The sequence below is a fragment of the Arvicanthis niloticus genome, chromosome 8 (assembly GCF_011762505.2).
Source record: "Arvicanthis niloticus isolate mArvNil1 chromosome 8, mArvNil1.pat.X, whole genome shotgun sequence".
Lineage (NCBI taxonomy): Eukaryota > Metazoa > Chordata > Mammalia > Rodentia > Muridae > Arvicanthis > Arvicanthis niloticus.
In genome coordinates, this window is record NC_047665.1 from 7570602 (window position 1) to 7641525 (window position 70924).

The 70924-nt window shown below is 48.6% G+C and overlaps 3 protein-coding genes across 4 annotated transcripts in view; 1 reads left to right on the forward strand and 2 right to left on the reverse strand.

Moving 5' to 3' along the window:
* The window catches only part of Il9 (interleukin 9), a 3330-nt gene extending 2459 nt beyond the window's left edge, over nucleotides 1–871 (forward strand). Inside the window, exon 5 of the mRNA XM_034511126.2 lies at nucleotides 752–871. Coding sequence (XP_034367017.1) covers nucleotides 752–871 — 120 coding nt within the window. The remainder of the gene's footprint in view (nucleotides 1–751) is intronic.
* A 6619-nt stretch (nucleotides 872–7490) lies between these two features.
* Slc25a48 (solute carrier family 25 member 48) lies at nucleotides 7491–47786 on the reverse strand. Of its 2 annotated transcripts, XM_076938932.1 has the most exons (9): nucleotides 47670–47786; nucleotides 46339–46541; nucleotides 41889–41932; nucleotides 35250–35321; nucleotides 33101–33359; nucleotides 17660–17902; nucleotides 15802–15935; nucleotides 9710–9848; nucleotides 7491–8279 (listed from the first exon to the last, which is right to left on the reverse strand). In XM_076938932.1, exons 4-8 carry the CDS (start codon nucleotides 35268–35270, stop codon nucleotides 9726–9728), a joined length of 780 nt encoding a protein of 259 aa, XP_076795047.1. In that variant the 5' UTR covers nucleotides 35271–35321; nucleotides 41889–41932; nucleotides 46339–46541; nucleotides 47670–47786; the 3' UTR covers nucleotides 7491–8279; nucleotides 9710–9725. The 2 variants fall into 2 exon arrangements, with proteins under 2 accessions (XP_076795047.1, XP_034365565.1); XM_034509674.2 differs by lacking the exons at nucleotides 46339–46541; nucleotides 47670–47786 and adding an exon at nucleotides 45897–46127.
* A 5729-nt stretch (nucleotides 47787–53515) lies between these two features.
* LOC117713484 (uncharacterized) lies at nucleotides 53516–58592 on the reverse strand. Its single transcript, XM_034509673.2, has 3 exons — nucleotides 58241–58592; nucleotides 55717–56163; nucleotides 53516–55014 (listed from the first exon to the last, which is right to left on the reverse strand). Exons 1-3 carry the CDS (start codon nucleotides 58301–58303, stop codon nucleotides 54784–54786), a joined length of 741 nt encoding a protein of 246 aa, XP_034365564.2. The 5' UTR covers nucleotides 58304–58592; the 3' UTR covers nucleotides 53516–54783.
* Nucleotides 58593–70924: the final 12332 nt, after the last annotated feature.

Genomic DNA, 70924 nt, shown 5'->3' on the forward strand with positions numbered 1-70924 from the left:
ACACCAAGGTCTAGATAAGTACTTCTACCCGCGCTACCGACCATCAGCATGTACCCTGGTTCCCGGGGCTGTGGCCGGTCACTGTCCTGCCTCCCTGTACCCTGGTATTCATAGGAGAGCACCGGTAGTCCAAAGTGCTGAGGTTGGCCAGCCTACTCACATGTCTCTGTCCCCAGGGGCACCTGCCTTGGCCATGTTACATGTGCTGTTATGCTGAGCACCTGCCTTAGAGGCCAGTTTTAGCTCTGTACAGGAGCTCCATAAGGAGAAAAGTGATACCTATGAAAGTCATTTTTCTGATGCTATCGTAGTTAAGAGACAGCGTTGGGACTTAACCCCTGGTCTATGTGAATCCAAAGTCTTCCTCAGAACTACGGTGTTCTAATGTGACCTTGAAAGGACAGCGGCTAGGGGAGCAAACACAGATATTTGTCCTCAGAGAATCCCCAAGAAAAAAAATTTCCCTAATGACATGTAATGTCATTCGGTGGGCAGTATGTGTGCATGTGTGCGCATGTGCATGCATGTGCATAGACTCCTGGAATCCCAAATTAACACTTACGTGGTCTTACCAAATGCTAGTTAGCCCAGGATCATCCTTCTTATTTTCCTTCCATCAACTGGTCCCCAGGTTTGAGGGAAGATGATGCTGAGCTGCTAGGTGTGCACGGCTGCAGAGGGTGTGCACGGCTGCAGAGGGTGTGCACGGCTGCAGATGCTCACCTTGTCCTGTCCACTTCTCTTCCTGCAGTTCTTTTCCTGCGAAAAGCCGTGCAACCAGACCACAGCAGGCAACACACTGTCGTTTCTGAAGAGTCTCCTGGGGACATTGCAGAAGATGCAGATGGAAGTGCAGAAAAGCCGAGCGTGAAGACAGATACTATTTATTCTATTTATTGAATTTACAAAACCTTTCCTTCTTACTTGTTACAATGAAGAAATAAACTAAGCTATTCTAGATCAAAGCACCTTTGTGTTCCTTTGTTTCACAGTTGCTTTTGGAATAAAGATCCACCGGGAGCGAGAAATAAAAGGTATCTGGAATAAAAATCTATGGAGAAGGAGAAATACAAGGTGTCTCCAGACCCTTCCTCCTTGCCTATTCATTCCTGTTGCTCAGAGCAAATAAAGCTCCCAATGTTGTCATAGGTAGAATGGGCCAAAGACTTCGTAATAAACAGAGTCATAAGCCTGAGCGCAGAACTGGAGGCTTGGGTCTTGACTGGTCTGTAGGTGAGCAGCTCTGAGGGCACAGCCTGAAAGATGACAGCTGCAGAGGCTAAGAACAGCATGAGGGAGGCACAAGGCACCACCACATTCCCAAGGGTTTGTCCCTGTGAAACAAACTGTGGTCCCAAAGCAGGAAGGACCACTGTTTGGTGAGTCCAGGGGCTGAGAGACTCTTCAGGAATGTGAGCATGTGAGCTGGGGAGATGGCTCAGTGGTTAAGAGCACTTGCTGCTCTTCCAGAAGACTCAAGTTGAGTTCCCAACGCCTTTCTCAGGAGGCTCCCAACCATCTGTAACTCCAGCTCCAGGGGATCTAATGCCTCTGCCCACCAAGGGCACCTGCAGTCATGTGCACCTGCCCACATGCAGACAAACACACCTATGTATAATTTTTTTAAAAAAAATGTGGGCATGTTTACATAAGAGTGCAAAGGCCTGGCAACAGCTCTGGAGACGGGTCCCAGAGCAGGGCACTTCAGGTGAGAGCTTGAAGCAGGGAAGTGTGGGATCAACGTGGCCTATTTACCTAGAACCTGCTCAGGGAGTGCCCACCATGTGCCAGCCAACAAAATCCAATGTTGCAAGCCCCAAGAAGTCCTTGAATCGTTCTGCATGACTGGCAGAACGTGGATGTAGCTGTTCCCCTCAGCCTAACACTCAACATGTCCCACCTCAGTACCCACTCCTGGTCTCTGTCCTACAATACAGCCTTCTAGGCATGCCTGCCTGCCTCTCCAGATCACACCCCAGCTCTCCAGGGACCAGCTCTGTCCACTCTTGTACTAGCACTGAGCTGCCCTGCAGGAGGTGCCGAGGGAATGTGGTCTAAACAGATGACTGGTCTCCAGGATGTGAGGCCACAATTGGAACTGAGTCAAGAATATGCCTGGTGGCCGGGCGGTGGTGGCGCACGCCTTTAATCCCAGCACTTGGGAGGCAGAGGCAAGTGGATTTCTGAGTTCGAGGCCAGCCTGGTCTACCGAGTGAGTTCCAGGACAGCCAGGGCTACACAGAGAAGCCCTGTCTCGAAAAACAAAAAAACAAAAAACAAACAAACAAACAAAAAAAAGAAAGAAAAGAAAAAGAATATGCCTGATGGATAGATTGGACCCAGAACATTCTATGGGTGTCTCTGCAACACCCCTAGGCAGGGCAGGTCAAGGGTCAGTTTATACTACCTGCCTCTCCTGGATGGAAGACTTCAGGCCTTCTGTTTGGCCCCTTCAGCCTTGGCTGGGGTAGACACAAGGTCAAGGATAGGGTGAGAGTCTTTGGCAGAGAAAATGGTCCTCTCCCCTTCTACCTGCTGATACAGAGATGTGAGGAGGAAGAGAACCCCTGGAATCTGTCTTTATGCATGGAGTTTCCAGAACTAGGCTCCTGCCTCTATACGGGGCACTGACTAAGGAAAGATCTGAGTCTGCGTTATGCCTAACTTGTGTCTGGTCTGGTCTGGTCTGTGGGTCCCCCCCACCCCTTCTAAACTTACCACTCAGTGTGACAAACAGGAGATGCTGAGGGCGTGACACACGTGTACAATAATCATTAGATTAGACACTTAACATTCTGCACTATTTCTGTTTGTCCCAGAAGGCAGAACTGCCTTTAATGGCTCAGGACTAGCAGGAAGTAGACGCTGGTATTTCTTTTTTATAAGCGTGAAAGTCGAAGTTGGAGATGTTCCAAAGATCCTTCAGCTGGTGGAGACTTAGAGCAGAGAGCCACTTCCAGCTGGTTCAGCTTGCCAACCCCTCTCTCTGCTACCTCACTATGTTGCTCTCCTATCTGTGTAAGATTTCTACAATACATCCTCTGACAGAGGGTCAAACGGGTTCACTGCAGCCCCGGGCACACTCGCTTATCCAGCAACCAAAGGTCAGAGAGGGTTCAGATTTCAAGCTCTTTAGTCTTTTCAAAAGTTTATGCACAGTTCATGTGCCACTCCTTGCATAACACCCATAACAGGACCTGGGGCAAAAATTCTGTAATTAAACGCATCAATATTCTGCAGCAAAACCCAAGAACATTCACACAGATAGGTCAAGGTTTACAGTCAAATGAGTCACAACAACCTTGAGTTGGCTGGGCTGTTTGGGTTTCGGGATAGTGATAAAGGGATTGAGGAGCCGAGTGTACAAAACAGCTTTGCTCCAGCCTGGGGCTCACTTACGTTCCCTCTGGCCCTGGGTCATCTCCAGGAGGAACAGAAGCTTCTGCAGCTCCGTGACTGGCTGGCCACACAGCAACCTGGGTGGTTTCCCCTGCATCTGGGTCTTCTGAGTCAGACTACTCACTGTGGTTTGCTGACTGTATTCATTCAGGATCGAAGGGAGGGGCAGATGCTGGTGGTTGGGATGGTCTCGGAAGACAACACAAGCTACTGTTAGGGGGAGGGACCAAGCAATAGAAACTGAGGCTTTCTGCCACATCAAAACCACCTGCCAGCCTGGTGCTTTCCCTTGGCTTGTCTGTAAAGTTGAGTAAGAAAGAATTCACTCCTGCAGATAAAGTCTGAGTATAGCACACCTGGAGTGAGGTGGGCTCACCTGGGGTGAGGAGGGCTCACCTGGGGTGAGGGGGCACACCTGGGGTAAGGAGGACATACCTGGGGTAAGGAGGACATACCTGGAGTGAGGCGGGAACACCTGGGGTGAGGAGGGCTCACCTGGGGTGAGGAGGGCTCACCTGGGGTAAGGAGGGCTCACCTAAAGGAAGGGGGCACACCTGGGGTAAGGGGGCACACCTGGGGTAAGGAGGACATACCTGGAGTGAGGTGGGCTCACCTGGGGTGAGGAGGGCTCACCTGGAGTGGGAGGGGCACACCTGGAGTGAGGTGGGCTCACCTGGGGTAAGGAGGACATACTGGAGTGAGGTGGGAACACCTGGAGTGAGGTGGGCTCACCTGGGGTAAGGAGGGTACACCTGGAGTGAGGTGGGCACACCTGGGGTTCCTGAGGGATTCCTTGGAGAAGCTCTCTCCCTGTATTCCAGCCTCAGAATCCAAAGTCACCTCCAGGGGGGAAAAGGGACCATCTCAAGTTGAACATTTCACTTGGAATTTCTTAATTTTCCCAGAGGTGGCAAAATCACACTCCAGACCCACTCCTGACTATTGGATAGAGTGGGGCTTAGTGGGGGAAGAAGTGGAGCCAGCTGGGGGGAGGGGAAAAACAGCTAAATTTAGGTAGAAAATAAAAACAAGTTGCACCTGTGTTCCACGCACCCGACTCAGCAACCAAAATAAGCATGCAGGTGCTCGCAATAGTGACATGCTGTGGGACCATGAAGTACTGAGGCAGGAGAGTAGAACACCGTTCTTAGCATTTGTGTTACCTAACCCAGTGGGCCCCCTCCGTGCTCAGGGGAACCAAGCCCAGTGGGCCCTCTCTCTGCTTAACCAGAAGCCACACTTCTCTGGATGTACATTTCCCTGGACTTCACAACTGGATCACATACTTCTAGAATCTTCTTTGACAACAGCTTAGCAGAGAGGATTCTGGGAGTTAGAACCCAGAACAATAACACATCCTGAGCACGAGAAGATCCTTTCAGTATTATGCACCTACCCCACTCCAAAGCATGCTTATGAAGACACAAAGGGGCAACTATGGCCCTCAGGATTTCACATGGACCAGGCACGGGGTACACAGATGCAACATCCACCCTTTGTCAAACTCTGGGCAAAAGATAAACAGCTCCGAATCGGAGAGGAAGACTGTTTTTTCATAGATGAGGAAAACTGAAGCCCAAGCAGGGAGAACATATCTCGACTACGCAGATAGGCACCGAGGCTGGAACCCAAGGAACCCAAGGAAAGGACAGCACCGTGGGGCACAGAGACCAGCGAGACAGGGAGAGAAGTGCCCAGGACCCCTCAGCATTTAGTTGACCTCTGCTGCCATCAAGTGGCGATTCTATGGCATATCAGCCAAATAGGCTTTTGAGGGACAGTGTTCTTTCAAAGTGACCCGCGAGACCAAAAACTAACTTCATATGACTCTAAGATACCACCTTCCTCTCCACTCTCATTTTCTCATGTGCACACTGGGTCTTCCAAGCAATGTCACAGCAGCAATGTACAGCAAGCAATGTCACAGACAAACAGAAGGGCCTCCAGCTGCCCCCTATTCATTCACTACAGAGGAGTAAACTCTCTGCCTAGCCAGGAGCACACAGTGGGAGGTCCTGCTGGCCTCTGAACACACCACTCTTCCAACCCTACTGTGTGGCCAATGCAGGTACCAGGGCACACCTGCTTGATACATCCCGGGATGGGATAGAGGAGGCACTCTGGGTCCATCTCAGTATTCTGTAACACACCAGGAGCATCTCCTTGCCAGCATGCTCAGTACCTGCCTGTGATGCTGAGGCAGGGATGAAGTCAGCCTCTTCCTGTTAAAGGGTCTAGTAAACTTGCATGAAAGCCTGCTGGGGCACCTCTGTTCTTACCCCTTGAGACAGTGCCTGCACACAGCAGCTGCTCAACACATGTGATGACTGAGTGACCAGGTACCCCATAGCCATGGGCTCAGAGCTGCCTGGTGGTGGGGGTGGGGTGGGGAGGGGTACTTGGCACTCCAAGAGCTGTGGAGGATGGATGTGGAGAGAGCACAGTGAGGAAGCACCTACACTGGGGAGAGTGGCCATGCTGGCCTCTGGAGGAAGGGAGGCAGTTGTGATTTGGTGCTCGGTCCAGATCACACAGAGGTGGTGGATCCCCTTACCACCTCTTCCTTGGGGCAAACCAAGGATGATCTTAAAGGTTTGTTTTTTACATGGCTGTGAGGACCATTCATTCCCTCACTGGGGTTTAAGATCACCCTGGACTACGTTTCTGCTTGGCTGGTGCCTGCCCAGGTGACAGTGTTGGGGGGATTCTGAAGCCACATTCAGCAGTGTGCTGAGAGGGGTCCTGGGGTACAGTAGTAGGTGTGGCTGTGGCTACAGAATTGAAAGTGACATCATGGACACATGCCACACAACAGCAATGCTTTCTCCTGTGTGGTTCCCATAGGAGGTAAGACAGAAGCATAAAGTCACACTGGAAAGCAGACTGCATTTTATTATGATGTCCACAGAACACCCTACCCTGCAAGCTCTGGCTGCCATCTGCCACTCACGACACCAACACACGACCCTGCTCAGGCTCGGGAGAGAGCCTTTGGCTTTTCCTCTCCTATATGCTCCTTTCCAGACACTGAGCCCCCCACCCCCACCTCCAGGACCAGGAAGAAAATGATACACGCTACCCCCTTAGTTCAGCTGGTTTCTCTCTGGGCTGGCAGCATCTCCACAGACCTAAACTGAATAGAGAGGAAAGTAACCAAGGTCTCTCAGAAGCCAGGTCCATCACACAGAAACAACCCAAAGGGCTTTCAGTTCTTTTATTTGGGAGTGCAAGTCTATGCTGGGTTTTCATTATCCGTGGGTGCAGAATACTTTGCCTGGTTTTTTTTTTTTTTCAGGTTCTAATCTAGAACTGAAAGAGATGAGGCTGCCTGATCCCTCTGCATGGTCTGCTGCTTCCTTCCAGCTCTTGGACTGGGGAGAGAAACAGAGCCTGTAGACAGAAAGGAAGTGATTCCAAGCTCAGGATGATGGCTGTGGCCCCCCTGGCACCAGACAGAGATGGCTGGGTCTTCCTTCTCTCCAGTAATTCACTCTTGCTGATTCTACAGGTATTGTTGGCATCACCCTGCAGTGGGATGGGGCCTGCTCAGATTACAGTAGCCCTGAGAAGAGGATACATAAAGAGTCCTCTTTTGAGTTGCAGCCAGCAGGATCTAGGCTCAGACAACCCACATGGAGGTGGTTCTCATGCCACAGAGATGTGGTAGTGATCACCACAAGCTGCAGTCAGTCAGGGAAGGCTGTGTGGGATTGTTTGTAAATGTTCAAACAAGGTGTCACGGGAAGAGTGCATCTCCTTTCTTTGGTTATGAAGCCCCTTGTAAACACAAAGTAAGCTCTTGGGTCTGGAGGATGCCCACCAGGGCAGAGTATATAGCTCTGTTCTAGGAAGGGTACCGGTACCAGGATCCTGAAAGAACACAGACTCATGAGGAAACCTAAGGACTGCTTGTGAGTGACTGGGACCCTCTTCCTCAAGCCATCCCCATGACAACTAACTACCCCACACAGTTCTCATGAGCTTCATGGCTCTGCTATGAGTATCATGGAAGGACACAAAACTGGGGACAGATGGGAAGGAAGGTGCCATCTCCCTGAGATTCTGGGGAGCTGCATCCTCTATCCCAGGCATATATTTGGAAACAATTTTTTATTGACCCTTGTGCCTGGGACTCTGGAGACAGTCTGTATCCCACCATTGCTTAGGGTATGCAGTGTTCCAAGGTCATCTGAGATGCACTGTCTCCTCCATTCTGGGGACTGGATGAGGAGGCTGGCATTGTTGTTCACGTCTTCAAAGAGTTCACATTTCTGCCGCATAGATAGTCTGTTCCAACCCTTTGTAAGTCAAAGCCCAGGCTTTCTAGAGGACCTGGTGTCCATGGTTCCTGGCTAAAGCCGGATGTTAAACACCTTGTTAAACACCAGACAATCTGCTAGGATCACTTCCTCCCACTCGAGGTAGCCTCCTCCTACTCCCCAACCCCACTGTTACCCTTAGAGGGTTTTTGTTTTGTTTTGTTTTGTTTCCTAAGGAGTCAGGTTTCCCAGCCCTTTTCAAGAGAGAAGACATTCAGAAAGAAAAGCTTCCAGCTGGCTTGGCTACCACTCTCAAATGCCATGAGTTGGTTCTCTAGAAACTTCCTCCAGCCTCCTTCAAGAGCCAGTCCTCAGGGTGGCCAAGAGTAGCCTAGTGTGACAACTAGGACAAGTGCCCAGTCAACTCTGGGATCTGAGGTCTTGGTTCTGAAGCCATTCTGTAACTGAAGATTTAACCACGTGACATGGACATGGTTCCGGGTCATTAGGCAGGAAGGCAGCTGTACTGTGCAAAGTCAGCTCTGGGTTTCAGGTTACAGTTGGACCTTGTGGTGAACGCAGGAATTCTTGATTAGCTGTTTCTGTCATTTCTATATTCTCCTACAATACAAAAATGCATTGATTTTGTTATAGGATTTAAAACACTTATTTTCCCTGTTGGAGATCTATGGGGGGGGGGGGCAGGAAATGTCTGGGCACAGCATTAGGAATGAAACTGTGGTCCTGCTCTGCCCTGCCTCGGCCTGGATAGCATCCAACTACAAGAACGCTTCACCAAGAGCTTTAATTTTGCAAAATGTGTTGCTACCCCTTTTTATTTTATATAAAGGGGCAAAGAGCCAGAGAAGCTGTGTCAGAATCCTAGTGAAAGGCTGAAAAGGTTTATTTAAGGCCAGCTTCTATGTTCTCTGTGGTCAGCCTGGCTGACGGCCCTTTCTGCTTGCATCTAGGGCCTGGCATGCCACGCTGTCTGTGCTTCCCAGAAGCCCCTGCAGCATGGGGTTGGAGGACAGTAGTCAGGCTTCTAGGCTTCCCTGATGGTGTCCTTCCACCTTGGTAGAACTGGTGGCCACAGAAGCATGACAGGCTTCTTAGCTGATATGAAAGTCCAGTGACTGACCCCTCCATCATCTGAGCTTAGCAAGTGACAAGTTTGAGTCCAGAAAAAAAGCAGCAACACAGGGGAGGGGCAGTACTGAGTCACTACCAGGAAAAGGTTGGAGAGAGGAGACAGCCTCTGAGAAGAACAGAAGGCAAGGAGGGCAACAGAGGCAGCTAGGGGGCCTGTAGTGGACAGACCACATCTCAGCGAAGAAATCAAGCTGCCTTCCTGGAGGAGGAGACCTACAAGTAGCCCTAGAGGACAAAGAGCCAGTGACACCAAGACCAAGAGGGAGTTGGCTCAAGGAACCATGGGAATACAGACTGGGGAGAGGGAGAAGGGGGTGTTCAGGATGGCAGGAGGCTGGCAGGATGAGGAGATATCAAGTTCTGACTCCCCGGAACTGCTGAGAACATCTGAGCAAGAAGTCAGCTATGCAGAGCTATACTGACCCTACCTTGGGAGAAAGGAAAAGAGAAGACTCCCGTTGTAAGTGGCCATCCTTCAGAGCTTTGCAAAAGAGTAAATCAGGCTTAGTCGGAAGTGGGGAGATGGCCCTGTGTAGGCATGGGGTGGCCACTGGGGTTAGTGTCCACAGATCACGGATCACTGTATTTAAGAAAGACGCTAAAAGCGCTTCTCTCCAAGGGCTGCAGAAGCTGCAAAGGGGAAGCAGAGCAGGTGAACTGGCTCTGAGTTGTGCCCAGCTTAGTCACTGGAGTGCCTAAGCTGCCTTCTTAGCTGATATGAAACCACACCACTGCCTGCCACGGCTACTTCAGAATTGCGACATGATGGTGAGAAGGCAGGCCGCTCTGCTCCTAGACTTACCACAGGGGACAGAGGGACACTTCAGAAACTCATGACAGTTTAATGAGGAAGAATGGAGACCCGGCTTCAACCCTGGATAGGAAGAAAGCGCACTGACCTGGTAACTCATTTGCTTATTTGCTTCTTACAGTGTGGTCGCCCCGGAGCACCTTCAGTGAGAGCTCATACCCCAGAAACATGGCTGCACTCATGGGGAAGCCACGCACAGCATTCACAGTGATGCCCCTGAAAAACACCTTTGTGGGGTGGGGGGATGTTATTCCAGGGTTAACCCTCTGAGTGCCAACCCATGCTCTCAGTAACACTGCTTCTGAGGGGAGGGAGGTGACTGCAGGTGCAGGGTAGCCCAGTTCTGGCCTGACCAGAGCCCAAAAGATCTGAATGTGCAAAGACTCTGGCAGGATTCCAACCCATGACACCTGTGTTGGTGGTTGTCTTCACAGGCTCTGATGTGCATCCACTGAAGGCTTCAGCAAACTGAGGTCCAAGCAAGTCAACACTGGTATGTCTATACGCACCTATGTTTGGTCTGTCTCTGACTGGCTCTGTCTCTGTCCGTCCCCCGTCCCCCCCACACACACACACATGCTCCCTTTTTTCCTCCCTCCTCCCTCCCCCAGGGTTTTGAAATCTGATATAAAGCACACAAGCACATACAATGATAGTAATATGTGCTTTCTGAAACACCCCCAGAGTGGTAGAGGACAGGACAGATCAAGAGAAATGCTTAAAGATCACAGTCATGGTTAAAGTGACACCATGGGTAGGTGACAGTATCTTCACAGGCATGGATAAGGTCACAGCATGGGTAGGTGACATCTCTAATTATAGATGGTAGAGAATCTCTTACACTGTGTGGACGCATCACCTGTCAATAAAATGCCATTGGCCTATTAGCATAGGCAGGAAATAGGAAGGTGGAAGTTCCGGTACAGAGAGAGGATTCTGGGAGATACTCAGGTCAGGGGATTCGTTCCACACTCTGAGGAGGAGACAGATGCATGAAACTGAGAAGGAAGTACCAAGTCACGTGGCACACTTAATAGAATAAACTAGATTGTTGAAATATGAGCTAGTCAGGGAACAGAGTCAAAGTTATTGGGCAAAGCATTTATTCATATATAAAAAGTCTTAGAGTCATTACTTAGGGGAACAACATGGAGAAGTGAAAAAACACAAGGTTACGAGTGTATTTAACTACAATAGTGGCAACGTTGGGCTGCTAAAGGGTGTTTCAGGGAACAACCCCAACAATGCTTCCGAAAGCCTCTCCTAGTGCCCACTGAACCAGTAGGACTGCTCATTTCCTGTGGGAGCTGAGGTGGCATGGTCTGAATGGAGAAGCTGCTGCCTCTGGCTCTGTTGTGACCAGTCCATTTGTGCTTTGTCTTCTATCCCTAGGTAATGGCTCCCATGAGCTCCTGGTGCCCCACATTTGTCTACTTTGTGCCAGGTAGACACAGAGGCAACTTATTGCATCTTAGATAAGCCCAGTGTGGAGCAATGGCAATATTATCAGGCAGGAATGGGAATAGAGAGGGGTCTAGGGAGCTTCCCCTTAAGGCCTACTTTGGAAACTGCACACTCAAAAGGCGAACCCTACCCAAAGCAAGATCAGAGAGCTGACAGGATACAAACTGAATCTTCTCTCACACAGAATTATTTCAAAGTTCAAGACACCAAGTGGCTCACTTTCAGAAAGAGGCAAAATTCAGGGGCCACTGGCAGCAGCTTAGCCTAGGAGAGGGGTTGATGGAAGACATCCTGGAGCCACTCAGGTAGACCCACGTGGGACGTGGGTAATGTTGGCACTCCTAACCATCTTGGAATTCCTCAGGCTCATTCAGAGTGACTGAGGAATAGCAAGGAACTGAGTCCAACTCCAAGGGGAAAATTCCATGCTGGTTCCCAGACTTCCTGTAACCTTGGCTTGACTCAGCTCCAAGGCGGTACCAGGTGGGTCAGGCTCTGGAGCACAGCTTGCCTCATCAAACAACATTCAAGACTTTGTGGCCAAGATGTTCCCCATGAAGCCTCGATGGCTACCTGCTGCTGGGACACACCTACACTCTTTGGCCTGTGATGACCTTCCTGCCCCAGCCTTGTATGCTGACTGCCTGTCCCATTTACCTCTCTAGGCTACCTCTGGTCTCCTCTGCTTTAAATGCTCTCCAGACCTGCTTGCAGCCTCTGTCTATCCAATCATGGCCACACCAGAGTGGACAACAGCACCTTCCTAAACACAGGATGCCCTCATTGTTCCTCATGGTCCAGGACTCAGCAGAGCCTGACAGGGCAAGGAGCACATTCTGTGGGTGTGGTTTCTGCTGGTCTCAGCACTCACTGGGTCTCGGTCCTGAGAAGACCTATAACTGTTTGTTAGCTGAGTCCCTGAATGAATGAGCAAAGAATAGCCAGTTCTGAGGGAGTCCTGGCAGTAACAGCTGTGAGTGTTTAAGTAGGGTTAGGACCTTGGACTCCTAAAGGGCAGGACCACCAGGCCACTGACCCTGGCCCCTCATGAAGCCTGACTACCACAAGCTTGTCTACTTTCCTCCCCAGCCCTACTCCAGCCTTATCACACCACCAGGAACCCAGGGCTCAGCCTCCTCAGTTCAGGGGATAAAGTAGACTCCTTTCAGGAGACAGCTCATGTGGCCCAAGACAACCCTCAGCGTGAGCAGAGAATGGGACCAAAGCATCAGGTATTACTTTGGCTATAGTTTAGTGGTGGGTTCCTAAACCATGGGCTTCTGGGTTTCTCCCTTCCCGGCAACCCTTGAGATACGAAGACTAGATCAACCTGCCACACGAGTTCTTTCTGAGTTCTTAATAACCCTGAAGTTCAACAGTCCTAAAGCTCAGGGCAGTAAATGGCTCAATTTCTAGTCACCTGTCTGCGTTAGAAGCTCCATCAGTATATGTAACTGACAGGTGCAGCCTTCCAGCTGGTGATTACTACCCAGGAGGCCTTGAAACTACAGATGGGTCCTCCAACTGCTTTGGGCTCAGTGATGCATTTGCTTCTCACATTGCCAACACATGCAGGTGAGAGTCCCTAGCACAGTGGTTCTCAACCTTCCCAGTGCTGCAACCCTTTAATATGGTTACTCATGTTGTAGTAACCCCCAATCATAAAATTATTTTTGTTGCTATTTCATAACTATAATTTTGCTACTGTTATGAATCACAATGTATATGTCTGATATGTGACCTCTGTGCAAGGGTCAGTCAACCCCCAAAGGGGTTGTGACCTACAGTTGAGAACCACTGGCTTATCTAGACTATTGGCCACCCTAGGAAGTACAGTCTGGGGAATTTTTAGAAGAATGAGACAACCTGCCCTGTCCACAGACTGCAAAGCTAAATATAGAGAGCAGAGGGCTCTGGTACACACACACACACACACTCACGCACGCACGCACACACGCACGCCCACGTGCGTGCGCACACACACACATGCACTCATACACACACAAAGGCAAAATGAAGACAGCTCTAGTAGACAAGAAACAGAGTAAGCAACAACATAAACCACAAGATATCATAGGAAAGACAGGGTCACAAGTTCAACTGGCCCTCACGTCCATGCACGAAACTGTAATATCTGGTGTTTTCAGACCACTGGGGAAATACCACAGAAGATATACAGGGCTCTTGCACACAGAGGGGATAAAAGACACTCTCCATAATGAGAGCATTGGAAAGAATAAATGACACAAAGGAACAGAAGAAGAAAGGAGAGCTAGGAATGAATCCATTGTGTCCAACATAGCAAACCAGCAAAACCCCATTACTAATAGGGGAAACAGAAAAGAACAGACAATAATCCCACCAATCAGAAAAATAACAACAAGATGACAGGAATCAGTAAGCTCCTCTCAATATTAGCCTTAAATGTAAATGCCATCAACTCATAAATACAGAGATTCAGGCTGTCTGACTGGACTAAAAGATCAGCCCAACTGTCTGTTGTCTGCAAGAAACACACCCACAGCCAGAGTCTAAAGGTGGAGGACAAATGATAGGTGGTACAGAATGGAAGATAAAAATCAGCTGGTGTAGCTATTCTGAAATCTGATAAGGTACATAAGACATCAAACCAAAACCGGAAGAGATAAAAAGGTCACTGCATATGAAGGAGGGAACAGTTCATCGAGACATAGCAATTGTAAATATAGATGCACCAAATGGCGCTCAATTTCTAAAATAAACACTAGAGGAAATTAAAGGTCATACAGATCCCCATATAATAATAGTGGGTAATTTAAGTATCTCACTCTCATCTAAAGATTTACCTAATATTTATTATTTGTCTAGTAGTAAACAAACAAAAACCCTCCACCTTAAATTACAAGATAGAGTAAATGTATTTAACAAATATAAATGAAATATTCCACCCAATACATTCTTCTAAAGAGCCTGAGGAACTTTCCCTAAAATAGGCCACATTCTAGGACACAAGTTAAATCTTGGCAAATATAAAAGCATAAAAACAATCTCTGTTTCTTATCAAATCATAGTGGAATAAAACTAAAATTCAATAACAAGATAATGTACAGAAACTTTGAAAATGCATAGAGATCAAACAATACGCTCATCAACAATTCTTAGATGTTCATTGAGGAAACCAGGGAAAAAATTTTAAAATCCTTCAAATCAGATGAAAGTGAAAACTTTCATAACTATGAATGCTGACTTACAAAAACCAGAGCAGTTTTAGATAAATAACCTAATGGTGCACTTCGAAGTCTAGAAAAAAAAACCAAGAATTAGCCAACCCCCCAGCAGTGAGTGGTATAAATAAATAAATAAAGAAAGAAAGATTGGAGCAAAAATTAGTGAAATGGTAATTAAAAGAACATTCATCAATCAAAGAGTTGGTAGAGTTGGTTCTCTGAAACAATAGACAAGATTGACAAACCCCTGGCCACACTAAAGAAGAAGTGGGGGAGGATATCCTAACATTAAAAATTGGGATGAAAAGGCTGAAAGCAGCACAGTTCTCAATGATATCCAGGCATTCCTTGAGAGAAATACTTAGAATATCTGTGTTCCAACAAACAACTGGGAAGTCTAGAAGAAACAGGTAAGATCGTAGACACTATGGCTTACCAAATTAATTCAGGAAGATACAAACAATTTAAAGAGATACTGAGCACTCGATGCAACCGAAGCTAGAATAAAATGTCTCCATCAAAGAGAAGCCCGAAGATGGATGGATTCACTGATGGATTAAGTATTTAAAGAGCAGAAACTAACGCTCCAGAAACTTCCATAAAACAGAAAAGAAAGACACGCGGCCAAATTCATCCTTCAGAAGCAACACAACCCTGACAGCAGTGCCTAAAGACAAGAAGGAAATTATAAACCGGTTTCCCCAATGAACACAGACACAAAAGTTCTCAATAAAACTCTTGCAAACCTAATTAAAGAACAGGATGGGAAGCTCATACACAGCCAGGTTGGTTTCATTCTAGGGATGGCTTAATAAACATATGCAAATAGACAGAAATCACGTGATCATCTCAATAGCTCCAGGAAAGGCCTTTGACAAAGTTCAACATCCCGTCATGAGAACAGCCATGAAGTCTTCCTTAGAAGAAACTACAGCGAGAAGGAGCACAGTCTGCACACTAAAGGCTGGATGCAGCAAACCTGAGGCCAGTCCTACTAAATCGGAGGACACTGAAAACATTTCTCTGAAATCTACAAGGAGACAAGGGTGTCCACTCTCTCCTGTCCTGTTCAATACAGTGCTTGAAGTCTTCACTGGAGTAGTATGACAAGAAAGGAAATAAGAAAAATACAAATAGAAAAAAGAAGGAAGTCAAGTCATTTCTATTTGCAGATTAGCATGATTCTATGCTTAAAAACCTAAGTACTCCATCCATATCCTAAAACTTGATCCATATTTTTAGCAAAATATTAGGGTACAAAATCAAAATCAACATACAAAATCCACTAACATTTCTATCTACTAATAATAAACTTACTGACAAAGAAATCAGGGGGTAAGAAAAAAAGTCCCATCCACAATTGCCTTATAAAACATGAAATACTGAGAACTAAACTTAACCAAGGACAGGCTGGTAACCTCCAGCACCTGCTCTCCCAGTCCCCTCCTCCAGCCTCACCACCTGAACCCTCTGCCAGGCTGCTGCTGACCCAGGTAAGCATATAGCTTACCTTAAAGCCTTCTTGCCGGTAACTCTGGGAGATGCAATCCAGGACACCTCTGTATTTGTTTAAATAGACCCCATCTGCTTGAATTCGACTTTTCACGACATCCATTGGAGTTGCTGTCCCCCAGGAAATTGCCCCTGTAAAATCAGAGAAACCAAGAGTGTCAGAACTGGCTGTCTTGGATCTCCAAGGCCTGGCTTCCTGTTGTCCTCCAGCTCCCCCAACCGCGTCCCTCATCACGTAAATGGTGGGAGAAGTGAGCAGGCCGGGAACATGACTTCTGATCCTCTCTTCACCCATAGACCTAGCTGAAGCCTCCTCTGTAAACCGGGCAACAGTGCTGTTTATGAGGCCTGTGAGCCTGGAGCAGGAGACCGGATCTCAAGGCAGAGATCCCCACGTTATCAGTGTATGGATGGCAACTGCTCTACGGGACTCTGTAGTCTCCCAAGCAGGCAGAGAGAGCCCAGAGTGAGACCCGTGACCAAAGGCTTGCAGTGATGGCAGGGTTTAATTTGAGTCTTGGAGAGCTGAACAAAGCTTGTCTGTCACAAAGACTGATCACTGAGAAGGGCCAGCCTGGGAAAATGGGGCATGGCCTTTCTCTGTGTAAAATTGTCTCTAAATCTGTGACATAAAACTCAGAGACCACATAGAGGGGTCATCCTCGCTGGATCAGCTTAAAAGCTCCAGTCTGAGCATTTGTGAGATTTTAAAGGATTAGAAAAATTGGGGTTTTGTTTGTTTGTGTTTTTAGTAACACAGAAATTGGCACATTCTTGGCTGGGAAGAGACAACAATCCAATATCAAAGCCCAGGGCACTTGGCTTGCTAAGGTTTGTAGCTGCTGCCCCCCAGCTCTCCAAAGAGACTTCAGCACACCCTGGACCCTCTCTCTGCCCATGCAGACCTCCAATGCCCCAGCTTTCTGCCATGGCCTCTGGAAGCCTGTCTGGATGTTCACTCTCTCCTGCCCTTGCCAGGGCTCCTGGCTGCTTCTCTACGTGCACCTAGGATACTCGTCCCTCAGTCACAGTAGGAATGTCATGAAATAAAGTTAGCAGGCCCTTTGCACATGCTTTCCACATGCTCTCCACACAAATGAGAACAGATGAGAACTTGGGGAACTCTCTCTGGGAATGGATCCAAGGATGAGCCTCAGACACACAGGGGCATGGGCAGACCACTATTGTTTGGCTGAGGCATGGGCTGTGTCTATGTTTGCTATGAGCTTAAAACACAGACAGCTTGGAGGAAGAGAAGGTGGAGGAGGAGGAAGAAGAAGAAGAGGAAGAGGAGGAAGGAGATGCCTGAGAGGCAGTAGGAAACCACATCAAAGAAGCTGTGTGGCAAAACACTTAGTGCATGCTGACTTCCCTCTGAATGACCTGGGGTTGTGGTGTAGCACAGGAGGTAGCAAGCCCAGGTGACAAAAATGGCTAGCCTTGGATCTTTGTGACTGCTGGGACCCTGGGTATCTCAGGGCAGTGCAGAGATTGGCTCCCCCTCCTATACCTAACAGAGCCTGATGTTTAGTAAAAGTGAACAGAGATAATAACTTCTCCCAAAGCTCAGCAATGCCTGCCACAGAGAACATGCTAGAATGCACCCAAATGCCTCAAAGTCCGGTGAATTCACACAGGGACTCTCACAGCCCTGGAGGAAGGACACAGGAGGTCAAAGGGCCATTCTCTCTACTAGGTGTGTCACAGAGTCTGTGAAAGGAAGGATCCTGCATATGTGGCTGGAAGAGGCCTGTCTCCTCAGGACGGGGGAGGTTGTAGTGGGCTCCTCTGTACTCTACCATTACTGTGGCAGGCCCAGAACCCAGGAACGGGACTTCCATGGTTGGAGCCCTTACCTGCAATGCCCCCTGCCAGCCACACTGCATAGGGGCTGGGCCCGGTGCAGGCCTCAGGTGTGATCCACTCGCTCAGGAATACATAGGGAATAAAGTAGAAGCAATATCCCGGGATGTCCCTCAGCAGCATGGCACTGGCTCCCCGGTACAGCCCTGTGAGGCCCTCAGACCGCACAATGGTCGCAATGCAGTGCACTGGTCCCTGGTATGCTGCCACCGCACTGGACTTCAACCCATGGCTGGCTGAAAAGACAGGAGGGAGATAGTGCCAAGTGACCAAGCAGGTAAGAGACTGGCCAGCCCCTGGCTCCATGGCCAGTCCAGCCCATTGACAGTTCCCACTCACATGGCTCATTCATTTTTACCAAGCTAGCTGTCACCCTTGGCAACTTACACCAGAATTCTGAGGCTCCAGGAAAGAGCCCTGGCAACCTGTATACCAGACTGGAGACAATACAAGCCAAGTTGCCCTGGGATTCTCGGAGCCTTCTGGTCAACCATCCCTCCATCCATATGCATTTCTAAGCAGCTGTGGTGGAAGGAAGAAGACAGCCAAGTCAAGCTCTCTCTTGATGGGGAATTGATAGTCATTCATATATTCTCTCTCTCTCTCTCTCTCTCTCTCTCTCTCTCTCTCTCTCTCTCTTTCTCTTTCTGTGTGTGTGTGTGTGTGTGTGTGTGTGTGTGTGTGTGTGTGTCTGGGAGAGGGAGAGAGAAGAGAGAAGAGAGGGGGTGGGGAATGAATATATATCCAATGTGGTAAAATAAATTATTTGAAACCAGGCTGTCCCGGATGCAAGCCCTCCTCCACCACTTAACAAATGTCAGCATTTTCTGCTCTTGTTTTTGAATTCTTAAAATGTAGGGCACTGAGCTGAGAGACAACCAGGTGTCTGGTTGAATGAGCTTCAAACCCCGGAGACCCTTTGAGGGACGGTAGACCGTTTGGCTTTGTTCCTGGCCCCCTGGCTCTCTCAGCTTCCGCCCTTTACCACTTCACAGCCCCTCCCTCAGAGAGGTTGAGAGGTCTACGACCATCTGGTCACGTAGGAATGGTGCCCCAGGCTCTCCTCACATGCATATGAGGCATCCCCAAAACCTCAGACTAAGCCAATGAAGTTACCTGCTGCTAAAACCTTCACCCACCCCAAACTGTATATATTAAGCTTAATTGAGAAGTAAAGCGCACACGAGAACCATCCAGGTGTCCGAGAACTTCCTTCCGTCGTTGACCTGCCGCTGCCCTTCTCTACCTGGCCACCGGAGCTTCCCGGCTTAAGAGCTGTAACCCTTTAGAGCCCACTGGGCTCCCCGATACTTAGCCAGCGCTTCTCAGCTTCAGAGCCCACTGGGCTCTTCCGCTACCTAGTCGACATTCCCTGGCTAAACAAAGAGCTGTACCGCTTGACAACCCGCCGGCTCTCCCTGAAGCCTGCCTGGAATGCCCGGCTGCCTTTCTGTCAGCTAGTCGGCTCCTTATTGGCCTGGCCCGAGCCTGGACCAGTTCAGCTCGGAGTAGCAGGGGCAACACCTGGAGAAGATTGGCCAGCAACGATGGATGCCAGAAGCAGCGGCAGGGGCAGGCAATCTCCCCTCCCCGCTCACTCCCTGTCACCAGCTGGGAGACTACCATGGGACATCCTCCAGGACCAGGGTCCAACATTAAAAGACAGATAAAGAGTCATAGATACAAGTCAGGTAACATGCCAAGTCCTCGGCGCGGTGACTGGAATACTGTGGGGTTCCATAACTTAGCAGCCGATGGTCATTGATTGGGACCAGTGGGCTGTCTAGAGGACTGGCATGTTCTGACTCATGCCAGCCCTGGCCTGAGCTGTGCCCTAAAACAGCATCAATAACCCTCAACGTCAAGGGCCCTGGATTCTGTTTCCTTTTGTAACAGGCCCCGGACTTTAGCACAACTGACTCCGTGATGGAAGTGCCATTCAGGCCATACAACTCAGCATGTAGACAGCACCACCTGCCAAAATGAAAACAAAGACCTAATCCATCAAAGTCCATAGTTCTGGGAAAGTCCTTAAATGTACTAACCTTGATGTTTGGCATCTCTAGTTCTGCTTCTGGCTGGCTGTTCCAGTTAGCTGAAGTATGTCAACCCAAGATATGAGTTCTGTGCTTGAAATCTCACCCCGAGAAAGGCTCAGGCTACAGTAGTGTCCCAGACACCAAGGGGTAATAAAGACTTTCCATTGGCTTAAACCCATGCCCAAGCAGACTTCTCTGGTGGATACTCCATAACACTTTCAGGCTTGGGGTTCTATGCTGGCTGGTTGTGGTCTGCTCTCTCTTGGCTTGTCTACGGGTATACAGAACAGCAAAGCCTTAGTCGCTCTGCCAGCCGGTCCTTCCACAGGCTACCCACCATCCTCCCTTATCCTCTTCTCTGCTGTGTCTCATGGTCAGAAAGGCCTTCATATAAACAGTATAAGCACTCAGTGTTCCTTCCAAAGGGCCCCACTAACATGATGTGGTCAGGATGAGTTATAAGACTTACCCATGACCACAACACTGTCTGAGCCACCTGGAGTCAACCCCGATCCAGGCATCTGATTGGGTCTTATTTCGTGCTGTAGACAGAAAGTGGCCTGTCATCCTGGGGGCTCTCTCCCAAGTCAGCATTCTCATCTCCCTCCTATGAGCACACAGCCTCATGGGCTGTGCAGTTGGGATTAAAGGACACCGACTTTAACTCACCCTCAGAAGTCCACAGGAGCAAGGGGAGGCTGCACCGGCCTAAGAAACATGTCTGAGCAAACTCCTATGCATTTCCCCCTGTGTGGGGGAAGGGAGGTAGAGGGGGTGGGTAAAGGCCACCTTGGAGTGCTTTGAGAAAGTGCAGACATTGTGACCCTTGAGAGGCCCCAAGAGGTCATTCTTTCCTACAACCCTGATGACATCAGCAATGTCATCCTGGGAAATTCACCTGAGACCAAGTAGGTGTCGCTGTCTGGCTGTGGAATCACTGGTTGTGCACGCCCCTCTCTAGGCAGGGCTGGCCTGACCCAGGAGTCAAGGCTCGTCTAAATCTGCTTCTATAGGGTGGCTCTCTGGAGTTACTGATTGCAAGGCTGTATCCAGATAATGATCTGCTAGTTTGGCGGTGCTGATGTTGTAAGAACACTTGCCAAACTGCCAGCTAGGCCTGTCTGCCAGTAAACGCTTCCAGTTTCCCCCTTCCTCCCCTGAGTTAGCAATAAGAAAATCCTCTCATAGCCTCCTAAGGGTTATACCATAAGCAATCTAGCTGTTATCGGTTTATAGTACTCATTTGTGGCTATTAAAGCAACATACTAGCCAGTAAAACACATAAGAGACTATAATAGAAGTTATAGGGCAGAAACAATCACCAGATGTGGACACAGTTCTGCACCAACCCAAACTCCAACTGTTAACACTTGTCAACTTAGCAGTACTGTAACAAAATGCCCGAGGTAATTAAATTTGGGAGGGTTTACTTTGTGTCACAGTTTGGGGGCAGAGATTTTCAATGGTTTATTAGCCTCATTGTTGGAACCTGTAGAAAGGCAGTGGCTACATCATGGTTACATAAAACAAATAACAAGTAACTTCATGCAAGTGTGTAACATCCTTTGAGCATCTCAGCCCTGTGCCCTGCTGCCCCCTCTTCTTACCTCTCTATTCCCTTTCCCCTTAGTCTTACTTCTTGCACACCATATAAACATACATGATTTTATGCACCTATATAAAGTATTAGAGTCGCAACTGAGAGAAAACATGGAATTTTTTTTTTTCTGAAACCGACTTAATGTACTTACTAGATTGTATCCAGTTGAATCGGTTGTCCTGTAAATGATATAATGTCATTCTGTTGTGCACCCAGCCACACTTCCTTTGTGTACCCTGTGCTTGCCACCTGGGCTGACACATAACCCAGTCACTGTGGCCCTGTCATGTGTTGATTTGGTGCTCTGGGCAAACACCCAGAAGTGGTTCCGCTGGCTCGGTTTTAGTGTTTGAGAAACCTTCAAAGTGATTTCCCTGGTGGTTAGACTGATTTATGTTTCTATCAAAAGTTCCCCCCACCCCGTGCCCATACCCTACATTTTCTCCAGCCTTTCTTTCTTTCCTTCTTTCTTTCTTTTCTTTCTTTCTTGTTGTTGTTGTTGGTTTGGTTTGGTTTGGTTTGGTTGATTGGTTGGTTTTTTGAAACAGGGTTTCTCTGTGTAGCCCTGGCTGTCCTGGAACGCACTCTGTAGACCAGGCTGGCCTCAAACTCAGAGAGCCACCTGCCTCTACCTCTCAAGTGCTAGAATTAAAGGCATACCCCACCACTGCCCAGCTGTTATTTTATTAATGATTGCCATTCCAACTGAAGATGGAATTTCAATGTACTTTAATTGGTATTTCTCTGATAGCTGAATGTTCTTTAATATGTCTATTGGCCATGTATTTATTGAAATGTGTCTACTCATTTCATTAGGCCATTTATTGATTGGGTTGCTTGATTTATTGTTATTTTAGATATGTTTATAACAGGTATTAACCCTCTGTTCCATACCAAGCCATCAAGAATTCGCCCCCTTTCTGCCGGCTGTCTCTATACTCAGCTGTTTCCTTGTTATACACAAGGTTTTTAATTTCATGAAACCTCACTTGTAGACTGTTACCATTATTCCCTGAGTGACCAGAGTCCCATTCAGAAAGTCTTTGATAGGCCAGTGAGGTGACTCGGTGGGTGAGGATGCTTGCTGCCTGGACTGATGACTCGGATCTCCTAGGACCAACAGAGCAGAGAACAGCCCTCACAACTCTTCATGCATGAGGTATGGCACGTGTCTCCTCTAACTCTAAATAAATATAAAATCGGAAAGTACCTGCTCATACTGATAACTTAATTCTCTCTGATTTTTTCCTCTAATGCTTCTAGGGATCCTACATTAAGGTCTTTGATCCATCTGGAGTTGATTTTGGTACAGGGCGTGTGTGTGTGTGTGTGTGTGTGAGAAGGAGAGAAAGAGAGAGAGAGAGAGAGAGAGAGAGAGAGAGAGAGAGAGAGAGAGAGAGAGAGTTCAGTTTCAGTCTCCTTAATCTGGCTATTCAGTTTTGCCAGCACCATTTGTTGAAGAGGCTGTATTTTTTCTCCAACATTTATTTTTGGCATCTTTGTCAAAAATCGATAAGCCATAGTTGTGAGAATCTATAGATGGGTCCTCTGTGCTGTTCTGTTCTTCTGTTTTGTTCTGGTCTGGTCTTGTCTATTCTGTAGTCTACATGGTTTTTGTTTGTTGTTGTTCTTACAACTCTGTAGTACAACTTGAAATCAAGTTTGTTGATATCTCCAGGTTTTGTTTTGGTTTTGGTTGGTTGTTTTTTGTTGTTTTTGTTTTGTTTTGGTTTTTTGCTCGTTTTGTTTTTTTCTCCCTTAGGATTATTTGGCTTTCTGGAGTCTTATGCTTCCATGGGTATCTTAAGATTGTTTTTTTCCCCCCAATTTCTGTAAAGAATGACACTGAAATTTTTATGTGTTTGCTTTTATATATGATTTAGTGGTTTTCTCAGCTTTCAATGTTTTCTTTGCTTTCTTGGTTTAGTATTATAACTGAGCTATGAAGTCAGTGGTTCTTTTCTGGTCTTGTCTGTTTACTGTTCTAAATGCCTCCTGATTCAAATGGCCATCTGTTTCTCAAGATTTGGGGAACCTTGTGCTATGGTTTTGTTGACTACATTCTATATACCTTTGGATGGAAGTTGTATCACCCATGTCATGATTTTTTTCTTAACTTATATATTTGATCTTTTAATGGTGTCCAATAGATTTTATGTGTCCTGTTCATATTTTATTACTTTACCTTTGTCAATATCTGGATGTTCTCACATCTGTTCTCCGCCTCTGATAGTCTGCCTTCTATTTGATCCATTCTGTTGGTGGGGCTTTATAGAGAGGGGGTTTTGTTTGGTTGGTTTGTTTTGTTTCTTGACTTACTAAAACCTACAGTTTTTACATTTCAGTCTATCATTGAGTTCCTACATCAAATCCTGTTTGACTCTCTTTCTTCATTTACTTGTTTGGATTCTATGTCAGTTCACTTGAGAATTTACTTGTACCCTCTGATTTCATTAAACATTTTTTTTTTTACAATGCATTCATGCTTCTTACATAGCCTGTGCTGGGACTTAGGCATCTGGGCTTTTGTGTGTTGGTTAGATGTTATCAGCTATATTATTTCTGTTCAATCATCTGCAGTGTTCAAAGTGGGGCTAGAGTATGGCAGGGTGAGTGTATAACTTGGCAGTTAAACCTTCAACCCGTGCACATAAGAGGCACCAGGCACCCTTATTACTCCAAGAGCATGCACTGAACAAACGACAGCAACAGTGGGTAGGACCACTACACAAACGTCACACTGGCCAGCTGAAAATAGCCATCTGTTTGACTTCAATAATAACTGAGGGATAAAAAGCAAGGGTCGTGTGGCATCTGTGAGAGCCTTGGTTGCTGAGATCAGCAGCAGAGGGAAGTGGGGTGGGGAGCAGAGTCATCAACTGAGATAAAAGTTGAAATGAAGAAGCAGCCGAGAAAACGGAGTTGTGATAACGTCAGGGTGCACGGAACTCAAGGATCATTAAAGCCATGAGAAGCTCGCGTTAAGGTGGAAGAAGAGAAAGCACAGGGAGATGAGGGAGAAGAGATGAGGAGGAATAAAGAAGGGCAGTAGCTGCTCGCAGAAAGAACAGTAGTGTGTTGACTTGAGAGCTGGTGGAAAACACAGAACAATCATAAAACCTAACCAAGTAATAAACAAACCCAAACAAGAAGGCTGTGATACAAGCACAGAAACATCAAGATTAACAAAGGTTAAAAGCAACAAAGAAAAAAAAAACACAGTATATCAGTAAGTCCAGGAGATTAAAAATCAGTCAGTCTTTCTTCCTCAGTGGAGTGGGTTTTAAACTCTGTCCCTGCTACAATATGTTTCCTGGGGCGAACTGCTAACAAAAGGAAGCACAGTTTGCAAAGACAGTTCAAGGCTATAAAACCAGGTTTTAAAGTACACGACACGCCATGAGAGTTTAGACAGCCTTCCTTTCAGACTGAGTTTCGGGTGCAACTGTGCTGCTGACAGAGAGTGGAGTTCTCAGTCCAGGGAGTTGTTCCTCTCTGGCAGTTCAGGGAGTTGTTGCTCTCTGGCTCCTCAGGTCTGTGTTTGCCACTTACCCCACCCAGGCTCATAGCACACCCTTGGGGCCCAAGACTTCACAGCCCAGACTGATACCCATGGTGCATCTGGCCCTTAGTCCCGCTACATATAGAGCGCTTCTCTCTGGCTGCATAACTTCATCTTATGACCTATTTCAGGTGGGCTGCATGCACTGAATGTCTAACTCTGAATACTTCTGAACATATATCCTGAGGGTTGAGATGTCATCTTGCTAACCTTAGTAATCGGGTTCAGTCCACATTGATTATGCCCTTATCTAATCTATCATCTCTAACGAAGCTGCCTTTTGACCTCATGAGATCCTCGATGGTATTTTCTCCTCTGGAAAGGAATATTATCTTTCCATCTATGACATTCTCATGACACCGATGTTCAGGAGGAAACAGCATCTTCTTGATAAAGAACGACGGTCCTCATCCAGGGTGTCTAGGGTTCCTTGTTCTTTCAGTGAAGTGCTTTTCTTACCTCCTTTTCCTGAGCCTCAGTTTTAATCAGTTTGATTCTAAATTTATACTTAATAAAAAGCCTATCTCTTAGGTGACAGTCGCATGTACCTATACAGCCACACCGACCATGATGTTCCACAGCCTGCAAGGTTCTCCTGATAACCTAAGGTTAAAGAACACCATGCTATCATCAAGGAAGCAACTCACAGATCAGGAAACCACCTCTGGGACGGTGTTTGTTTGCCATCCACCTGCATGGGTTCATTAACATGCATGGTTCTCATCAGGACCACGAAAACATGTCCTCAGCTGCAGACACTGCAGTTCTAGGCCCATGTGGAAATATACCTCAATACCCACCATGGCCAGGTCGAGGTCACAAAGGCTTAAAAGGATGAAGACTCTGTGTTATATTTCTCAACTTGGCAGCAATGGTAGACGCCGGGGAAAACTATGCCAGGTCAACACTCAGCTGCTGAGTAGGTTCTGGAATTTTCTTCCAGAAAACAACAAGAGTTCCAAAAAGTGGACCACACAGCATCCTGAGCTGCATACCTTGGCCCAGAGGGTGTGGCCTGGAGTCCCTACCATTGGCTGCAGGAAAGTCCTGGGTGAGAGTCCTCTGTAGCTCTAGCTGCACTAACTACGATTGGTGAAGGTGAAATTTGAATGATTCTTATAGGCTGATTTGGAAGATAACAGGAAAGTTGCTCTTGGAAATGTGTGTGTGTCATTTCCTAGACCAACATGCCATTTGCCCAAGGTGGCTAAAGAAAGATACAGGATGCTGAATCCGTGCTTAGCTCACTAAGCTACTGATGCCTCACCAACATCTTGAGCCTCCCAGGGTTGGTCCTGGGGTAGGAGTTGGGGGCCCCTGTATGTGGAAGGATTAACATTTAACATTTATTTCTTCTAAAATAAAATATTTTAATATCTCTAACCATAATTTTTATAATGAGGATATACATAAAAATCAACTTCTGATAGTTTCTTCTCATGAATGCTTCACCACTGAGACAACGTTGGTAAGACTGATACTTTCCTTAAATTAAAAACATGTTACCTTGCTCTAATTGGTATAGATTATAAATCTCAGAAGGCCTACAGCCCCAACTCAAAGTCCCCCACACCACTTCTTCTCAACCTTCTTGATGCTGCCAACCTTTAATACAGTTCTTCATGCTGGGGTGACCCCCAACCATAGCATTATTTTTCATTACTACTTCATAACTGTAATTTTGCTACGATTCTGAGTCATAATAGAAATATGTGACACACAGGATGTCCAGTATGCAACCCCCAAAGGAGTCATGACCCATAGGTTGAGAACCGCTGCCCTATGCAGACACTGGCAGGATGTTTGAGACAAGGGAACGGACCCTACTGCTATATTCACTTTCACACAGGAGTGGGAGCCCCATGTAGATCTACAGGCAGGTCAACATAATCAGTTTGGTCCCTGTTATGACTGCTTTGACAGAAGGCTGTGGCTAACTGATCCTATAGCTTTTGGGGAAGGTCCTGTTTGCTGGACTCATCTCTGGCCATCCCTCTCTGGTCTCTCTCATCCCTCTGCAGGATGCTTTCTGTTTTGCTTGTTTTGTTTTGAGGAGGGGCAGATATCTGGATTTGACATTTTTATTTTCCTGTATGCTGTCTTATCCTTGGGGACAGTTACTTTTTGTTGTTTGTCTGTCTGTCAAATTGACACGGGCTGGGGTTGTCTGGAAAGAGGGATTCTCAGTTGAGAAAATGACTCCATCAGATTGCCTGAGAGACAGTTTCTTGATTAACAATTGATATGGGCATAGCCCACTATGAGCAGTGCCATACCTTGAAACACTAAAACTAACCCACCTGGGTCATGTCATGTTCTCACCCACAGATCTAAGATAGCAGAGGCATCCCATATGTTCTCTGGGCAGAAAAACTGGCTATACCCTCTTAGGGTTGGGTTTGGGTATAAGTGGCCTGGCAGGCCCCTCAGATCTCATACCAGGAACTCCTCAGCTGGGATGCTCTTTGCTAGCTATTGTTTCTCAAGAGTCCAGTTTCCTCAGAACCCAGGGGCTCCAAAAGAGTTGGGCACTTCAGTAGAAAGAACCCAGCATTACAAACACTTGAGCATGCCTGTTCCTGCTCAGTTACTACTTACTGAACAACCATGTTCAAGGGACTAGACTTCATAGGCCTTTGTTTCTTTATCTATAAAGAGGGAACAAAGATGAAGGGCTGGTCTACTTCCTTGGCTTTGTGACATAGAGAGAGAGCGTTACAGACAGACTTTGCTGAAGTGAGTGTTTTTGCAAATGCAGTCTGCTCAAGCGAAATAGTTCCCATCCCCAAGTTTATTGTCCTATCCCGATAGGAATCTGGACTCTGAAAGTACACACCTGTCAACTCCACCACCTAAGTCAAGATCACTGATAACTATCTGGGAACAAGAACATTCACGGCTGGTGTCAAGACATCAGGACAATACTTAGTCTTGTCCATTGATTTTAAAACAACAACAGCAAAAGCCACGATGTACTGCCAACACACGCAACTTTAACTACCGGTATATCCTGCTTAGTGCACAGCACTGCACACAGCCTCTCTAGGCCTCCTCCTTCCACTTCAAGGCTGCCAGTGCCCCAGCCTTTTTGGCATCTCAGGGCCTCCAGGAGAACCATAGCCAGACTATCAAGGGCTGGAATGTGTCTGGGTTTTTTGAGTCTCTCCTGTGTTCCCAGAGCTGCTGACTTTGCACATAGTTCCCTTGTTTAGGGAGTGAATGGAGCTATCATTAATGATAATGTTGGCATGTGTGTGCGCACACATGTGGTATGTATGTATGGTGTGCATTGTGGTGTGCATGTGTGACGTGCTTGTGTGTTATGCATTGTGTGTGGTGTGTGCACGTGTGGTGTGTATGTGTGTGTGCGTGTGTGATGTGCATGTGTGGTGTGCACATGTGTGTGTATGGTATGCATGTGTGTATATCGTGTGTTTGGCAGCCACACATGTGTACAGCAGCAATCCAGCTATTCTGTGAAAGAAAAACTGATGCACCCAGGACCCCAGAACCATTGGACATGTTCTTCACTTAAGAAATCTTAGAATATCTTTTGTGCCTCCCAACTGGAGAAGAGTAGAGTGTGTGTGGTGTGCATGTGTGTACATGCATGGTGTGCATATATGTGTGCATTGTGCACATGTGTGTTGGCATGTATGTGCTTGTATGGTGTGCCTGTGTGTATACATGTGTGTTGGCATGTGTGTGTGTAAACATGTGGTATGTTTGTGTGGTATGTATGTATGGTGTGTATTGTGGTATGCATGTGTGGTGTACATGTGTGCATGTATAGTGTGCACATGTGCACATGTGTGTACATGTGTGGGGTCTGTGTGTGTGCATGTGTGCATGCATGTGTGTTGAAGATGTGTTGTGTGCATGTGTGTGCACCTGTGTGTACATGTGTGGTGTTCATGTGTGTGTGCATGTGTGATGTGCTTGTATGTTATGCATATGTGTGTATATGTGCATGTGTGTGTGCATGTGTGTGTGCATGTGTGCTGTGCATATGTGGTATGCATGTGTGTATATAGTATGTTTGGTAGCCACACATGTGTACAGCAGTAATCCAGCTATTCTGTGAAAGAGAAACTGACGCACCCAGGACCACAGAAGCATTGGACATGTCCTCCCCAACTGGGGACCTCTGAGGACCCAGTGAAGCAAGAAAACAGGTCTTGCCATCTCTGTTGCTATACAGATCTTGTGTTCTAGAGTGCCCAAACCGCCTGGATCCAGCCCTCAGCTGGCCTTCTCTTCTGCTCACCATTCATCCCCTACTGGCATGGAGGGCCATCTCCTCCAACCCTAGCTAGATTGTGGCCCCTGGTCCAGCTAGAGCATCTTCCCTGTGATGGCACCAAGTCCAGCATACCCTCCGTGTCCTTCTCAAAGTCTCTCTGTATTTTCTCCTCCCCTTCCAATTTGGAAAAGAAAGCCTTTCCCTTGTCAACTCCATCTCTTCCACAAGTGTCAATTTCCCCCAAGGAGTTGGCCCCCACACACACATCCCCAGTGTGTCAGGATTCTGCTCCTAGATGTCATGAGTTCACAGATGAGCTAACTACCTGTGTCATCTCAAACATCTGGGGAAGCACAAGTGAGTCCCACAACCCAAGCACCTGCACCTAAGTCCAGAAGTCCAGCTGTCCTATGACACAACTCTGGTGGGTTCCCTTTGCAGGCCAGATGCTTCACTGTGGGGCAGAATCTCACTCAGCCTTGGCTAAGAAACTCTTCCCAACTCACCCCACATCTCCCAGAGTTCCTACCCTCCAGATTACTCAGCCTGCCACCACACACTGGTTCCTGTCACTAACCATTGCTCCACATTGCTCCTTCAATAGGAAACACTCCCACCCCAGATCTTACTTACTCAGCACTCACTGGGACAGTACTCATCACACCTGCTGCTTCTCGGGTACCTTCCTGACCCACACAGAGTCCAGGGTTCCAGAGAGGGCCCTTAACATATATGTGTGTGACTTCCCCAAGACTGGTGCTGTGTATCCCATATCTCTGCTTAATCTACTCTGAGCGGCTCAGAGGGGCCCAGGAAGTGAGTATGAAGGATGGCTTGAGTCCCAGAGTAAATGCCAACAGGCAGAACACAGCACAGTTGCCTCCGGCTGGGCCTGCAGATGACTGGGATCATGGCCAATGCTGAATCTGTCAACCTCTTTCTGCTACATATGGGCCTTGGGAGCCACAGTTCAGGGTCTTAGTGAATGTGCAGACCTAAGAGCTTCCAGGCAGAGGAGAGCACCACTGGCCATCTGCTTCTAGGATACAACCTGATAGGGCAACAGGGGGACTGATGGTGTCAACACTCGGCTTCAATTTCCAGTCAGGTCTAATAGGGCCCCCAGGTAGGCTCATTCATGCCAGTAACAATGCTGAAGGGAAGGCAGGTTTCTTCATTGTGAGGGGCACCTCTGAGAGCCCAAGCCATTCCTCCTTGCTTACCAATGGGCAGGAGCCCCAGAAGACTAGCTGTGGTGAGCTTAAAGAGTCTAGAGGAAGTTGTGGGGCATCCCTGGAGACGTGTGAAGTAGGTGTGGTATGCATGTGCGTGTGTGTGCGTGTGTGTATTGTGAGTGTGTGCATTGTTTGAGTATGTGTGTATGAGTGTTCATGTGTGTGTGTGCGTGTGTATGTGGTTGTGTGAATGTGTGCACTGAGTGTGTATGCATGTGTGTGAGTGTGCATATGTGTGTGAGTGTACAAGTATGTGCACATGTATGCGTGTGTGCATGTGTGTGTGTGTGTGCACGTGTGTGGTGTGTTTGGTAGCCACACATCTGTACAGTAGTGATCCCTTTCAACTTCAGCAGCTGCCAATGCAGGGTGACAAGGCCCTTCTGCATAAGTTTCACGATGTGTGCCAAGAATCTTAAAAGTGACCACACCCTTGGGCCCACTCATGAGTCATAGAGCCCACACATGGAGAGAAATCGCCCCAGTGGAGGAGCATCTTTATCAAGGAGTGGCTGATAACTCCACTGTTTGGGGTGAAGCCAAACGGCAACCAGGCTAAATGGTCACCAGCAGGGAGAGTTGTAAATAGTATGGTTACCGACTGTACAGGTGACAGTTACTTCACAATTTCAACATGCCAGACGCTGTGCCAAGAGCTCCAAGGACCTCCAGTCTGTCCCAGCAGTGAAGTGACACAGCTGAAGCTTGGTGGCACCCAGTGAATCATGCTAACTTTCTCAGTTTGGGCAAGATAGGATTGCTGACAGCCTAACTCCAGAAATGGAATTCTTACTGTAGGTCACTGACCCTGTCTGTGTGTCTGTGCGTGTGCCTATGTGTGTGCGTGTGTATGCATTTGTGTGTGCATGTGGGTGTGTGGGTGTGCATACTTTTGAGGGGACAATGCAAACCTATTTTAAGTATCACACCTATTTTAAATAAATGCGTATGTCATTTGAATGACATAGAAAATGTGTCTGTTTCCATGGGGAGCATGAGAGGACATAAAATTGTGTGCATAGTCTGGGTGAATTCTCCTAAAATCCTTAACCTAAGAAAGATTATCAAAAGGAGGCACCTTAATGAGTCCCAGCGTGCGTCTACTGCGGGTCATGTGGACGGAGGGACATTTCCTCTGTTCTGATCAGGTTTCAGCCATGGAGCACCATTAATACACATTCAGGAGGAAGTCACTGGCTCTTCCCAAAAATGATGACCCAACCTACCTCACTGACCTCCAGTCCATCCACCTATCACATGTCCTAAAGTAGATGACACAGCATCATCTGACAATTAGCTTCAGAACATCCAGCTGCCTCTCATGGCACATGATCATTAACATGGACGTGGACTGGCAATTTGGAATTGAAACCACAAACTCAAGGGATCCCAAATGGTGCCCACACTGCCTGGAAATGCTGCTGTCACGAGGGCCTGGCCTGAAGCTGAGACTGCATACTTGTAGTCAGCCCTGGCCCTGTTCTGTTCAGTCCAAATGTCGGCCACATGGTTGTCTCTTCGAGCTTATGTAATTAAAGTACCTGACAATTTTTAACTGTGATATCTTACGGGAAGGTCCAATTTTCTGCCTTGTCTTTAAAAACCAGAGGCTCCAAACACAACAGGCCACAGGACAGCAACCATGTGGAAACAGTGTCCTGGTTGTCCCATTGGAAGGACAATACCAAGGTCACCACAACCCTGCTACCCTCTGCCTGTCCTCCTGCAGCTTTCAGATATGGGTGCCACCCCCTTTTGCCTGGGTTGCTGTTTCCCATCAGCAGAGGAAGGTACACAATGAGGTAAATCCTGGGCTCATGTCTCAGTCAAAAGAGGAAAACTGAAACCAAAAAGAAAGATTGTATATCGTCAAAATGGGAGAGGGCGTGTTTCCTAGGACCTCTGCTTACTGGGGTTACCGCCTTCAGTGCAACTGAAATCTCTCCCTACACCCTTGCTTTCACCCCTGGGATAGGACCAGATGGGCCTGCCCCATAGCTCCCTGGTGTCTCTGTTGTGATTCTGTATCCCTTCCACCCTGACACTGACCTTGTATATTGGAGACAGACACATATCCTCAGAACAGCTGGGCCCAGGTCCTCCCTGTGTACAGTGGGAAGCATCAGCCTTTTACTCAGAGGGCTCGGGGCCTGCACTAGACACTACCAACACAGGGGCTTATGGATCTGGGCCAGGATGCGCCTGAGTGAGCTTGTGGGCCTCCTATTGTGTCCCACAGTTGAACCCCAGCCTTAGTGTGCAAAGGAATCACACAGCAACCATTCTGAAGGCTGCTGGCGGGGATGGGGTGGGTGATATCATATACATAATATGACAGGAGTCACGCAAAGACCATTCTGAAGGCTGCCAGCAAGACGAAGGGGGAAACTCATCATACATACAATATGACAGGAAAGACCAGAGATCCAGCCCCTCCATTCTATAGACATAGTGAATTGTGAATGAACCAAGAACAGAACTGAAGGTATTGAACTGTGCCTCCTCCAGGGGCCAACTCAGCCAAAGGTGACACACAGTGTGCACCTCTCTCTTCTCCTTCCTCCTCTGTCAAAGCCACTTTCAAGAGCAGCACAGAAAACTCTCAAGGGGAGAAAATGAGATGGCCCCTGTGGTGACCAGGGAGGAGGATGGTCTTGCTCACTAATAAAGCTATGAACAATGGTACCCCAGATCCAGACAGTGGGGAAGGGCCACAGATCCTCAGACACCAGATTTCTCTTCATCGGCCTCTTACCTTCCTGAAATGGCTGTGTCTGCATCTGCAGTCGGATCTTGATGAGCTCCACGGGGCCGCCCAGCCCAACAGAGACCATACCAGTTACCATGCTGGCCAGGAGTAGATCAGACAGACTTCGGCCAGGGCCATCCTGGAGTTCCCCACAGCGGTACTGGCTGAGGAACCGTTGGGTGTTGCTGAAGACCCCGAACACTACTGAGTTATAGATGGCAGTGCTGGCCAGGGGGAAGGACATGCCCTTGAAGAAGCCGAACACCTGTGGCAAGGGGGCCCAATGGGAGGAAGCGTGAGGTCAAACCACTCTTCAGGGGCTTTCTGTATAGCAGGCATGGGACCACCACCACCCCCAAGCTCAGAATTACTAATCCAGTGTGCCACAGAAGAGCCTCCAACAAAGGTCTAGATAACACAGAAAAGACAGAGGAGGAAGGCCACACGCAACTCAGGCAGTCGTTCTGTCCCTAACGATGAGCTTCCGCCTGTACAATGGAGTCTTGGCCTCAGATGTATGCATGCCCCAGACGGCAGTGTCAGAGCCAGAAAAAAAAAAATCAGACTGTGGTTGCAGAGGAACCCTAAGGAGTAGTGGAGATGTCAAGTACCAACACATCTTCTCACTAGCCACTCAAGCAAAGCTAGGGCTGTCTCTCTCTCTCTGTCTCTGTCTCTGTCTCTGTCTCTGTCTCTGTCTGTCTCTCTCATTACTTTGTATGAGTCAAACCAATAACAAAACAGTGTTCAGCTTCACTGAATTCACAGTCTTGGGGATAAGGCAGATGAGGAGAGGATAGAGGGTTTAGACAAACTAAGAGGTACCACTGTACAACTCACTAAGTCTGTGGTGACAGGCTAACAAAGGGACTTTCCAAGAGTACCAAGGACAGCATCTCAGAAAGGGACTCCTGACACAAACACACACAGATGCACGCAGGCACACACATACATGCATACGTAGGGAGAAGAAAAGGGGAGAGCAAGAGATGGGGAAGGCAAGAAGCACTGCTTCCAGCAGGGTCTCGAACTGTGGTCTCAATAAGACCACAAGTGCTCTAAGGGAAACTGGAAAATTCCACAGACATCAGGAGACCTGAAATGGTACACATGTGCCAACCACAAGGAAGTTCAGAGAAGCCACGTAACAAAATGAAAATGTAGAAAGCTATGCCACAGATGATCTTGATCTGAGAGGCATATTTGCATATGCCTTGTTTCAGGCTCTTCTCCATAACTTGAAACACTGAGCTACATTGTCTGAGAAATCACACCTGAAGTCCTCACCAGAGAGAGCCCTGGCACCGGGACACTGGCTGGCGAGTACTTCAGGGAACGTGAGCCAAAGAAAAGAACCAACGGCCATCTTTCGGGAGGCTGGGGAATCACACCCAGTTACCTAAGAACACCAAGTACAAGGTTGGCATTACTCACCCTGATTTTCAAAGTGGCCAATCAAGAGTTAAAGCTACACTGGCAGTTAAGATGAATTCGTCTGTTGGCAAGTTTGGTACCTGCAGGAGGCTGTACAAGCCTAGGGCATTTGTTACGATGTGGCCTGTGACAGCAACAATCTCACTGGGCACATTTCCAGGGGGGACTGCAGAGCTGCCATGAAGGACCACATTTGATTGTTTCTTTAAATTTTATCCTAAATGTAACTTTAAAATTTTTTTAGATTCCCCAAAGGGTAGTCTTAGAAAGTAACCTGCTAAGTCTTAAGAAGGAAGCTGGTGTTGCAAAATATTATTTTATTTCCTGTTTGAAAATCAGCACCTCAGTGTTGCGGTGGGGGTGGGGGTGGGGGCGGGAATTCCCACTGCATCCAGATAGAGGCTCAGCTTCCCAGCAATCATTGTGTCCGCCTTATTTATGCAGGAACTTTCCATTCCGTGGTTCTAAATTCCTCAGAGCTTCTCCAGAGAGTTCATACAAAACTTGATGGGAAGTTTCTTCCCAGCAGTGGACTAAGTGACCAGGGGTAAGCTGAGGTAAGGTAGCATTTGCCATGTGGTGCAAGATGAGAAGAAATAGGTGAGCCACAGCAGGCACAAGCTGCCTCACGTCTGTTGCAGTGATGTAGGACTATATCCTGGTCCATGAGGTCCAAGGGAGGCCCTGGCCGGCCCCCCCCCTCCTACCCCAGGGCACTTACACGCTCCCTCTTGTACACCATGCGGATACAGTTGAACGTGTTCGTGTAGCCGACACCAGCCTGCAGGCGAGTCTGAGGAGAGAGGCAAGGGCAGAGAGCCACTCAGAGATAGGTCACAAGCCCCCAAAGACACCCTACTCCAAGAGACCCACCCAGGGAGGAGGACCAGGTTCAGTCCCGGCCAACCGGGTGCCACATGATTTTCAGGGACACTTGCTCTACTCTCCACCCAGCCCAGTCCCATGAAGCAGACGGCTGCTTTGGATCAGATGATGGTCACTGGACTCCAGCGGCCAACCTCTTAGGTACAAAATGCCAGACCTGGGTTCTGTCCCTTTCCTGCTGTCTCTCACTCCACCCTTCTAAATGCCTCTGGGGACACCTGCTGATTTTTCCCAGCAGGCATCTTTCTAGCCTTTACCCCTTTCTCACCAGAACACAGCCTCGGCCCCAGTGTCTCCCTCTCACCTCTGGCTCCTCTGTGCCACAGCCAGACTGATTTTTCTTAAAATAATTGAAATCATGTCACTCTGTTTAAAACTCTCCAGGGCCTCCTATCAGATGCCTCCTATGCCGAGGACACTCTGGGGATTGGCCTGCCCGTCACCCTCGGAGCCATTTCTTCCAGTGGATGCCTACTTCCATGACAACCAAACCTATACTTCCTCCCTCCAACCTCTGTCCTGGCTGGTCCCCTAGAATTTCCTCGAGTTCCTGCTCTCCTGTTGGGTCTGAGCTTACATACAGTAAGTAGAGTTTATATTATGTTACCCCATGGGTAACATAACCCCCTATTGCCCTCTCCTCTTGCCCTTGCCTGGAGTTGGGCACAGCCTTGGCACAACTCTTTGCAACTCTGCAGTGACTGAAAAGGTTACACAGGAAAGGCAGATGACCACCCTCTGAGGAAGTCTGAGTGGTCAGGAGCAATGACAGTCACAGAACAGCGAGGGAGCTCCTAGGATTGTTCAGAATCATGCCTGTCCTGGACTCTTGAGAGTTCCACTTCTCTTTTAGCTATATTGCTTGACAGTCTCCCTAAGATGCTTTCTCAGTCCCTATATCCTGCACTGTCTCTTAAGAGCTGAGACAGCCCCACAAAGGTCCTGTCCCCTGCAGTACCCAGTGTGCAGCAAGGAGTGAACCCTCACCCCAAACAGGCCACCAAAGTGGCAGTCTCACAGATGGCATCTTTCTGCAGCCCCAACCTTCCATGATATGCATAGGTATCTTCTAGCACATCTGGTTCTAAAGGTGACTGTTAAGTGTGCAACTAACACAGGAATGCATTATGTTCATAAGTCTAACTGTATGTCCAGAGCCTCCTATGACCCACCGTCCCATCCTACTCACCTGCATCTGAGCAACAGCGTGGCCTCTAGCATGGCCCACAATTTGATTGGCATCTATTAGTAGCCACAGATAACAGAGGGGAAATGCTATCAAGCTTGTCTATCAGTATGAGGTTTATAACTGGGGAGATGGGTTAACCACCTTGCCAGATACTAGTTGTTAAATGTCTTGAATCTGAATCTGTTCCAACCCTCAGAAGATTCAGCAATAAAAACAGCAAAATCTCAGCCCTCATAGATAATATAGCTTAGTGAGGTTGGGGAAAAAAAATCCCCAAGAATAGCTGGGCAAAATACACTGGGCTAGATGGGTTTAAAGGAAAAGAGGGACTGGAGAGATGGCTCAGGGATTAAGAGTGCTTGCTGTTCTCAAAGAGGACCTGGGTTTGATCCCCAGCAAGTTCACAACTGCCATCTCCAGATCCAAGGGATCTGATGCCCTCTTCTGGCCTCTGATGGCACTGCACACACAGGGTTCACAGACACACATGCTGGCAAAAAATGCTCATACACATAAAATAAATCTAAAAAAAAAGTTAGAGCTAACACAGAGAAGGGTGGGTAGTAAGGTCAGGTGGATCTGGGAGGAGCAGAGATAGGGGAATAAATGCGACCAAAATGTATTGTATTTTGTACTCAAAGAATAAATAAACCATTTTTTTTAAAAATCATGGCAAAACAATTCGAATATATAACAGACAGTAAACTTCAATACTTTGAGAAATAGTAATTCCAAAATTATATATATATATATATATATATATATATATATATATATTGAGAGAGAGAGAGAGAGAGAGAGAGAGAGAGAGAGAGAGAGAGAGAGAGAGAGGGCTGGGTGGGAGAGACACCCTAAAATGCTCAGTGTGTTCAGAGTGGGGGCTGAACCCTTATAGTATTTTTGTTAAGCCCAGCCACAGAGGTTAAGCTTGGGGTAGGGTTTTCCCAGCCAGGACAATGACAAGGACTACGGAAAGTGATGTAGGCCTCCCTCTGTCTATACCCTACGTATCACTCACTGGCCTCAGATCTGACAGGGTGGTGGATGACCATAGAGGAACAAGTCCCCCACAAGCCTGAGTAATCAAAGCACCAAAGCCCATGTGTGGGCTTAGCTCATTAAGAGTCTCCTCGGGGCTGTGAGCAAAGTTCTATCAGACATGCTGAGCCTTGGCATGATGCTGTGGTCAGTGGTCAAGCCAAGACTCCTGGACCCTGGTTACCCCAGGAGCTGGTTATCCATGTGCACGGACTGCAGACTGCATATAGGCATCAGGAAGCCCTTTGCCACACCTTGCATATGAAGAACATTGCTGGTTTTAGTTCCCATGTTGCTGTGGCAGCTTGAAGCAGCCCAGCATATTGTCACACAGCTCTAGGTATCAGACACCCTAGTTCCTCGCCACTGAGCAGACAGTAGCCCAGGGCAGGGGAAGGAGCCTTAGCCTGAGGCCAGCAACTCAGGGCCAGATGATCAGGGTGCTCCACGGATGAGTCCTAAGCCCTCAGGCAGGCCTCTCACTTACCTCTCCTACCCCTGCAAGTTATCAGGGGAGGTATGAATTGCTCCCTGCTCTGACTTTAGCACCCCCTTGGACAAGTCTCATGACAGCCTCACCTAGGAGGTGCTATTTATCCATTTTTACAGTCAAGAAAATGAGAAAGGCTCGGTGCCAGGAATGGGTATGTCTTAGTTACTTTTCTATTACTGTGAAGAAAAAAACCAATACAACCAAGGCAACTTATAAAATAAAATATTCAATTTGGGGGCATACAGTTTCATCACTGCAGAGAGTATGGCAGCAGGCAGACAGGCAAGGAGCTTATATCTGACCCAGAAGAACGAGTCACAGGGAGTCTAACTGGGAAAGGTGTGGGCTTTTGAAACCCCAAAGCTCACCCACCCCCAGTGACACACTTCCTCTAATAGGACCATACTTCTTAATCCTTCCCAAACAGTTCCACCAACTGCGGACTAGGTATTCCAACATGATCCTTCTGGGCCATTCTCATCCAGACCCCACAGAGGGCAAGTGTTATAGCTAACATTGGATTCTTCTATTATTGTGTTGGTGGGAACACACATACATGGAGGGGACATACATGTGCACATATGCAAGTGAAGGCTGGAGGACAACCTTGGATGTTGTCTTCAGGGACTGAAGGCAACTTCAAAAAGAAAAAATGACCACTTCCTTTGAGATGGGGGTCTCTCAATGTCCCAGAACTCACCAATTGGGTAAGACTGACTAGTGGGTGGATCCTTCTGTCTCCCCAACTCTGGTGTGAAGATTCCAAGTGTGTGTCACTGTGCCTGGCATTTTAACATAGGTTCTGGAGATCAAACTCAGGTCCTTGTGCTTTCTAGGCAAGCACTTTGCTTGCCAAGCTATCTCACTGGCTTGACTGGACTCCTAGTTAGATTTGCCCAAGTCTTTTCAGTTGGCAGGGAATCTAGAGAAAAATGTTAGCCAGAAGGAAGAAGGATGTTCCAGGGCAAACAAGAGCCCGAGGTTAGATCCAGGGCAGACCATGCGAGTTCACTACCACACTGGGGTGTCAATAAGACATCCTCAGGCTGGACATGCCTGGATCTTCTGACAGGAAGAAGGGTTTTCCTAAGATGCAGAACAGAATGGGAAGAAGGTGGTGCTGGCGTTTTCAGGTGTGTGTGTTGGGAGCAGGGGACAGGCTTGACTATGCAGGAAGCGAAGGTACTCACTTCTCTAATGGCATGAATCCAGTGTGCCGTGTCCTTAGAAAGGAGACAAATCTGTGGCAAGAGACACAGGCCACACGAAGGCGGAGGTGGAGGTGGAGGTGGAGGAGTAGTAAAGGCTGCGCTCAGAACTGCAGCGACAGAATAAGCCAGGAAGAAGACATCGGGCAGAGCCCCGTTGAGGTTTCCAGAAGGGTACAACACCTTGAGCTTGTTTTCTGCTTCCTGACTGTCAGAGTCTCTTATTTGTTTGCTTTAAAGATGTATTTATTTTTAGCTATGTGTCTGGGTGTTTTGCCTGCATGCATGAACCACCTAATGTGGCTGCTAGGGGTTGGAACTCAGGTCCTTCAGAAGAGCAGCCAGTGCTCTTAACCACCGAGCCATCTCTCCAGCACTAATTTCTGTTCTCTTAAGTCAGACAATTGGTGGCAATGTGCTACAGCAACCCAAGAAACTAATACCCCAGTCATCTTTGTAAAGGTCAGTTCTTCACACCCCATTCAACGATAATTTGTCAAGAATTCCCTTTTATCTGCTCAACTAGAGAAATGATGCCACATGCCCATGTTCTGACACAGAGGTACAAATCTGATGAGCAATCCATGGGCAGTCCACTAGGAAGCCACTCGAGGGGACTTTTGAGGTGTCTCCATATTGCCCTCAAAGAGAAACGTACATGTACCGTTTACACTGGGGACCTTGAAACACATTCTCTGAATTTGGTTACAATGATGTGGCAACTGGGCAGCTGATTAATTTACATTGATGATATTAAACTAACGGCTCTCAGTTGTAATACCTGGGTATCAAGAACAGCTCCCCCAATGTTACCCTGCAAGGCAGAATAAATTAAGCCCTGCTTAATAGGAGAGGGGAGAGGGGAGAGGGGAGAGGGGAGAGGGGAGAGGGGAGAGGGGAGAGGGGAGAGGGGAGAGGGGAGAGGGGAGAGGGGAGAGGGGAGAGGGGAGAGGGGAGAGGGGAGAGGGGAGAGGGGAGAGGGGAGAGGGGAGAGGGGGGAGGAGAGAGAGTGCCACAGGCAGAAAAGGCAATAAAATTGCAAGGACAAAGGCAAAGGTCTGGGGCCTTTGAAAATGTGAGAGTGTTGCTTAATTGTCCTCTGAAAAGGTTAAACTGTCTTTTTTATCTTCAGTCAGTGTGCTGGTACCCAAGTCTCCTAGCTCTGCCTGACTGACAGCTGAAAACTCTTTTCCTGTTTTGTAACCATCACCACCTGTGATTAAGAATTAAGAATTGTAAGAATTCTTAATATGGGGGGAGGGGTGATAGCAATCAGAACGCACTGACTCCATGCTTGGAGTTGTCAAAGAACAAAGTTAATAAAAGCTTTAAATAGTACACACACACACACACACACACACACACACACACACACTTTGCAAATAGGAACTGCCCCAATCAGGGTCTGGAGACATGGCCTGCGCAGTTCCACAGCTCAGGATTTCTGATTAGAAGTGTGCTTAGCAATTGATCCCACTGGCGGCGTTGGTTGTCTGTCAGGAGAGCCTTTGGTGCGGGTAGACTGGGAAGGAATTTGGCGAGTCTGAGTAAGTGGGGTAGCAGGGTTAGCCAGTATTCTCCTGACAAAGCTAAGGTATAATAACTGAGCCCCACCTTGAAGGAGAGATAGCATGCAGAGAGTAAAGCGGGCACTCACCTAGGAGGGGCTCATTGTCACATGCAGAGGAACACAGGCAGAAGGAAACTGCAGACCCGTGAGTCAGGCCTCTGAGCTGCTTCTGTACACAGTCCAGGGATTTTTAGCAGAGTCAAGAGCAGTATTGGTGGTCATGTTTCTGGGGCTTGGCTGGGTCCTGCTCACCACAGATGGGTGGCAGGTGGCAGGACTTAGAATGTCCTTTTTTGGGGTATCTTATCCCTTCATCACTCTGTTTTTCGTGGTATGGCTGGAGACATGCCCTCCTACTCCTTCAGGGATACCTCTGAATGTCAGGATGGCTCTGCTGGCTCCAGAGTCCCCCACCTATGTGCCTTTTCAGGTTATTCCAACCTAGGTCTAAATGGCCAACCTGATATCCAAGGGCCCTAAGGACTGAGGGCCGACCTACCTAAATCTGGGCCCATAGCTGTAACACAGAACCAGCTGAATCAGCAAATCTGGTCTTGCTGCTCTTTCCCAAGCAGAGTCCCTACCCAGGGTCCCTGCTTTACCCCCTATTCTCATGCTGTCCCCTATGCCTGGCATGTCTTCTCCAATGGCTGGAAACCTACAACTGCATCTCACGTTCCAAACCTTCCCTGACTGTTCAGCTCCCCAGGGACTTGGAGGAGGAGGAGAACTAGCGGAGAGCCATCGCTCGTTTCTCATCAACTCACCAGATTCTGCAGGTGGACAGGAGACAGCAATGGAAACAATGTTTCCTAACACTCACATCCCCGCACTACCTCCCCGGACTAGCAGAGGGCCTGCACTGGAGAGTCTGGGCTGGAGGGTCTCTGGGGGGATCAGAGAGAGAGAGGCACAGACCCAGGAAAGACCCATTTGAGGTACTGCCCCAAGAGGTCATGAAAACACAGCTACTGTACCTTGACTGTGTCCAGAGGGTAGCCAACAATGACGCTGGATACACCTGTAGGTCAAAGAAGAACACCTGGTCACCCCAACTCTGGACTCCTGGTCTGTCCCTGCCAGCTCCTAAAAGAGGTCAGAGAGCTGAGGCATGGCAGGCGTCAGTCACAGTTAGTCACTAGAGATCAGTCTTCCAGGGCCTGGTCCAGTTACTGAGGGAGGCAGAGAGAGGAGAGTCAACCCTGGGCCTTATTTTTAAAAGGACCCCAAAATAGGAATTAAGGTTCTGAAGACAACTGAATATCCACATGCGAAAGAACAGAGTTAGTCCCCTGCCTCATTACTACCTAGAAAAATTAATCCAAAATAGACCAAAGGCTTAAAACTATAAAGAATCAAATATGTGGGAAATACTTTACAAACCTGGTTTTGTAACATTTATAGTTACAGTAAAACACACACACACACACACACACACACACACACACACAATCAACAAAAGAACAAAGTAGGTGAAGTAGACATCATAATAGGTACTCTCATGAAAGTGAAGGCAAATAGCTTTAAAATCGTAGATATCTTTTACAAATCACATATCTGTTAAAGGTCTGAAATCCAGAACACCCCGAGAACTCTTACAGATAAAACAATGTTTAAATGGCCAAATAGACATCCCTCTGAAGAAGACATGCCAATGGCCAACAGTATAAGACTGTAGACTCAACATCATTAGTCGCTAGAGAAATGTAAATCAAAACAATAATAACATTTCCCTTCATAACCACCAGGATGGCTGCAACTTTCTAAAAGGAAGCAATAAGCATTAACAAAAATATAAAGAAATTAATTTTTAATGGCTATTCAAAAAAAAAGAAATTAAATTAAAAAAAAAATTTATGTGAATGAATGTTTCCCGGCACGTATGTATGTGCCCACATGCATGCAGTGTCCAGAGAGGGTAGAAGAGGAAGTCTGCTTCCCGGCAACCACAGTTATAGATAGTTGTGAGTATATGGATGCTTGGAACTGTACCTGAAGAGTAGTGTTGACTCTTCTGAACTACCTCTCTAGCCCTGAGACATTAGAACTTTTGTATGTTGTTGAAGGAAACAGAGCCTTTGCTCTAGAAAACTGGTTATTCCTCAAAAAAAAGTTAAACACAGAATCACTACATGACTCAGTATTTTCAATCCTAGAGATATAACCCCAGGGCTGAAAGCAAGAACTCAAACAAAACAAGCACACTCATGGTCAGCACACTGTTCGTCACATGCCACAAAGGTTGGGAACAGACCTAATGTTCATTAACTGACAAACAACAAACACGGTGTATAAAAATGGATTGTTACTTAGCTGCTATTAGTACTATGTAGCCATTTCCTCCAAATGGAAACATTCTGTCTTGGAGGATCCTTAACATTCAGGAAGTAAAACTCACAAGTCTCAGAACTTCCTGAAACTTATAAAATTTACAGGATTCTCTTCCCAATGGTACAAAAACAGGGCTGCTGGAGAGAGGAGACTGTCCAGCTGTACTGAGAACATGTATGCAGCAGCTTTCAGGAGCGATCAGCCATGCTGGAGTGTGTGTTCGGCGTATCAGCTACCTGTGAGTCACCCAGGCTCCTGTAACTATACCTCCTTGCCTATACCTCTGTAAGTAACTCCAGTAAACTCACTGACTTGTTAAGCTAGACTTTGATGGAATCATTTCTTTGGTCTGTCACTCATACTCTATCTGGGGTCACAAAACAGGTAGGAGTATAGTACCGAACCCTACTGCAATGTCGGCAAACCTTAAAACCCATAGTTGCTAAGCAAGAGAGGCCAGACACAAAAGGCAGACATGCCATGCAGCTTTATTTAAGTGAATTATGTAGGACAGGGAAAGCCTCAAGACAGAAAACAGATAAATAGGTTCCAGGGGTATGGGGGGGGGGTGTGTTTAGGAGTAACCACTGAATGGATATAGGTTCTTCTTTGGTCATGATAAACAGTAAACTCTAAAGCATTATTTTAGCAAACAGTGAAATGGGTAACTTCAAAGCAGGAATGTAAGGGGAGGCAGAGAGAGGAGGGGCAGAAGGAGAGGTAGAGAGGGACAGAGAGAGACAGAGAGAGAGCAAGAGAGAGAGGCAGACAGACAGAATACCTGGCTACACACATTCTCGTGTAAAACAGTCCCAGATCTTGATAAGAAGCCTATGTGGTGCCCAGCAACCGAGAGTCACACAGGGCTCTTTCTCCAGGACTAATTTCTCCACTACATTGATGACAACAACTCTGCCATCAGAAGTGAGTTTAACAAGCCAGGCAACAGGGGCACTTGTTGGTCTAGAACCTCCTGTCTTCTTCACCCTCCACACTCTGTGAACTGAGCAGCCCAGAGGTGAGCAGATGCAGACAAAGCTACACTCTGTCCAGCAGGGAGGGAGGAGTTCAGCTCCTAGGACGCCTCGTCTCCCTGCCCAGAGCAGGGCAGGCATCTTCAGGTCTGGAGTCAGCTCAGAGTCAGCTGCCCACGGGCATCTCCCTGACCACACTCACTATCTCCCTGAAATCATGGATGCAAAGTAAAAAGTAGAGGGCTAGGGCAGTAGTTCCCAGAATTTGGAAAGTCTGCAGAACTTCAAACAAATGTGGAGGACGTCGTAGTGAAATTTTGTTGCACAATGTCATGAAGGAAGACAACCGCTATTGGAAAGTTTGGGGGTTCATGGGCTTTCAAGGCTCTAGGCAGACCTTTGATGCCATGTCACCTGGATTAGAATCCTAGTACCTGACACCCACCATAAGAAAGTCACCAAATTGTTCTGTATTTCCATTCTCTTTCCACTAAATAAGTCTGTAAAGGCATCTACTCCATTGGGGTGCTATGTAATGAGAGAAATACGTATAAGCAGAGCAAAGTGCACACGCTGCAGGAGTCAGTACACAACAGCCAAGGACAGTAAATATACAGGACACTGGCAGTTCTGAGAGGTGGGGGGCACAACTGTGAATTACAGGGGAGATGAGGCATGCGTAAACATACTACACAGCTTATAGGGGTGTTTTACTTCTTGGTGGGGTAACTAAAAAAACCACCAAATCATCCATTTGAGCTGGAGAAATTTTTAATGTAGAATACAAACCTTTGAGGACACAGCACAGGCATTTCAGCCTACCTGAAACCTGCTAAGCATCCGGTCCATGGGTTGCAGACGACTGGCGATGGGACCTGCCCTGCAGTGAGCCTGAGGCTCTCAGCCTCTGACTTGTCAGAGACCTCAGGACACAGCAAGCCCCAGCTGGGCTTTATTCAGAAACTTATTTTGATAACTACTCCCAGCTATTTTGCTTTCTTTTGGCCAGCCAAACTGATACCGAATGTAGCAACACCTGAGGGGAGGTAGAGAACCAAAAGGACCAGAAGAGCTGGAGATGGGGACACCGAAGAAGGCTAGAGCTGATGGCTGACAGACGCCAGACCAGAGGGATTCCTTTCCGTTGTAACAGCGCTCCACTCCCTGTCCTGCGGGCTCCGCTCCCTTCAAGAGCAACGCCCCTAAGACAATCTGATCTTGAAGTCCAAGTTCTTGGCCACCCTGAGACCGGGATTCAGCAGCCAAGCCAAGCGTCAACCCAAGCACAATTTCGTGGAGATGTGTCACCAACTCAGGTGCGCCCCGGGTCACTGAAGGGTGTGCGCGCACTGGGGTGGCTCCATTGGTTGTCTACTCTGACCAGCGGTTTAATCATTATGGGACCCAAGTTTGCTGGGGCCTAAGCTGAGGCAAATCAGAAGCCCGAGGAAATCAACGTGAATCTTAAAGGGCTTGGCTTCACAGACCAGGAGGGATCTCAGGACCAGCCAAGCGGACTGGGCTAGGGACACCCGGTGCTGCAGGCGTCGCTCACTCCGGGGTGCCTGATGAAACCCGCAATGCAAAGCGCACTAACCGAGCACACCGGGTGCAAACAGCTGGCACGGCGCCACCGGGCACTTTGCCCTGTGGTGCGGGGTCTTTCGCAAGCACACTCACCTCCGATCCAGCCTGCCACAAAGTCTTCCAGCTGGAAGCTGCCCATGGCCGACGCGACGTGCGCCTCGCCCTCCCGCAGCCGGCGCTACGCCCGCTCAATGTGTGCCGGGCATGGCCCCACGGGTTCACGAGCACAGCGGAGGCGCAACTCGGTCACTCTGCAAGTTCTTCTCTAAACTCCAGAGTTCCAGCCACCCGCGCTCTGGCTGTCAGCGAATGGGGGCGGGTAGCTGACAACCCGCCCCCAGAGGATCTTAAAGGCACAGGCAAGGTGTGATTCAGTGGGGCGGGCCCAGGCCCCGAGGGGACTTCTCTTGGTTCCTATGGCCTCTCCCCCACCCTCGAAGAGCCAGCCCCTGTTTAGGATGTGTTTGCAAAGTTCATCAAAAGAGGGAAGGAGGGAAGCTTTAGAAACACCAAACATGCCTGCAATAGAACTCACCTGGGAAGACTCAACTTTGTTAAAGGCAGACAGCCCTGCAGTAACTGAAGGTTTGGGGAGACGGGCTAGTGGGAATGATCACCTGCCATGCAAGCCTGGGACCTGAGTTTGGGTTCGCAGAACCCATATAAATGCCGGACTTGGTTGGATGCCAGGAACTTCAGAATTGGGGGCGGAGTCAGAGTTGGGGTTCACTTGACAGCCTAGTGGGAAACAGAGTAGGAGATTTAAGGTTCTCTTCACATGCACACATATACACATGCAAGTACACACATGCGTGCACACAAATACATATGCCTACAAACACACACATTCCACATGTGTGCATGCATATACATACACATGTACACACACTCACACACATGTGCATGCACACATATACACATGCAAACACACACATACATATGCATGCAAACACATATACATGTACACATGCTTATACATACACATGTACATACACATGTGTGCATGCATGCATATACATATGCAAGCACACATATACACACATGTGCACACATATATACACTCACAGGCACACCTACATATACATGCATGCACTCACACACATGCACAAAAACAGTAATTGAACAATATCTATAAACCGGAAATTCTCAATGCTCTGATGAGCTGACTGAAAGCCACGGACAGTTTCACTGTAAGATGGAGTACACAGAACTTCCCAGGCCACTTTTAGAGTTGAGACTCCCTCTCCTCCTCCAGGCCTCACACCGGCCGCATGCCCTGGATTGAGAGTCCCATCTATTAGAGAGAAACTGAATAAGGTAGTGGGAGGCACCGTGCCCAGAAATCAGTGTCAAGCTCGCTCCAAATAAATCCTGCACTTAACCAAAGCCTCCTCTGTGGGCCGGGGCTTACCTTTTCAGCACATCTGTGAACCCCACTTCACAAGCTAGAAAAGCCGGTATGTTTAAAGTATAAAATGTGTATGCATCTCACACAGAGAGGATAATCCTTCAGAAAAGTGGCCAAAGCAGGGGATGAATGTGGCCAGCTCTACATCTGAACAGATTCCAGCTTTTTCTCCTAACCCTGGCTTCCACAGGGAAAAAAGTCAGGGAGAAACTACCCAGAAGGAAACTCCTGGAGCTCCTCTGATGTGGGCACACAGCCCCCTTCTGTGGACAGGCCTAGCCTGAGTGGACGCCCCCTTGCATGGGAAGCCTTCTCACTACAAAGGGAGCAAATGTTCCCAGCAGGCAGGCTACAGTAAAGCATGTGGACTCCATCCACTACAGGCTACGGATGCCCTCTGACGCCTCAGCTTTGTGTTGGTAGGAGCTAGCGGTCTCCACACATTTCGGATGTTTTACCTGTTAGCCAAAGGGATGCTAGCCGGATACAGAGATGGACGATGGAAGATTATTATTCAACCCTCTGCGATCACAGCATTCTGATGGCTCAGTCAGTAACTCAGCAGAACCTGCCATAGGGGTGAGGCTCTCTCAGAGAACTTCACACCCAGCCCTGGAGACCTCAGCATGTCCTGGCCAGCCTTCAGAACAGCAAGGACAGGGCTGGAGACTCCCTCCAGGACCTGCCAGGAACTAAAGTGATAGAGCTAGCTAGCATTTCCCCCCCCAGAGCTCCCCCATCCCCACCCCCACCCCTGCTAAGCAGCTGCCAAAAAGGAAGCCACAGACAGCCACATTCTTCTCAGGCAGAATTCTGAGGTGGACACCTCTCTACTTTGGGGAAGCCTCCAGGCCCCAAGTCCTGTTTTCTCAGCTTGGCAGAAACACTCCTCACCCACCCGCTCCAAGGCACACCACTCCTCCCCTTCCTGTATTTATGTGCTCTAGAATGTACACAGCCACTGTTACCCCAACCCCCTCCTGAGATGGCACTTGGTGGGTGTTAGTGTTGTCCTGTGCTGGCCTGACAATGTGATTCCAGTCAACTGTGGCCCTTCCTCTAGCCACACCCTCTCAGAGCCATGTGCTCAGAGAACCTAGTGGTCCAAAGACTTTTTCAGGCATAGCTAGGGGGTTGGTGGCAGGAGATCCCTACCAGATTCTGGCTCGACCCACACTGTCACAGCCAAAAGATGGTCTTCTTTGCCTCAGATTCCCTCTGTAAACAGACCACACACCCAGCAAAGCCCCCAGCTGCAGTCCGGGGACAGCCAGGCTGGCCACACGAGGCACCTTTGTTCCATTCAAAATGTCCTGACTTCCCCTGCCTCAGTGGGTGACCTTGTGTTCAGCAGTGTCCAGCTAGCTTCCAGCAGGGATGCAGCTCAGGTCCCAGCCACAGCACTCAAGGGTAAGAGGAGTAATGGATACTGCCTCTAGGAAGTGTCTCTGCTTGATCTGCTCTTGTCCCAGGATGATACTTTTGGGTCAGTGTCCAGGCTTCTCCTCCCAAGGCAAGACTCTGGCTATTGACCCCTGCTAGAGGGTCTGCAGAGGAGTGAGGCTTGGGGTCCTCCTGTAGCCCTGTCCCCTTCCTCCATGGGATGTGTACAGAGTTCATTTTTAAATTCTAGAGCCAAGGCTACCCAACTGAGTGTGGGATGAAGCATGAAGCAGGGGTTGGCGAGGGGAGTCTTACAGTGTCCTACAGAGGGAAAAGCCACAGCCTATGGCTACACTCCCTTCATGTGCACAGTGACCCACTCAGTCACATGGTCACCACCAGAACTAGGCTTAAAACTGTGCTCTGCTAGGCCCATGATCCAGGCCTGGAACCTTTGGGAAAATGTAAGGTCTCCCAAGAGCGGCCTTTTGGTGAGTTTACTGTCGGAGTACATCCAATGTGAAGCCAGCCAGATCCCAAGGCCACTCTTGTAGGACCACCTAGTACTTCCAGGCAGACTGCCAGCTCCTCGGTCCTGTGTCAGGGTGGTCTTGAGTTGACAGGCAACATTGCTGCCTGATGAGGCCTCCCTGGCCTAGGGTATTGCTGTTTTCATTGCCAGTGAGAAGAGTTGAAGCCCTCACAGTCCTGATTGCATGCATGAACCTGTCCTGAAGCACATTACAAGGAGAACTGACAGAACCGTACATCATGTGGCAGCGTGGAGCAGACCCTCAGAGTCCTGAGCCCTGGGGCTTGGGACCCAGAACAACACTGGTTCCAGGAGAGGGAACAAAGCTGTCTCACTTCCTGGACTTGCCTCTAGGGAGCAGCAGTGCCGCTGCCACTGTCAGAATCTAAGCTGTCCTCTTACTGGCTCACAGGGAAACCAGGGCTCAGAGTTAACCTTTCAGAGGGGGATTCAGAGACAGAGAGACTCTGGGGGGGGGGCTCCCGGGGTTGCCAGAGACAGAAATTCCATTCCATTTCCCCCTCAGTTCTTCCACACAGGGAACCCCAGCGGTGTCGCCTGTGTGGTAGGGGCATGTGGGGAGTGGGGCACTGGAATCCTTGGATAATGGGGCCCATTTCTGGTTTCTCACTGTCTCCTTCAAGGGGAATAAAAGCCAGTCTTTCCTTCTGAGAACGCAGCTAAGGAAGAGACAGTTTGCCTGGGATGAAACGTGAAAACTACTGGGAAGCACAGGAGTAGTAGTCTTTCCAGAAGTCAGGAAAGGCTCTCTCTGCAGCCTGGCATTTCCTGATTGTGCCTAGAATCTACTCAGCCGAAGGCTCCAGCTTGCCAACTCTTCTCTTACCCAAGGACTCAGTCCCTCCCTGTGCGCACCGTCTACACCTGAGCCAGCTGCTGACCCAATGTGAGGGGCGGTGGCTTTATTCGCCCCTCCTTTGTCTCCTGTCTGTATGTAGATATGGGGTACCTTGGAGATGTCCACGAACCTTCCTGAATTTACACCCTCGTCCCTCCACTTACAATCCTATAATTCACCTGATCCCAGACTTCACTTCTGAGCACAGAACCTCGTCTCTTCTATGCCTCCACCTGAGAGACAGATGGCCCAAGCACATCCAGGAGAACTCAGCTCCTCCCTCTGCCACCTCAACCCCACCCCGCCCACCACCAGCTTGGGGAACTGCACCTCCAATAAGCTGCCCTGCAAACCTGGGTATGAGCCTCACTCCTCTCTCTCAGGACCTGCCTCATCCCACCAGCCAGGAATTCCTGGTGTTTTCCCTTCTCGATGGCTCCAGTGTCCACTGTTCTCTTAACAGTCTGGCCTCTGGCTATGCTGTCACTGCCTGAGCATGGTGGATATGGGCTCTTTGTTCCCTCTGACCTGGTCCTGGGCCCCGTCTCCAATGGCTACTACAGCAGGCTTCTGAAGTGTGGCCTCTGCTCTGGCCACCTCTGTGCAGTACCCTCCAGGGACTCTGTGGCCTTGGCTGTACTCACTAATTCCCTATTAAGGCGTGTGCAAGTCTGTGAGTCAGAGTCCAGTGGCCTTTCCGCTCCTTTCTCCTACCCACCTAGCTTTGTCCAGCTGGAGTCCAGCCAGGCAGTGTGGCCTTCACAACCCACATTCCTTCCCTGTGTGGGACCATATGTACTGGTTCCTTGTAGAGATGCCTCCCCCGCCCTCACCCTGCTCTCTGGCTAACCCAAGTGCCTAACTCCTTTGTGGTCCTACTTGACTGCCACCTTCTCCTGCCAGGCCTCTGCTTGAGTGCATGCCAAGACATTCTCTGCCTTGTCTGTGCTGAACATACCCATGTGGCTGCCTGTCCTCTCTGGCTTGTAGTCTGTCTACCTTGTTCCCTGGGCCTGCAAAGGCCTGATATTCAGTCAGCACTCAGAGGTGCCTTAAACAGGGAAATGGAATGGAATTTCTGTCTCTGGCAACCCAGGGAGCCCCCCAGAGTCTGTCTCTGAATCTCTCTCTCTGAAAGGGGCAGGGAACTAAAGGACTAGCCACCTAATGTCAGCAGAAGAGGGAGTCCTAATCATGGCAGAGCTGAGGTAGCAGCTACCTCACACTTCTCCAGGGGCCTTTCCCAGAGTCCCACAGAATCCTGATTTCTTTCAGGCCCTCCGAGGTTTCTTTCCTATCTCTAGGCTTTTGTGCTGATCACTAGACCCCTTTCCCCCAAAACAGAAAGACAGTTCACTGATGGCTGTAATGGGCCCCACATAGGCTTTGGGCCTGCGTTGTTTCTGTGCAGGCTGGCGGGGGCGTGGGGGTCTTTTGTAACTGGAGGGAGAAAAGGGCCACACTGATTTTGGGGTTGTGTGTGAGCTTGTCATCGGGAACAGGGTTTCTTCCTCATCGGCAGTTCTCTGGGGTCTGCGCAGAGAATGCTCAGATGATGTTCAGCCTGTCGTCCACCCAGTGAGACTTCGGGAGCTGCGCGGCAGCGTGTGGCTGTGGAGTGAAGGCGGATTGGCCATTTGAGGACTAGGCTGGCTGGTCGCTGCGCCAGGGCTGAGACTGCTGCTGCTGGTGATGTCCTCTTAGGCAGTGTCCGAAGAATAAAACTGTAGACCTCGGGACAGCAGCTGTGTCTTGACAAGATGTGCCAGGAGAGGGCGCTGCTGCACAGCGCTCGGAGCATCCAGGTGGAAAAGGATGGTGTGGTCGTCAATGGAGGGGTTTCCTGCCACGGGCTGGTAAGGAGCTGGGCTCCTCATTTAAAAGGGTTCAGCAAGATGTCTGAGAGCGTCAGCGAGGGTGGAGGGGAGGAGGGGGAGGGAGCCACTGAGCGTCTTCTTTTCTTGGGAGCTGTAGACTGGAAAAACAAACAAACAAACAAACCTTGCTTCAGGATCACTCGCAGCTTGTAACCTGGCTCTGCCAGGAGGCCCCCATCTTGCGGGTGGGTGGTCAGCTCTGCCAGGCTACACCAGGCTTTCAGGCGGGAGGTCAAACATGTTTGCTAATGCCACTCAGTGATGATGCTTGTGAGACTCAGCGGCTGCTCCACTCCAAGCCCCAGATGCTCCTTCAGGCCAGAACTCAAGAAGGGAAGTGACTTCCCTGAAGGCCCACAATTCCCACGCCTCTGCATAAATGCAGGGATTCCCCTGCCTCAGCTTCTTTATCATCAATAAAACGGGATTAGCATGCCAACGGCGGCGGCACACCCAGAATGCCAGTGCAGGGTCCTGAAGTTCCTGTACCTTCTTCCCTACCAGGTTCTGAGGGCCGAGGACCGCCTGACTCCCCTCTCATTTTTCCCCTTAATGGACACAGGTGGGCACAGGCTGGGAGACCTGAAAGTCAAGGGTACCTGTGTAAGAGGCTGACAAGGGCCTCCCTGCTAGAAACCTCCCTGGGAAGCCAAGAGAAGTATGTAGGGGCATAAATGGGAGGCAGTTGGGTCACATGACTGTCCTCCATGTGCTGGAGGCCTAGCTGCAGGCTCACCCATGGCTCTCTGAAGAGCAGATGCTAGCAGTGTGCAGAAAGAAAATCTGAGGGCAGATGGCCAAGCTGTGGGAGAGGCTGTAGCGAGTGGGAAGATGGTGCGGGGCATTGGTACACCTGAGCAGTGGCCTGAGAGCCAGCGGAGGGCAGCAGTCATGCCCCCTGGTGGTCAGGGTGCTAATGGGCTGGAGCCTGACTCCAGAGGACCTTGAGTGGCAGGGCCAGGTCATGTAGAAGGTGGCATCTACAAGTCAGTGGCAGTCTTCAGGAAGGATGGCAGCTGTTGTGAGTGGACAGACAAATTATGTCACCCACACATCAATACAGGCTTCTTTCAAAACAGTGTTTGCTCTCAGGAGACCCAGCAGATCTACCACTTCAGTCAACCCTTACCCCAGGGCACACATATGCATCAGCCAATAATCTCCAACTACCCTCTGAGGGAAGAGGTCAAGCCTGGGGTCACAGGGCAAGATACCAAGAACTCAGATTGTTTCCGATCAATGCCCAGGTCTGCCCACTTGCTGCAAGACTTGGATGTGGATGCATCTGGTACTTCTGTACCCATCTAAAAAAGCCTGGAACTTGATCCTAGAGCTTCTCCTTTAAAAAAACAAAAACAAAACAACAAAAAAAAAAAAAAAAAAAAAAAAAAAAAAAAAAAAACAACTTTGAGCCAGAGTCTATCTAAGCTGTAAGAAGTAACAATGTAACAATGACCTTCTCTTCCTGGCTCCGACTTCTGAATAGCTAAGCATCAAGAGCTGTGCCACCAGACCAACAGGATCCATTGTCTTCAGAGTCGAGTTTGAGATCACTCTTGGGCTTGGAGCATACCCCACAACCCACTCAGTTCTGCCCCAGGGTCAGTGTAGTCACTACACAGGCAAATGTCACATGTTAAAGAAAAGCAAATTCAAAGAACTCCAAAATAATTTCTTCTGATCCAGTAACAAGTGGGGTGGGGGGAGGGTAAAGACTAAAAATCCTTAAGCAACATGGATTTTTTTTTTCTGTCCTACAAAACACATCTTGGTTTTCCTAAGTGGCAAAACGGGACCAGTGAGAAGATTCGGGAAAACCAGACTCAGAAGGGGCTCAGGTGCACATAGGGTCTGAAGGGGCGGGTGGAGAGTAAATGGGACACACAGGAGCCTTTCTGGGTCTCCTGGCTGTGCAGTCAGGCTCAGCTCAGCTCCTCCTGGCCCTGTCAATCCTGCCATCCCCACAGCCCCAGCCACGGGCCTCTGCTAACGGCAGTACTCAGAATCAGAAGCCTGCCTGCCCACCCCACTGAGCCCGTTTCTTAGTCTGTAGATTGAGATTGTGTCTAAAAGTCTGGCAAGGCAGGCCCCTGACTCACACTGAATGCCCAGTAGAGGGAAGGTGGGGGTCTGGTTCTGAAGTAGCACACTGAGGTGGTAAGGCAGCCCAGCCTCATGGTGATTTGTTTATATAGCCAGTGTGTACTGTGTACCTTCAGGTCGTTCAGGAAGCCCCTGCTCCCTGTGCCCAGGCTTGCATCGAACTACAGAAGCAACACTGAGGTCCAAATGGGAACACAGTAGGAATCCCCCTGCAGCCACTTTTGTGATACACCCCTCCCCTACACACACACACACACACACACAGAGAGAGAGAGAGAGAGAGAGAGAGAGAGAGAGAGAGAGAGAGAGAGCCTCATCAGACAGATTTCCCAACCTAGGAGAATAAGGTGGGGTAGATGGGTAGGATAGTGATTTCTGGGTGTGGCATTGAACGGCTGAATTGGCACAGCCCTCTCCCTTCTGCTGCTTAATGAGAAAGGCAAGCCTAGACGTGTGGAGGGAGACACACCTGGGTGGAAGACCGAGTCATCACCAGGCACTGATAAAGGCACGGAGAGGAGGGGAGAGATAGTTTTTTCTGTGGTCCTCTGTGAGGAGAGAAGAACTCCCCCACCCCCACTGGTGATCTCACAGTAAAAGAGCTCTTTCCACCCCAGGAGAGAGGAACAGTGAAGGTCTGCGGGCTAGGCACTCACGAGGCCAGCTGTGGTCCCAGGGCAGACGGCCCCAGCTGTGGGGGCCTCCATTCCGGTTCCCCTTGTCCCTCACTGACCAGGAGGTGCTGGAGTATGATGCCCCAGAAGGCCCCGCTGCCTTCACTCCTGCATCTTCCCAGGCTGGAAGCACCGGGTTGGGGGTCACTCCTGTGAGCTCCCCAGCAGAGAGGAGGAAAGCACAGGGCTGGCGCGTAGCCTCTCTTCGGGGCTTCTGTAGTAAGGTACAAATCCCGAGGCACCACGTGGTGCACGGTGCCTGGTGAGAGGGGTATCCTGGTCGTCGTCGTTATCACACACGAGCCCTCTCAGGCAGCAGCAGCAGGCTGGGGAGCGTGGAAACCCAGAGATGAGGTCTGGCTCTGCCAAGGGAGACTGGGTGAGGAAAATAAGATGCTAAGATGCAGGCGAGATTCAGGCCCACATGCTAAGATGGAACAGCTCTACAGGGGCGCTCGATGAGGGGGGCAGGACCTCGGTCAGTTCTGCCAAGTGGGGAACCCTTGGTAACGTTGCTCCCTCATCAAGAGACCACTATGGGAAAGTCTGATCCTGGCCTTTGAACTCAGTACTTATCTCTGCAGTTCCTAGACCCCATGCCCAGCCCAGCGGTGTAGTTGCTGGTGGGCACTGCTCATGTGATTAGAGGGCACAGGTCTGCGTCAGAACCCAAGCTCCGCATCTGCTAGCTGGGTGATCTCGGCCATGTTCCTTTGATTTTCTAGATGTGTCTCACTAGCTCTGTCTTATGGTCACTAGGATTAAATGACATGGCTCACATCCAGTGTCTGGGTGTGAAATTTGTCTAACAAATTTCAAGAAGTCACCAGAAGTTTCTATGAGCTCAGCTTTGGCTTCAGGCCTTCCCTTGAATTCTTGTATGTAACTCTTCATCTACAGAACCAATTTCCTGCAAGGGGGGAGCTGATGGACAGTTGGACAATCCCTCCTAGTCTCTGTGCCTCTAGCTCAGGGACCTGGCCAAGGTCTCACTGGGGTATATAGGTCAGGAATGGGTGTCTGGAGCATTCCAGAGTCCAGTGCACTCCTGCCCTCCTGTGACCTCTTTGAACTCACAAGGCATCCATCTCTGGCTGTCACTTTGCAGCAGCCATCTTGGGTCTCACTTCCTGGAAAGGGGTCTCTGGAGCCCAGACACCAGCTGCAGCCTTGAGGGGTGGTGGCCCTGGCGAGGTGCTCTTCCTGGGAGCGGTAGTACGGAAAGAAGCCACTGGGTGGCGCTAAGTCCTTGAGGAACAGACCCCTGCTGCTGCTCCAGTCAGCTTCGTGGCCAGGGCCAACTTCAGCCAGCAGGGCCAGCTCCTTCATAGCCAGGGGCTGCTCAAATGTGCAGAAGGGCAGGTACTCTGACCCCACCTTGGAGAGGCTGGGAGAGCCAGGCGGCTCCCTGTCCTGTAGACTGGTAGCCTGCAGTTGCTGGGACAGATGTTCTGGGTCCTCCCCCAGCAGGAGGCTCAGAGAGATCAAGCCACCGGACTCAGCTTCTTGGCTCTTCTGCATTGTCTAAGAAGAGAGGACTCCATTTGCCGGTGCTGTCTGCTCCCTCCCTAGTACTGTCTATATTAGGGAGGCTTCTAGAGCCCACACCTGATCAGGGTTCCCCTCCGGGGGAAGTCCAGCAGTGTTCCTAACTATGCTCTCAGAAAACCCTGGGCTCTCTAGCCTCATCTCTCTGTTCAGCATACCCCGGGGAACGCCCCCATCACACTGTGCTTGACCCTACCTGAGTATCTGTGGCCCTCACCCCACAAGTCTTCCTACTTTCCCTGACTGTGACTTTCTTTCAGAAATGCTTTTCTTCACCTGCCTGCTTTCTCTGCCTACTCTGCACCTGAGGTGGTCACGCCCCTGACACTTTTCAAAGAAAAACAAAACCAAACCAAACAAACAAAAGAACCCAAGAAAATGTTCCTTATTCTAACCTCCTGATCTCCGACTCCCCTAGCTAACTCTGTTTCCTGTTTCGTGCACACAGGCCTTCGCTCAGCCTTCCTGAGCAGGTCCTGGGCGCACACCATTGTGCTTGCCTGAACTCTCCCCTTTCCTGGGTAATGGCTGCATATGGTTTCTGGTCAGGGTGGTTCCTTTATTCCTTGGTTTAGTCACATCACCTTACTGGCTGACCCCTCCCAACCGAGGACACTTGTTCTTTGATGTACCCTCTGCCACGAAGCACTAGTTTTGGTTATCTTGCATCCTACTGACTATAAATTTCAACTATCTAGTTGGCTTCTGTTTCCACGGGATCTAGAAAATCCCTGGTGCCCAGCGGTCAACAAAGAGTGGGAGGAGGAAGGGCAGGCAGAAAAGATGGAAGGAAGAAGATGTAGGAGACAAAGATGGGGCTGGAGAGATGGCTCAGGGAGCACTGGCTGCTCTTCCGGAGGATCCAGAGTCAAGTCCCAACACCCACATGGTGGCTCGAAGCCATTTGTAACTCCACTTCTGGGAAGATCCAATGCCTTCTTCCGGTCTCCACAAGCACCAGGCAGGCATGTCAGTGGTGCGGAGACACACATGCAGACAAAACACCCATACACACGAGAGGGAGAGAAAGTGAGGGGGAGAGGGAGAACGAGAGAGTAAGAGAATGAGGATGCCCACAGGCTTGGCTAGCGTGGGAGGTTTTGCTCACCCAGGGTTGGTAGGGGGATAAGCCATGCCCGAGGAAGAGGCAGAGAAGAGAAATGGGGGATTCATTCTTGACCAGGGGGGAGACAGAGGCCTGGAGTCTCCATTTCTATCACTGTCCGTTTGAACCATTCCCAGAAGCCTCGAGCTGCTCCAGCTTAGAGACTCTGGGCTTCATGGCAAAGTGTATTATGGTCTGGCCTCTGGCTTTCCTGACTCTTCTAGGGGTCTCACCTCTTGAATCAGTGGTAGCCCTAACTCCCTGAATGTCACCCAGCACCTGGGGAAGTGCTGGCCATGGACTGATAGTGCCAGGAAGTGAGGGACCAGAGCATACATCTGACACTGAAGAATGCTCTTGATCTTACTCCTCAGAAGGTCCAAAGGGATGGACTCGCCTCTCCTGCTGCACAGTGATGGGGAAGCAGGCTGAGCCATGAACCAGGAGCCGAGCCCCATCTGTTCCACTGAAGCCTGTGCTCTTCAATGTACATGTGTGCAGCTCATGTTTCCTGTAAGGTATGTCCCAGTCCTAGGCCCTGGCACGGTGACTACACCCTTCCTCATTCATATGATCTTGGCAGATGCAGCCATGTCTACATGAGCGTTACTGGGTTAGGGCATGCCTTAGATCTATGACTGGGAAACTTGGACACACACTCTCAGGGAGCATGCCACGCGCTGATCTCCTGTGGCAGAACCTGGAGTGACAGCTTCTCCCCTAGAGCCCCAGGAAAGAACTGACTCTGTCGACACCCTGACATCAGGTCTCAGGGCTCAACACTGTAGGGATGAATGGGACCATCATTTAAACCCACCAGGATTGTAAGTTAGCTATGGCAACCCTAGGGAACCTAACCCGTGTCAGAGGGCTACATGGCTCACGGTTGGGTTAGAGGGCCCTGCTGGTACTTCCTCTGGAAGCCCCCTATGGTGACTCGCCACATACCTTATCCTTCCTGTCACTGAGGGGTTGCCGACCAGGACTGACTGTTCTGAGGGGAGGATCCATGCTTTTGTCTTTTCTCCTGGGGCCCTGGCTCCTCTTTACCTGCTAGGCCTGGATTGAAAGGGACCAGGTGTGACTACTCCAACTCCCCAGAGGGCTTCAGAGGAGATGCCCCACAGGCTGGGCCGCTCACACTCAGCAGGACTTGCCACTTAGAATTCTGGCTGGAGCTGGCTGGAACCCCAAGTGCCAACACTAAGCCTAATCCTCAGACTAGAGCTGGAAGGTCAGAGCCTCTTCCCTGTGAGCCTTCTCCCTGTCTCTCTTCACCAGACAACCCTTCCTGCCCACTGAGAGAAGATTCCACCATGAGGTCACAAGGCCTGATGCCAGGCAAGAAAGCCAGATGGCTCCGTTGCCATGGAGACCTCTGCCCTACATCCAACACCTGTGTTCCTCACCTGCCTTTTAATTCAGCTTAATCCAGATGGCCCCAAGAGAGCAGGGAAACAAAGACTGGAAACATCTGCAGTCAGAACAGCTCTTTTCTCTGGGGCCAGTGACTCACCAGAGACCACAGAGTGGCCCACCCTAGGGTGGAGAAGACAAAGGTTTCCACGGTCCGGTCCACTGATCATCGGGCACGCAGGGGGCTGGCCAACACTGTGTGGATTTCTACTCACCTGATGCTCCAGCCTCTTAGTCTCCTCAGGCCATGGCTGAGACACCCCACCATGCCTCTTCCTAAATCACCTGTAAAGGGTGTAGGTCGCAGGATTGATTACACAGTGTTTGTTCCCTTTCACAGAGCCAACATCCCAGTTCCTGTAGCAAACCTGGTGTTCCTGCTCAGGGGGAAGAGACCAGCATTATTGACCTCTGCCTAGAAGTCTGCAGCCATGCGGGGCCACACTGTGCACTCTGTGCTCCTCCATGTAAGCTTTTGAGTCAGAAGGGTACCACTGTTGTGTCATTTCAGGAAGGGATTGAGCATCTGTCTTTCCTCCTAGAGAGGAGACAGGAGGCTTTGGAGTTCTCCGAAGCCTTGGAGCTTGAGACAGGAGCCCTTGGGCTTCCCCTGGGTGACTAGTGGGGCTCTCTGGGGCACAGGCCTGGGTCTCCTAGGCTGCACCATACACTCACTCTGATGGCCTCTACTGCTTGCTCGTTGGGTGACTTTTTAAAAAAAGTACAGACTTGACTCTTTAGGTAGAATTCTTTTTTTTTTTTTTTTTTTTTCATAAATGGATATAGTCCTTGATTTTATAACCGGGATGGCCAACTGACTCAATATTGTTTGTAAATATTTCTCCCCAAAATTGATTTGAAATACCAACATAACCCAAATGATTAACTTTTAAAGCTCAAATCAGTTTCTAGATTATTTTTTTAAATATCCATCTCTTTGACTCTCTTGGCATAGAGAGTGTTATGTTAATATTGTTTGGAATTTTTCCAGACTTATTTATCTTTAGTTCATGTTGTATAGTCAACATTAAGGTTAACATCATTAGCAAATCAGTATGTCCAGTGAGAGCCAAGCCATGCCCCTAGTACGCTCAGACCCAAGAAACTACTGTTTGGTTTCCTACCAGGGGTGAATAGATGTTTGTTCCTGTCTCCCCAGGAATAATGTCACCCCCTCCCTCCTTCCCTCTTCCCTCACCATCCCCAGGAACCCAGTTACCTGCCATCACTATACAGGGCATTACCCTGCCTAGAACATTATGTAATTGTACCATACAGTTTAGTCTGTTGACCTCTCTTCCTCACACACTGCTCCCGACTGTGGTTCTGTTACTGTGCGAGAGCCACTGGGCCCCTGCTTCTCCAACTGGTGGTGCTGCCGCTTGATTGGACATATCGCTGTCCCACTGTGAATTGTGTCTCATTTCTTTGTTCCAAAGGAATCTTTATCTTTGTTTTCAGTAGTTCGCGCTGCACCCGGGCATGGTCTTCACAGAGCACATGCTCTTGGGGTGCACAGGCCCTCTGAATATGCCAGGTCCTGCCCTTTACCAACTTTGGGCCTTTATTTCTTCAAGCATTTCCCCATCATTAAATCCTAAAAATATTTCCCCACTTGTCCCCAAGGCTCAGTTTTAAAACCTTCTTTCTCCGTATTCCTCAGACTGCATCGTATTTACTGACACCCTGTCCGTGCACCCCTGTTCTCTAGCTGCTGATTCTCCTGCTGGATCATGCAGGGGAAAATTTTAATTCAGGCTTTATATATTTGAATCCTAACACTTCTGCTTGCTCTTTTTAAAATCTCTAAAGTTCCCTGTGGACATGAGGCTCCTTACTCCTCTTCCGTACATCTCTCTGGATCTGAGGGAGCATGCACTCCCTGCAGCCTCTTTGAAGTCTTTGTCTGGTAATCCAGCAGTTGTGACTCACCTTGGGGTTTGAATGTACTCTTTTCCCTTGAGAACTGGCCATGTTTTCCTGGCTCTTTGCATGCTGGGTAGATTTGGATTGTCTTGGAGATGGGAAATGTCATTGTGTGTAGATGTTGGGTTCTACCCATAATCCTCTGTCTGAGGGACATTGGTATTTTGTTCTAGCATGTCTTCAGTTTCCTTAGGTCTCACCTCAGGTTCAGCAATGTCTTGTGTAGACAGTGGTTCCAGTCTTGGGCACTGGCCTGATTTGGAGCTGTCCCAAGTGTGCACTATTTAGCAAGTGTGGTTAAAAAAAAAAATAGGTACATGGTTTACACTTCTGTTTGATTCTCAAGATTTGCACTGCCACTGTCTGGGTTTCTGTGATTCGTGCATAGCTCAGGGGTCAGGCTGAGCCTACTGCTTGTTCTCACAGAGTTAGGGAACCTTTTTTTTGGGGGGGGGGGTTCTATTTATATTCCTGGATATATACACCACACACCACCTTTCCAGAAGGGTCCCCCCATCAGATTTCATCGTCTAGAAAGAGGGGCTTTCTTGTGGTGGATCCTTTTGCCTCTGCTGCTTCCATGAGAAGTGGGAAGAGGAAGAAAAACAAGAGAAGACGGGGGTGAGGGAGAGGAAGAAAAGAGAAGGAGGAGCAGAAGGAGGGAGGGAGGATGGAGGAGCTTTGCCCAGCACATGGCTGCTCACAGATTTTTCTCTTTTTCCAATCTGCATTCACTCACCTTTTAGAGTTCTCACATAGCAGCTTGTATGTTCTATTTAGAATTTCTAGTCACAGTAAGACTGGGCTGTCGTGAGCTTATATCATCATCGTAGCTTCATTTTTGCCCATGTGTTCTTGTTGTTGCATCGCAAACACTCCTTATATATGCAGGATACAAGTCCTTTATCAAACATTCGAATTGTGAATATTTTCTTCTTAGGAATGCCTTTTTAAGGTTGTTATTGTGTGTAGATGTCGGGTTCTACCCATAAGCCTTTCTGGGAAACAAAAGTTTATGAAGTTCAGTTTGTTTTTCTTGAATTGTGCCAGTTTGTCTCTGCAAACTGGATAGGAAAAGGCTTATGCAGGGTTGCACAATGTTGGGCTCATGGCCCACTACAGAAGCCTACACCAAAGATTCACTTAACATGTGTCTTCATATAAACATCCTGAATCCCCGGGTCAGAGATTAGATCTGGAGGCATAGCACTCTAGGTCAGTCAGTCAGTCAGCTGAGCCTGTGCCGGGTCCCTTGGGCCCAAGTGCCTGCATCCCCAGCTTCTGTTTGCAAGGAATTCTGTTATCTGCCCTAAGAGTGCACAATATAGGTGGAAGGTATTCTGCTTCCATGATGACACCGCAAAGGTAGTGTGTTGCCGGAGCACGTGGTCCCCCTGGGGCTGGGTACAGGCAGGGTTGGAGAAGACAAGAGGCGCTGAAGGCTGGGTCTGCAGGAGCAGGGCAGGCGGTGGCCAGGCTGGGTGTAGTCACAGCATCTCTGAGGGACAAGTGCACAAGCATTGGTCCCTAGGACGCTGCTCGGAGGAGGAGGCCCAGGCCCAGCTGCCCACCAGAACACGGCTGCAGTGCACTTCCGGCCCCTCAGGGAGAACTCAACGGAGGCCTGCTTCCATGTTGGGAGAAAAATATCTCCCAAACCCTTTGCATTCCCCTTCATGTGCCAGTTCCGGTGCCAGTCACATGTTTGCCCAGAAGCAGTCATGGGGTTTGGCAGAACCTGTTTGGACTCATCGTGGTCCATGAGGAGCAGAGCCTTCCCCTTTCCATGTTTCTGGCATCTCCCTGGCAAGATTTCCTTGTTCAGGGAGGATTTTTAGTAGAATTTCCATTCTTTACCATCTCAGTGCCCGTGCCAGGGACCCTGTAGGTTAAGGGCATCAGAATCAGCCAGATGAGTAAGAAAGAGTATACACACACCACAGTTGCCTCAAAATTCAGTACTTACCGCCTTGTCCACAAGGAGGCGACTGATTTCCATTTATTCTGGAAGGTCCCTGTTGGGTTTTCATTAATGATTACTTAAGACGATATTTCTGTTTCTTTGTGTGTGATTGTTTCAGAGAAACCAAATCTCCTTATGCAAGGGTGGCGCCATTTTCCTCCCAGCTGACAACTTTCAGATGGCTGTTTGTTTGAAAACATATTTCCAAATCATTTACACACATCCTCCCCTGCAGTTACTCACAGGGTGGGGGATGGGGGTGCGGGTGGGTCTTCTAACAAATACCACATCTCGACCACGAGAACAGAGTCTTGTGGTCTTCCACCCCGAAATCAGGCAAATTATTTAAATTCACAGGAAAGGGGGAAAACCATCTTTTTGTCAACATCAAACAGAAAGCATTCTCTCTTTGAACATGTAAATCCCTTAAACATATTCAAGAATTTTAACAAGCATTCCAGAAAGCTATCCTGTTACTCTTTGAAGCCCTGGAAGGATTTTCTTAAAGTAGTCACAGGCTCCTCAGGGCTGTGAGGGGCCTTTGCTGTGATGTTGGAGGTGGGGGCTGCACAGCTCCTGGTCCTGTCAGTCCCTCCGGTTCCAGAGAACAGGTAGGCCAATGGAAGGTGGGAATCTTCCAGAAAGAAGAGACATTGGGTCCATTTCCTATCTGCTCTGCATCACGGCTTAGAAAAAGAACAGGAGCTTAGAATTGCAGGAGCTGTATGGTGACCTGGCAGCTCATCTCTCACGTTCTCCAGGAGGAGCAGCCACAGCTCTGGACTCAACAGCTCCATTCTGGGAACCGTATCTCCCTCAGGGGTCAAAGAACTGAAAAGAATCAACACAGTTCAGCAGTGTCTCCTTTTGAATGTTTTCAGAGACAGGTTATTGATGATAGTATTGTCAATAATGGGGGAAAGTAAATACAAATTATCAAAAATCCCAACGTATTCAACTGTGGAAGATGACTTAGAGAAACAAACTTGTAATCACATAACATCACAGGACATGAAAAGGACAACACAGACCTGTGTTTATGGTCATGGAAAATGCCAGAACACTCCACTTAGGAGGGCTGGCCAAGGAGGTTCTTCAAGATTCTCACGCAAGGCAAAGGAACCAGAGAGAATTCTGGGCCATGGGTCAAATAAGACAAATCACTCTGGATTCACTGTAGCCATAGTGGTCAGGACCACATGGGGCTGGCTGGGAAGAGGGACATGTCGGTGAAACAGAACGGGAAGTGGACATGCACAGGCACGCACAACTGAGCTTTGACAGGAGCATGAGGGAGGGAGTCTATAGGGCTGAGAGACCAACAGCCTTTTAACAAAGACTGTCGGAACCTGGGTGTGTTTGAGGGGAAAAATAACCTCAGTACATATAAAAATCAATATGAAATGTAAGAAATAACACCTCAAAACTTTAGGAGGGAAAAGAAGACACAGGAAAAAAAATCACTTGTAACTACATCAGGGCAAGGGTCTGAGGGCATCAAAAGCGTCATGCGTGCGTAAAGGGGAGAGCTGGGAAATTAGCCCCATGGAAGTAAAACTTCTGCTCTGAAAAACATCCCGCTAAAAGGAGGGAAAGCAACAGCGAAAAGGGGAATGAATAGGAAATAAACAAAACCCTCCCAGAGCATAGGTGTGACAAGCCACTACAGGACTGTAGAACTGACCCTGACCAACAAGGCAATCTATGACTCGATTAGAGAGTAGACGAGTGACCAGAGGAGACAGGTCACCAGATTGACTACAGGTAACCTGTAAGAACCCCTGAAAGTGTTCAGCATAAGCGGCCTTAGGAGAATGCAAATTAAAAACCACAGTGAGACACCACACACACACACCACACACACACACACACACACACACACACACCACACATACACACACCACACACACATACACACACATACACATACATACATACACACACACCACACACTACACACACCATAGACACACACCATAGACACACAGACCACAGACACACACCACACACACACATACACCACACACACACACACATACACACACACCACAGACACACACACACCACACACATACATACACACACACATATGCTGTGTCAGAATATGAGGCCACACACACACACACACCACAGACACACACACACCACACATATACATACACACACTTACACACACATATGCTGTGTCAGAATATGAGACCACACACACACCACAGACACACACATACCACACACATACATACACACACTTACACACACATATGCTGTGTCAGAATATGAGACCACACACACACACACCACAGACACACACACACCACACACATACATACACACACTTACACACACATATGCTGTGTCAGAATATGAGACCACACACACACACACACACACACTGGGTCAGAATGGCTATTCAACAAATGACAGTTGCAAATGTTAGAGGGATCCATGAAACAGGTCACCCTGACCCTACTGAGAAAATACAAAATAGGACAGCCAGTCTGGGAGGAGGAGGGTCCTTAACAAACTATGTAACTCTCACAGAATCCAGCAATTGCACTCCTGAGCATATATGTACATGTGTATGTGCATGTGTGTGTGTGTGTGTGTGTGTATGTGTATATGTATGTGTATATGTATGTGTATATGTATGTGTATATGTATGTGTATATGTATGTGTATATGTATGTGTATATGTATGTGTATATGTATGTGTATATGTATGTGTATATGTATGTGTATATGTATGTGTATATGTATGTGTATATGTATGTGTATATGTATGTGTATATGTATGTGTATATGTATGTGTATATGTATGTGTATATGTATGTGTATATGTATGTGTATATGTATGTGTATATGTATGTGTATATGTATGTGTATATGTATGTGTATATGTATGTGTATATGTATGTGTATATGTATGTGTATATGTATGTGTATATGTATGTGTATATGTATGTGTATATGTATGTGTATATGTATGTGTATATGTATGTGTGTATATGTATGCTATCTCCTTGAGGAATGAAAACATTCACACCAAAATCTACATAAACAATTACATGAGACTTATCCATGGGTGAAAGGGTAAACAAACTGTGGCATATCCGTACCACAGAGTACTAGTCAGTCATAAAAAGGAACGGATTATTCACAAATACACACCCTTAGTGAGTAGGGAAACAAGTGAATGCAGAATGTCACTGTGATTCCGTTTTTACAACACTCCAGAAATATGGAATCTCAGAAAAGGAGGAGAGTTCAGCTCCTACACTTGCAAACTGTTGAGTGGTCGGGACAGAAAGGAGGTGGAGACGGCTATAGGAAGAAGACATGGTGGAAACAAATCTGTTTCCTTGTGGCTATACCAATAGAAATATCCCTATTGATTGTGTGAAAGCCAGTGTCCCAGTTACTCGGCTGACAAGATGGCTACCGAGGGTAAAGGTTCTTGCTGCCAAGGGTGATTTGGTTCGATTCCTAGAACTCATGGTGGGAGGAAAGAAATCTCGCCTACCTTGTTTTCTGATCTCTAGGCTGACCTTGAAGTGTAGCCGAGGGCAACCTTGAACTTCTGATCCTTCGGTCTCTGCCTCTCCTTGCCTGGTTTGAGGCAGTTTGGGGGTAGGGTTGAACCCATGGCTTCACAAATGCCAGGCAAACAGCCCACCAATGAAGTCCACCCTTCGTTATTGGTTAGATTCTCGTGTGCATCTCATGATCTCCAGATTCAAAGTTTAGTTTAAAAGGACAAAGCATGAAACTGCCCTGAAAACCAGAAGCTGTGAACGTGCGTCCTAGCAGACATGTGTCCTAGAGGACATGTCTCCTCACATTTGCTGGTCATCTAGATGGCCAGGTCCTAGGTGTACTGTGCATTCCAGGAGGCACCTGGATGATAAGCCACGAGGCGAAGCAATTAAGTACCTAAACGGCACTTCAGTCCCCGCCCCCCCCCCCAGTCCTGAGGATATGCCCTTCCCCAGCTTTCTGGTCATAGATAGAAAGGGTGGGGGGGATGTAGCACATTCCTCCCTTCAGTTTGGGGTTGCTGGGCAGGGTGTGGAGTAGGGGTGGCCAGCAAGGCAAGGTTCCCTGGGAGACAACACTCACACCGCTCTACACAAGTGAGATCTTGCAGTCAGTTAACATCCATCAGCGAGCAGCAAATGAGTGAGCAGTAGTAATTAAAGCTCACACATTCTTCCTCTCCAGAGTCGCCTTTTGCTGGGTTTAGAGTCCTTAACAAGAACAGCTTTCACCAATTAAACAACCACAGGTAGCTTTTGCACAAATGTCAGCCGACCGCCTAGTAGCCAGAAGGTAAACACGGCATGATTTAGCACTCTGTAAGGTCCAAGAAATGCTATTTTGATCTGTCAGCTGCTCTTAATGAGGACACAGCTATCAGAGATGTAAACAAGCCATCAGTCAGAGGGGACTGAGTGAGGTGCCTGGAAAGGCTCACGCAAGCAGGCTGCAATAGTGGGCGCCAGAGGGGAGAACAGCGTGGACCACAGAGCCAAAGCAAGGCCTCAGAGGAAGCCTGGGAATTCTGGGGGGGTGGGGGGGTGGGGGTGGCTCTCTGGGGAGGCAGAATGCTAACAGAAGACCCAACCCAGTGGCCTTCTCTCCCTGGAACATGTTCTACACTGGGGCCTAGGCACTTGCTCTGTCCCCTGCCTGAGTACCCTGCCTCCAGATCTGCACTTAGTGGGTCCTGCCAATCCTTCCTCTTCCTCAGAAGAATCACTTCCTCCAAACTGGCCTCTGGGCCCACCTCCAGTCACACGCTCCTGTGTCCTCAGAGCACTCCCTCAGGAAGCATGCTGTCTGGCAGCTTTCTGAGCCCCTCACAGTGGAAGAGGTTGTCGATCCACGTGTGTCTTATTCACTCCGTGTCTGCCAGCTTCACTGAATGTGTGCTGAGAGCAGGGTAGGGCTGCCTCCACCCTAGAGGCTTCATTTTGTCAGGAGAACTCTGTGTTCCCCTGAGAAGTTCCTCTCGGGGAGTTTTAAAGGCAGAAGCAGGTCCTTCTCACCTTGTGAGGAATAAACCTGAAAGAGCAGGGCAGTAGGCCTGAGGTTTCCGAGACCCTAGGCTTGGTTCCTCTGGTACCCAAGTCTCTGCTCCCTGCCCCGCCCACCTCCACCCAGCAGGTCAGGATGCAGTCACTCCCCCCTTAACTGGGCAGTCGATCCCCAACAGCTCGCCTTTTCTGAGGACAGAGCAGCTGGTCAGTTCTATTGCCTCTCCTTCAATTGCCTGTGTGTCTCTGGAACCAGCTCCCTCTAAGAGAGGGTCGGAGCCCGGTCAATCAGTTCCTAGCCAGGCCCTACCAATGGCTCACCTACTCTCCGAGGCAAAGGCCTTTCTGACCTGGCCCCTGATGTGTAAATCTCAGATGGTCAACTTTGCCCTGTCCAGGGCTCCTGCAGGGTGGGGTTGGGGGCTTGCTCCCCTATAAAGACAGATCCCTTTGTTGGTATTTGGTCTAGGCTCCACCCCTCCACCCCACAGTTACCATTGCCAGGTGTGTCTGACTCACTATAAACGTGGCTGCTGCTTGCCCACTCCTCACTCTCTTTCTCTCTTCTCTTCTCCTCTTGCTCCCTTACTCTCTCCCCCTTCTCCCTATTTCCTTCCCTCCTCTCTTCACGTGCTCATGGCCAGCCTGCCTCTCTCTCTCTCTCTCTCTCTCTCTCTCTTTCTCTCTCTCCTCCCCTTTCTCTGTCTCTACTATCCCCTCAGTTCCTCTCCCCATGCCCTAAATAAACTCCATTGTCATGTGGCTGGTACCTCAGGGGGAAGGGATACCTCAGCATGGGCCCGCAGAGGCACCCCCTTCCCTCACACCATACCGCGCCTCCACCAAACATATCCCTGCTTTCTCTTACTTTTTATAAAATAAGACAGCCTTAGCTAAGGCTGATTGGGAAACCTTGCAGCTTAAAGTCACCCCAGTCCCCACGGGTCAAGCTCTGACTGGAAGCCGTGGTTGGTGCTAAGTTTTGCTCACCCTTGAGTGGGCTTCAAGGGAATTAGATGGAGCAAAGCAGGCTCTGAAAGTGGAGGCTTTGGAGAAACTGCATCAGCATCCTAAGTCTGCTTCTTCCTCTGAATCTGAGGGTAACTCCAGTAGCAGCTGATGGGATTAAACATCCACATAGAAACACAGAGTGCCAGGCTGGAGCAGTGATTCAACAGTTAAGAGCACTTGTTGCTCTTCCAGAGGACCTGGGTTCAGTTCCCAACACCCTCATGACAGCTCTCCACTGCTCTGCCTCCCAGTGCCATGGGTACTTCACCCTCTTCTGGGCTTGGTGAGCACCAGACACAAATGTGGTGCACAGACAAACATGCAGATAAAACACTTGTGCACATAAAGTAAATTTTAAAAATACACTGAGTGCCTGGCACAGGGATGTGTGGTTTTAGAAAGATGGTGTTGGTGATGGATGAAGGTGAACATGAATCATCACTGAAAGGAATGATCTCACTTTATACCAAGACAACATGGAAGAACAGGTAATTTGTGAGAGACCTGCTAGAAAACAAGGGATGTATTGAATAGATTAAAGCTCCACAAAAATGACCAGCGTGACAAGATAACCCAGGACGCAGTAGTGGCGTTGGTGTAGACCACGGTGGTGACCATCATAGACCCATTCAGTAAGAGCTAAGCTTAGCTTTGTTTGGTATCGGAAACCTAGTCAACCATACAGGGTAAGTGAAGTCACCACATTACTAAACAAGCATAATCCCTAACTACATCCTAAATATTTGTCTTTATACCCACAGATGAATATGGTCCTCACCCCTCCTCAAGGAAACTTCTCTTTGCAACAGACACAGACTATTACAGAAAAATAGAGCCAATCAAAATGCAGTTGTACAACCTCATCCCGATGGATACATCTACGACCCCTGCAACTAAGGTTCGGGGATCATTTAAGGGCCAGAGAATCAGGGAGCTTGCTGTAAAACTCTGTCTTCTAGTAATGTCAGAAGCTACACCTGTAAAATCTCATCAATATGGTTACCTGAAAGTGAACTGAACAAGGACAACAATGATAGACCTGTCAAAACAGGCAGGGATGGGATCAGGGGAGGGCCCAGGGCATCTATCCTACATAGAGAGCTACATACAGCTAAGGAATCCTGAGAATGGAATAGTCTTCCCCAAGGAAGGGCAGACCAATTTGTTATCCCATACCACAAGTCAGCCCTAAAATTATACTTACGAGTAACAGTATGCAGACTGAGCTGTGGTATTTATGTATTTTGGAATGTGTGTGTACACACATACATGTACATAAAATATATACATCCTATACATATGTAACAGCAATTAATGAAAAGGGGGCCCATGAACTTGAAAGGCAGCAAGGAGAAGGGTACATGAGAGGGTTTGGAGAGAGGAAAAGGAAGGGGGAAAATGATGTAATTGTAGTCTCAAAAAGAAGTCTTTTTAAAAGCGAGCTCTAGCCTCAGAAACAGTGCTGTACCTGTCCCAGGAAAACATTTTCATGCCAGATAAATCTAGAGTCCAGCAACACTGAGAAATTCTTGGAATGTAGGTGTCCATCCCTGGTTACCTTTAACCTCTTCCAAGTGAGGACAAGATGGTCATTTGGGGGACTGGCAAGCAGATCATGGGAGTCTCACTGGAGGGCACGTGAGGGTCCATTATAAAGAAAAGTTGTACCAACGTAGAACAAGGACTGAGAAGCAAGGGGCCGCAGTACAGACCGGTGCTGTGATTATAACTGTTTACAGAAACGTCTGCTCACAGGCAGGCTCTGGAAAGATTAGGAAGGGGAGATTAAAAACAGTTGATTTGGTTGAGTGATGGGATTTGCAGTGATTAAAGCAGCATTCTGTCACGGTTGTTACCATGCGGTTTCTGCAAGTTTTTAAGCGGAAAAAGGGGAAGAAATAAAATGGAGTCCACATACCTCAGGGGTCCCCTGAAGCTGCTTCCAACCCTACGATTTATCATTAAAATGGGTCTAGTTCCAACATGGCTAGCAAAGCAGGCTTTTAAAAAAAAAAATGTAAGGGGACTGGAGAGATGGCTCAGCGGTTAAGAGTACTGACTGCTTTGCCAGAGGTCCTGAGTTCGATTCCCAGCAACCACATGGTAGCTCACAACCATCTGTAATGGGATCCAATGCCCTCTTCTGGTGTGTCTGAAGACAGCTGCAGTTTACTCATATAAATAAAAAAAATAAATAAATCTTTTTTAAAAATGTAGAGGTTGAAACATTAAATCTGTTACTGCATAAAAGTTTCCAAAGAGGCAGGTGGTAGAAGAGTCATT

What these genes read in the sequence shown, in the direction of transcription:
- Slc25a48 (XM_034509674.2), bottom strand. Translation starts at nt 45,942, where the DNA reads ATGGGCAGCTTCCAGCTGGAAGACTTTGTGGCAGGCTGGATCGGAG. An exon ending in TGTGGCAGGCTGGATCGGAG is followed by an intron (nt 41,933 to 45,896) that starts GTGAGTGTGCTT and finishes TTTGACCTACAG; the next exon opens with GTGTATCCAGCGTCATTGTT. An exon ending in GCTGGCAGGGGGCATTGCAG is followed by an intron (nt 15,936 to 17,659) that starts GTAAGGGCTCCA and finishes CTGATTTTACAG; the next exon opens with GGGCAATTTCCTGGGGGACA.
- LOC117713484 (XM_034509673.2), bottom strand. Translation starts at nt 58,303, where the DNA reads ATGGATCCTCCCCTCAGAACAGTCAGTCCTGGTCGGCAACCCCTCAGT. An exon ending in TCAGTGACAGGAAGGATAAG is followed by an intron (nt 56,164 to 58,240) that starts GTATGTGGCGAG and finishes CTCTCTTCTTAG; the next exon opens with ACAATGCAGAAGAGCCAAGA. An exon ending in CAGCCAGAGATGGATGCCTT is followed by an intron (nt 55,015 to 55,716) that starts GTGAGTTCAAAG and finishes TTCCTCACCCAG; the next exon opens with TCTCCCTTGGCAGAGCCAGA.